Source organism: Rana temporaria, chromosome 1 (assembly GCF_905171775.1).
Source record: "Rana temporaria chromosome 1, aRanTem1.1, whole genome shotgun sequence".
NCBI classification, from domain to species: Eukaryota; Metazoa; Chordata; class Amphibia; order Anura; family Ranidae; genus Rana; species Rana temporaria.
In genome coordinates, this window is record NC_053489.1 from 679673592 (window position 1) to 679745680 (window position 72089).

The following is a 72089-nucleotide window of genomic DNA, read 5'->3' on the forward strand; positions in this document are numbered from 1 at the left end:
CCCCGAACGGGTCAACTCGAGGATGTTGGAAAAGTAGTCTTAAGGTTCCAGGTCTGTCTGCCGGGATAAGCCATCCGCATTCCCATTTTGAGGCCCTGGCCGATATTGTATGGTGAAATTGTACGGGTGCAAAGCCAAGCTCCACCGTAGTAATCGCCCGTTCACTCCAGCCACACGGTTAAGCAATATGAAGGGATTGTGGTCCGTCATGATGGTAAAATACACGTAGGGCTGCAATTTCTTTAAAGTCCAGACTAAGGCCAAACACTCTTTTTTCACGGAAGCATATCCAACTTCACGGGGTAACAACTTGCGGCTGAGATACGCCACTGGGTGCTCTTTCCCGTCATCACCAACTTGGCTTAGTACAGCTCCCAGTCCGAACATGGAGGCATCTGGGTCCCCATAGGAGTGGAGTTGCCTTGAAGTTGGCTCTGACGTCTGGTGGTCACGGCCATGGCAGCCTCTGGGGCATACGAGGAAGTTAAATGGTCCAAATCGTTCCCCAAAAGTACTTCTGCGGGTAACTCGCATAGTAATCCCACTTGCACATGTCGCTCCCCTGAGCCCCAATCCAAGAGGACTTGGGCGGTGGATAAACGTAGCACCTTGCCTCCCGCTACCCTGACTGCAACAGTTTTGCTGGTCCGGGCTGACTGGGGAATCATGTGAGGCTGGATGAGGGTAATCGTAGCCCTGGGCCAGCTGCCCATTAACCCATACTGCCTGGCGATGGTGCTGCCAATTATCTCCGGCAGCAGCTTGGACAGGATCCGCTTCGAAAATTTTGCCGCACTCTTCCTGAACATCTTGGTGGTTGGGCTCATTCTGGAAGCAATGAGCCGCTGGTCTGAATGGATGAGCAGTCTCTCGGTACCTTGTGGATCGGGTATGGCAATATCGCTGCAGATGACCGGTTTGGTTACAGGTATAGCACTTAGGTCTGGTAGGAGGATTGGGTCGGGCTGGTAAACTGGGCCGAGATAGGGGATAGTGCTCGTTTTCGCCTGACCTTAGAGAGTCCAGATATTCATCGGCCAACGTAGCCGCTTGCTGTACAGTCCGTGGTCGCTTATCTCGCACCCAATCCGGTACTACTGGAGGGATGTGGTTAAATAACTGTTCCAAGAGTACTAGCTGGGTGATGTCCTCTATCGTATGAGCGTGGTTTCCCTGGAACCAGCCCTTAAGGTTCCGCTGCAGACGATGTGCCCACTCCACGTATGTTATGTTGGTTTGTTTCCGGGATTCTCTAAACTTAATCTGGCTTGCTTCGGGTGTAATGGCGAATCGGGCTAGCAGAGCTTCTTTTACCCGGTCATAGTCTTTAGCGTCCTCGTCCTCCATGGCCCGATACGCATCTGCCGCTCTGCCAGTTAAATTACTCGCCAGTAAGGCAACCCAATCTTGGGACAGTACTTCATGTATCTGGCATAGTCTCTCAAAGTCCTGCAGGAATGCTTAAATTTCCTCCTTTCCTTCCTTAAATAGTTTGAACGCCCGAAAGGGCAACTTACGGAAAGGTGCTGCATCTTTAGGCGTTTTCTCCGATTGCCGTATTTCTGCCATTCTCTGCTCATGTTGCCGCTCTCATTCTCTCTCTTGTCGCTCATCCTGCAGCTGGATGTCTCTAATGGCATTCTGTATGGCGGTCTCTGATGGGTTAGCACCATAGAATGCCAACCGCTCTCGAACTCGTTGCTGAAACAAGTCTTCAACTGACCGGGGTCCTGCATTACCATCCCTCTGATCCATCTCGGCTAGCTCACTGATCAGGGTGGCCTTGTTTTTTGTCCCACCGGTCCCTCCACGGCTCTCAAGTTAGTCTTTCAGCTTGGTTTTCCTGCAGACTGCATAGCTGGTCATTCATTGTGGTGGTTTGGAGTGTCCTAGTCAATCAGTGTCTGTAGTACAGAAGGCCCCGCAATCACAAGTGTCAGCTGACTGCAGTCACATGACAAGAGATATGGCCGCCATCCGGGTTTTACCTCTTTAAACTTTCTGGAATACACATATTACTATTGTGGTGTAGGATATGGGCCCGCTGTCCTTCCATCCTTCTTTCTTTCCCTCTTTCACCTCAGACTCTAACGACACCCCATTTAGTTTATCTAAGAGATGGGTTTCAAATGTTTTGACAGGGGCGCAGTTTCAGTGCTTGCCATTTATACTAGATACGCCTCTGGGTGTGTGCCTTTCCCTCCAATCTCCTAACACGATCTCAACTTTCTAAATAGTATATAAAGCTGAAGACAGCAGATATACATAAAAAAAACCTACGTATGGAGATTTGGTTCATCTCTATGTATCATCTGAGGCTGTTCACTTCACTGAGTGTATGGAGGGTTTACATCCACTTCTTTTTGTTTTTTCATGTGGCTCTGGTAGGTCATAGATCTTCAGTCTATCAACTCTATTTGGCCATAAAACGTATGTCCCTATTCAAAAATGATTGGTTTGTATTAAATTTCTAAATAAGATTGAATTCTAATTCCATACACTCGCATTGCTGTAACTTAATAACATTTCAATGCTGTGATGGCGGTGGAAATGCGGTGGAAGCATTAATTTTCCCGTGACCAATATTATTCCTTGGCTTCTTCCACAGAGTCCTGTAGGGGGGGCAGCTCAAAAGAACGTAGACCATACCAGATGAGTTACAGGTGAGTTATTTCATTTTATATCTTTGCTAAAAGATCAAATCACAAATGATGATTTGATTTGTTTTTCTTTCAATAGATTTTTTTTTTTCATATCAAATTGTATGCACAACAAAATAACGGCGTGACAAAAGGAAAGATATACAACATCAAAAGCAAATGTCAAACAAAACATAGTGTCAGCAACAAGGCCCCATTTGGTGTTTCAGGGCACCACAGTGGACTGAGTAATAGAAGGTTAATGGCCTACCCTTGGCTAGTAGGAGAGAAGTAGGTAGGGATGTGGACTAAGGGATCAGTCAGTCGGGAGGGTCCTACCCATCCCAGGCACCCCTAATGGGATCATCCTGTGACCTGGCCAAAACCCCCCTCCCCCTCAACCGCTCCCTGCCCTTAAGATTCCTAGCGAGGGTAGATGTGGAGCCTAAGGCGATTCCAGTGCGCCTCTGGCTCAGTATTACAAACTTAACTGAGCCTTCAGTGTTGCCGAAATGACTACTTAACATACAATTACAAACCAAAGATGAGTGAGTGAGAAACTTATATAGCGCAACACATGCAAACTGAATCGCCTCTGGGCGCTTGGTATCCATTCCTTGGGCCCTCAGAAGAGATGGGTCTTGATCTTTCTCCTGAAGGCCAGGTGGTTTACCTCCAATCGGATGCTGATTGGTAGAGTGTTCCATAGTCTGGGTCCTTGGACCGCAAATCTTCGTTCTCCCTTGGACTTGTATCTGGCTTTGGGTATCTGGAGTAGATTTTGATTGGTGGATCGCAGAATGCGATTGGTGTTGTGAGCTTTTAGTTTCTCGCATAGATATTGGGGGGCATTTCCCAGAATACACTTATGCGTTAGACAGAGAGCTTTAAAAGTGATTCTGTCTTTTGTGGGCAACCAATGAAGGGATCTCAACGAAGGCGAGATTGATTCCCATGGTTTTTTCCCAGTCACAAGTCGAGCGGTATGACCCTTAAATCATACCAACTAACCTGAGTAAAAGAGAAAGGGAGAAGAGAAAGTGAAAGGGGGGGGTAAGAGAGAAGGAAAGGAAGAGGAGCACGTGCCTAACTAGAGCTTGAGGCCGGCTTCACACCTATGCGAATTGACTGCCGCTTAAACCGCATCCAATACGCAGAACATTTCTAGGGGAAAAAAGTGTGCGGTATACGCCGATAAATACGGTCATTTGCGTTGTAAGGACCTTAACTGGTCCTTTCCAATGGAGATGGGGAGGGATCAAAATAGGTATAGAATTCTAGGTAGCAAGGTCATTTTTATAGAATTAATTCTACCCAGCCAGGAGAGTTCAAATTTTGCCGAGTTGTTCAGATCTGCTTCCAGTTTTTGATATAGGCGAGGGTAGTTGTTCACATAAAGGGATTCTGTGCACACTGTTAGGGTAATTCCTAGATATGTGATAGAGGATGGGCTCCATTCAAACTTGAAGGACTTGAAGTCGGGAGGGACACATTTAAGGCTTGTGATTTGGTGTAGTTCCCCCGAAAACCCCAAGATTTTAGACAAATCCGATAGTACTTTGTGTAGGCTTGGTAAGGAGGTAATGGGAAAAGTTAGGAATAGGAGTATATCATCTACGAAGAGCCCACCTTTGTGTGTCTGATCTCCACATGTTGCCCCCTGAATGTCAGGATTCTGTCGAATTGCTATGGCCAGGGTTTCAATTGCCATGGCAAAAATGATTGGGAAAGTAGGCATCCCTGTCTGGTGCGCCTGGCTATGTCTATTGGGGAGGAGTAGTGTCCCTGTAGGCGGATTTGGGCTTTAGAGTGGGAGTAAAGGGCTTGTATCAACCTCATGAAGCACGGGCCGAAGACCACAAATGATGATTTGTGCTTTTAATGAGTTATACGTTTCTTTAGATCCCAGATAGAACCAGAATTTCATTGACATAATGGTACCCAAACTTGTTCTTCTGAATCACCATATTCATTATAGCTAGATCACACAGGTTTATTTTTGCATCTTGAACTTGTTTACCAGAGGAGTTCACAAGATCTGTGCATTGGTCGGAAATGCCTATTAGTATATTTTTATGTTAAAACTATTAAGTCATGACAGCCATGCATCTAACATTTGCAGAACAAGAAATTATCAAAGCCTCTCTGTGATGTGCCATCAAATGCAGCCACTGTGCCCATCAAACAGAGCCACTGTGTCCATCAAACGCAGCCACTGTGTCCATCAAACGCAGCCACTGTGTCCATCAAACGCAGCCACTGTGTCCATCAAATGCAGCCACTGTGTCCATCAAACACAGCCACTGTGTCCATCAAACACAGCCACTGTGTCCATCAAACGTAGCCACTGTGTCCATCAAACGCAGCCACTGTGTCCATCAAACGCAGCCACTGTGTCCATCAAACGTAGCCACTGTGTCCATCAAATGCAGCCACTGTGTCCATCAAACGCAGCCGATGTGTCCATCAAACGCAGCCGATGTGTCCATCAAACGCAGCCACTGTACCCATCAAAAGCAGCCACTGTGTCCATCAAACGCAGCCGATGTGTCCATCAAAGGCAGCCGCTGTGTCCATCAAATGCAGCTGCTGTGCCATCAAACGCTGCCACTGTGTTGCCACTGTGCCCCAAGTGCTGCCACTGTTCCCAAAGTGCTGCCACTATGCCCCAAGTGCTGCCACTGTGACCACCACGCGCCCGCCGTCTGCCCGGCACTTACCTTGTCTTGGGTGGGAAGCGGGTGACGGCGTCAGGCGGTGAGCAGTGTCCACATTTTTGGGCACCTATTAAAGCCTATGGTTCTAATCAGGTGCTTCCAAAAAACACCCCCACCGCTGTAATTCAGGTGTTGGTGCCCAAAAAGGGGCCCGACATCAAAATAGTGGGTGTCAGCAGCGACCATAGAAAGATTCAACCAGTAAAAACATGACAATGCAACCTTCAAACAGCGATCCAATTAACAGCTAACAGTGATATAATGAAACAGTAATTGAATTAAAAGCTAGACACCTAAACAAGTCTTATCATTATGACCAGCAGTCACGGGAATTCCCCACCCCAGACAGCCCAGCAACAGTTCCCAGCATTCAAGAAGACTCAGGCCCCGTACACACGTCCGAGGAACTCACCGTGCCAAACACATCGAGTTCCTCGTCGAGTTCAGTGTTGAAGCCGCCGAGGATCTCAACGGGCCGACTTTCCTCATTGAACAACGAGGAAATAGAGAACATGTTCTCTATTTGGCCCGACGAGTTCCTCTTCGGCTTTCTCGCTGAAAAGTGTACACACGACCGAGTTTCTCGGCAGAATCCAGCTCCGACCGAGTTTCTGGCTGAATTCTGCCGAAAAACTCGGTCGTGTGTACGGGGCAGTTTTTGCGATTCGGAACTGCGTCGCTTTAACTGACAATTGCGCGGTCGTGCGACGTGGCTCCCAAACAAAATTGGCGTCCTTTTTTCCCCACAAATAGAGCTTTCTTTTGGTGGTATTTGATCACTTCTGCGGTTTTTATTTTTTGCGCTATAAACAAAAATAGAGCGACAATTTTGAAAAAAATTTAATATTTTTTCCTTTTTGCTATAATAAATATCCCCCAAAAATATATAAAAAAAAAACGTTTTTTTTTTTCCTCAGTTTAGGCCGATACGTATTCTTCTACCTATTTTTGGTAAAAAAAATTGCAATAAGCATTTATCAATTGGTTTGCGCAAAATTTATAGGGCTAGATTCAGAGAGGAGATACGCCGGCGTATCTCTGAGTACGCTCGGTCGTATCTATGCGCCTGATTCATAGTATCAGTTACGCATAGATTTCCCTAAGATACGACCGGCGTAAGTGTTTTACACCGTTGTATCTTAGGCTGCATATTTACGCTGGCCGCTAGATGGCGCTTCCGTATAGTTAAGAGAGGAATATGCAAATGAGCTAGATACGCAGATTCAGAAACGTTCGTCCGGCCAGCGCATTTTCGGCGTATAGTTACCCCTGCTATATGAGGCGTATCCCATGTTAAGTATGGCCATCGTTCCCGCGTCGCGCTTGGAAAAATTTACGTTGTTTGCGTAAGTCGTTCGCAAATAGGGATGTACAGAATTTACGTTCACGTCGAAAGCAATGACGTTTTGCGGCGGATTTTCGAGCATGCGCACTGGGATTTTTTCACGAACGGCGCATGCGCCGTTCGTAAAAAACGTCAAATGCGCGGGGTCACAGTTAAAATACATAAAACACGCCCACATCATCCACATTTGAATTAAGCGGGCTTACGCCGACACAGATACGTTACGCCGCCGTAACTAAGGGCGCAAGTTCTTTCTGAATACAGAACTTGCGCCCTAAATTACGGCGGCGTAATGTATCTGAGATACGTTACGCCGGACATAAAGATAGACGATTCTATCTGAATCTAGCCCATAGTGTTTACAAAATAGGGGATAGTTTTATTGCATTTTTATTAAAAACAATTTTTTTACTACTATGGCGGCGATCAGCGATTTTTTTCGTGACTGCGACATTATGGCGGACACTTCGGACAATTTTGACACATTTTTGGGACAATTGTAATTTTCACAGCAAAAAATGCTATAAAAATGCCCTGATTACTGTGAAAATGACAATTGCAGTTTGGGAGTTAACCACTAGGGGGCGCTGAAGGGGTTAAGTGTGACCTCATATGTGTTTCTTACTGTAGGGGGGCGGGGCTGGACATGTGACATCATTAATCGTGTTTCCCTATATCAGGGAACAGACGATCAATGACAGCGCCACAGTGAAGAACGGGGAAGCTGTGTTTACACTCACCTCTCCTCGTTCTTCAGCCGGGGACTGATCGCGGGACTCCAGCGGCGATCGGGTCTGCGGGTCCCGGAGCCGCGGAGCTTCGGACCGGGTCGCGGGCGTGTGCCTGCGACCCATGGCTGGGCACTTAAAGAGGATGTACAGGTACGTGCTTGTGCCCAGCCGTGCCATTCTGCCGACGTATATGTGCAGGAGGCGGTCCTTAAGTGGTTAACCACTACAAATCTAACACCTGTACACTCCTTATCCCCTTAAAGCGGAGTTCCACCCAATAATGGAACTACTTATTTTTGGAACCCTACCCCCTCACATTTGGCACCTTTCAGGGAGGAGGGGGGGAGCAGATACTGTCTAATACAGGTATTTTGCTCCCACTTCCATGCATAGATACCCGAGCCGCCCGTGGGTATCCACGCCACTTCCGGCGTCTTCTTCGTCCCCCAGCTGACACACGGGTCCAAGAAGACAGCAGGGACCAGTGGGATCGCGCACTGGGAGTTGTGCATGCGCAGTAGGGAGTCCAGAAGTGAAGCCGCAAGGCTTCACTTCCTGATTCCCTTACCAAAGATGGTGGCGGCAGCACCCGAGATAGATCTGGGATAGACCGGCATCGGGTACTGACATCGAGGGTGCCCTGGACAGGTAACTTTCCTTATTTTAAAAGTCAGCAGCTGTAGTATTTGTAGCTGCTGACTTAAAATAAAAAAAAAATGGCGGAACTCCGCTTTAAGTCCAACTGATGTGTGTTTTTATATGTCAGTATTACCTTGTCTATCCCTGTATGTTGTGGTCGTTCAGGTGCTTTTCTAATAGTTTCTTGAAACTATCGATGCCCCCCGCTGAGACCACCGCCTGTGAAAGGGAATTCCACATCCTTGCCGCTCTTACAGTAAAGAACCTTCTATGTAGTTTAAGGTTAAACCTCTTTCCTTCTAATTTCAATGAGTGGCCACGTGTCAAGGACCGGGCCACTTTTGCTAAAAAATTACTTAGAACCACCAAACATTGTTTATTTTTTCAGACACCCTAAAGAATAAAATGGCGGTCTTTGCAATACCTATGTCACACCATATTTGTGCAGTGGTCTTACCAAAGCCATTTTTTTAAAAAAAATACACTTTTTTATATAAAAAAAAGGGAACAGTAAAGTTTTTATTTATATTGTGCAAGATGATGTTACGCAGAGTAAATTGATACCCAACACGTCACGCTTCAAAATTGCGCCCGCTCGTGGAATGTTGACAAACTTTGACATTTAAAAATCTCCATAGGCAAAGTTTAAAAATATCTACAGGTCACCAGTTTTGAGATACAGAGGAGGTCTAACGATCGCGGCGATGAATGAATGAATGAATGAAAAATTTATATAGCGCGGCACATGCGAACTGAATCGCTTCTGGGCGCTAGTTGTTAGTGTCTCATGCTTTTCAGAAAAGCAGGGTTTTGATCTGCCTTCTGAAAGACAGGTGGTTTTGCTCCAACCGAATGCTGGTTGGCAAAGCATTCCAAAGCCTGGGGCCCTGGAAAGCAAACCTTCTTTCTCCTTTGGACTTGTATTTGGTTTTAGGAACCTTGACCAGATTTTGGTCGGTGGAACGCAGAATGCGGTTGCAATTGTGCGTTTTGATCTTGTCGCAAAGATATCGAGGAGCCTTCCCATGGATGCACTTATGTGTCAGGCAGAGTGCTTTGAATGCAATTCTGTCTTTCACTGGCAACCAGTGAAGGGATCTCAGCGAAGGTGAGATTGATTCCCAAGATTTTTTCCCAGTCACAAGTCTAGCGGCCGTATTCTGTACGACTTGAAGACGAGCGATTTGGTACTTGGGGAGCCCGAGGTAAAGGGCATTTGCATAGTCCAGTCTGGAATTCACGATTGTTCCCACCACGACTGCTATGTCTTCTTTGGGAATAAATGGAATAAGTCTGCGTAGAAGGCGCATCAAATGGTGCGTCCCGCTGACTACTGACCCTATTTGTGCGTCCATTGTCATGAAGGTGTCAAACGTGACTCCTAGACTTTTGACTTTGGAGCTAGGGGAGATGGTCTGACCCAGGATGGGCGAAGGTGTCCAGTTAGTTGTCGGTTGTCTCTTCCGACTGGCATTGAACATAAAGAGTTCTGTTTTAGCGCTATTGAGTTTGAGATAACTCTTAGTCATCCAGTTTTCTATTGAAGAGAGACATTTCTCTAATCTGAGATGATGATCCTTTTTTTGGCAGATGCGAAAGTACAACTGCGTGTCGTCTGCATACGAGTGATAGAGTAGTTCTTGGCTACTGATAATATCAAAGAGAGGACGAAGATAGATATTAAACAGCACCGGTGATAGGGGGGATCCTTGGGGGACCCCACATGGCACCGCGCGTTTTTCTGACGTGAAAGATCCCAGTTTCACTGTTTGTGAACGGTTTCCGAGAAACGAGGAGAACCATGGTAAGGCATCTTCTGAGACTCCGGCGACTTCTGTTAGTCGTCTCAGTAGCAATTTATGGTCTACTGTGTCAAAGGCTGCGCTTAGGTCCAGCAGAACCAGGAGACACAATTCTCCTTCGTCTGCGGCCTCGAGCGCATCATCCCATATTTTCAGTAAGGCCGTTTCTGTCCCGTGTCCGGGACGGAACCCGGATTGAAATGGATCGAGTAGGTTGTGGGTATCCAGATGCTGTTGCAGCTGATTTACCACCACTTTCTCCATTATCTTGGACAGAGCATTTAGACCTGTTATGGGACGGCGGTGAGTTGGGTCCATAGGATCCAAATTAGGTTTTTTCAAGATCGGCAGGATTGTGCCCTCTTTCAGCAGGGAAGGCACTATGCCTTCCTTAAATGACTGATTTATAAGCTGTGTGATCGGAGGCGCCAGGATGTCGGCACATTCCTTCAGTAGCTTGGTGGGAATGATGTCATTGGGTGCTGTGCTGTTGCGCAGCGCACCAATGAATTTTTTTGTGGTATCAATGGAGATGGGTTCCAAAGTGAACTTAGTTGATTGTAGAGGCGTTCCGTCGGTGTTTTGATTGAAGAGGGGGCTGAGTGGAGTATTGTTTTGCCGAATACTTACCCGAATTTTTTCAATTTTGTTGATGAAGAAATCCGATAGTTCATTGCAGAACTCTTGGGTGTCTGAAGTGGGGACTTCAAGACATCCCGGATTCATGGTCTGGGTGACCATCCTGAAGAGTTCACGTGGGCGATTCATTGCGCTGTTAATCACCGTGGAAAAGTGAAGTTTCTTGGCTTTGAAAATTTCCTTGTGATATCGTGTAGTTACTGCTTTGTAGAAGTTGAGGCGGTCTTCTGAAGGACTTCTTATCCAGGCGGCTTCCGCCCTTCTGCGCTCTTGCTTCAATAGCGACAGCTGGTTATTGAACCAGCTGGACTTTTTTTCCCGGCTGCGGACTTTGCGCTTTGGTGCTGCTAAGTCGGCTGACTGTAGCAGAGCTGCATTTATGGCATCCAAAGTATCTGAGGCTGCTAGCTGAGGAGGAATAGCCCCAATTCGGTTTCCCAGGGTAGATCTGAAGAGTTCCGAGTGGAGCTTCCTCTGAGATCTAGCCCAGTGTATTGTCACCGGCTTGGGTACTTTCATGACTAGTGGAATTCTGGGAATTATGAAGCTAATTGCATGGTGGTCTGTCCATGGCAAAGGTTCAATACCCAGAATGTTTATTTTCAGATTTTGGCGATACCTCACATGTGTGGTTTGAAGATCATTTACATATGCGGGCGCTGCTCACGTATGCGTTGAGCACGGAGGGACACTTTTGACACATTTTTGGGACCATTGTCATTTTTACAGCGATCAGTGCTTTAAAAATGACTGTGAAAATGACACTGGTGAAGGGGTTAACCTGTAGGGGGCACTGAAGGGTTGAATAGTTCCCTAGAAAGTGATTCTTACTGTAGGGGGGTGTGGCTACACATGACACGTCACTGATTGTGTTCCTGATGACAGTGTCACTAGGCAGAACGTGGGGATGTTGTGTTTACACACAACATCTCCCCGTTCTTGAACTCTGTGACCCGATCGCAGGACAGCGGCGATGGGGTCCACGCGTCACCGAGTGCGCGGTCACGGAGCTCGCTGCCGGGTCGCGAGCACGCCGCCGGTGGTGCGCGCGACCACATGGCGGCAATTTAAAGGGGATGTACCTGTACGCCCTTTTGCCTGTCCATGCCATTTTGCCGACGTATATCAGCGTGCGCTGTTTGGCAAGTGGTTAAGTAATGACACAACAGTTTGCACAGCGCTTTACAACAAGCTGGTGGCACCGCCCCCTTTGTGACACCACGGACCCAGCATGCACTGGTCGGTGATGTCACAAATGGGTGGGGACACCAGGTGATATCACCAGGTGGCCTGCCCCCTACCTTTAAAAGGACCATCAAACGGCGGAGTCTGCATTGGACGGTGGGATCGATTTATTTTTTCCCCTTTTATTCAGGTCGATGGTGCAGCGGGTGGCGTGATTGACAATGGATGTACATCTGGGGGCACTGTGTTTTTTTTATTTTTTTTATAAATTAATTGTCAAAAACTCTGTGGGGCAGATCCACAAAGATCTGCCCCGGCGCAGCGTATCAGAGATACGCTACGCCACCGTAACTTACTTGTGTTATCTTCGAATCCTTAAAGATTTTGTGCCGTAAGTTACGGCGGCGTAGTCTACCTCTGGCGGCGGAATTCAAATCAGAGTTTTGGGGGCGTGTTTCATTTAAATGAAGCGCGTCTCCACGCCGAATGAACTGTGCATGCGCCGTCCTTAAATTTCCCGCCGTGCATTGCACTAAATTATGTAATTTTTTTTAACATAGACGTGAATTACGTCCATCCCGATTCACGGACGACTTACGCAAAAAAATTCAAATTAAATGCGGGAACGACGGCCATACTTAACATGGCAAGTCTAACTATACGCCGCAAAACACCAGCTTTAACTATACGCCGCAAAAAGCCGACTAGAGACGACGTAAAAGAATGCGACGACCGCGCGTACGTTCGTGGATCGTCGGAAATAGCTAATTTGCATACCCGACGCGGAAAACGACACAAACTCCACCCAGCGGACGCCGAAGTATTGCATCTAAGATCCGAAGGCGTACGAAGCCGTACGCCTGTCGGATCTAACCCAGATGCCGTCGTATCTTGGTTCGAGGATTCAAACTAAAGATACGACGCAGGAAATTTGAAAGTACGCCGGAGTATCAGGAGATTGCTCTGTGGATCTGCCCCTGTGTTTTTATTACTTTTTGACACTTTTTTTGGTGAATGGGTAAGGGGAACAATGTACCCCATACGCATTCACATGAGAGAGTCGGAATCTGAGGGCCCCTTTTGCTAAAGGGGGCATTCCGGATTCTGATAAGCCCCCTACCCACAGACCCCCACAACCACATGTGGCCTGGTATGGTTCAAGTGGGGGTGCCACTCGCTCGTCCCCCTACCTTTCCTGACCTACCGGGCTGCGTGCTTGGATAAGGCTCTGGTATGGATTTTGGGGGGACCCCACGCCATTTTTTTTCATTGTGGCATGGAGTTCCCCTTAAACTCCTTACCAGACCGAAGGGCCTGGTGTGCTTTGCTTTGGGGGGGGGCACCCCACACAGTTTTTTTTTTCATCACCTTTAATTGTCTGCAGTTTTTTTTTTACATTCAGTGATCAGCGACTTCCTGACCCGCTCCTTAGCAACCAGCTATTTGTCAAAATACCTCCCCGGTGATACCGCCAGAAAAACCCTGATGGTAAATATCACATGCTTTCTTACTCTCTGGTCCATTTGTGAATTGGACTTAAGAGCTTTTTAAACTATATTTACCATTTTATTTCTTTTTTTTCTGCTGTAAATACCACATAATCAATTGCATGCGGTAAACGTTTGTGAATTGATCCCTTAATCTAAATATATTACCAACATTAAATATTAACCACTTCCCATCCCGGCTCTTGTAGAATGACGGCCACAAGGTGGCTCTACAATGCCGGGAGGACGTCATATGACGTCCACAGGCCTCCCAGCCACCGGCAGCTCGCGCATGTGCCCGCCGCGTCACTCAGGTGCCGATGCGCGTGCCTGGCAGCCGCGATGTCCGCCAGGTTCCCGCGATCGGCATTTACAGAGCCAGGGACGTGGATCTGTGGGTGTAAATACAGATCCACGTCCTGTCAGGGAGAGGAGACCGATAGTGTGTCTCTTGTACATAGGGACACAGATCGGTCCCCTCCCCCAGTCAGTCCCCTCCCCCCACAGTAAGAATCACTTCCTAGGGAACACATTTTCCCCTTTCTCGCCCCCTAGTGTTAACCCCTTCCCTGCCAGTCACATCTAAACAGTAAACAATGCATTTTTATAGCACTGTTCACTTTATAAATGTGAATGGTCCCAAAAATGTGTCCAAAGTGTCCGATGTGTCCGCCGCAATATCGCAGTCCTGACAAAAATCGCAGATCGCTGCCGTTACTAGTAAAAAAAAGAATACCATTTTTTTTATTAATTCTGTCCCCTATTTTGTAGGCGCTATAACTTTTGCGCAAACCAATCACTATACGCTTATTGCTAGACATGTGCACTGCGGAAAAATTCTTTTTTTCCGTTTTCGTTTCATTCGTTTTTTTTTTTGCTTTTTCGGAAATTTGGGAAATTAGGAAAGTCGGAATTAAAAAAAGTCGGATTTCTGAATTTCCGAATTTCTGAATTTTAGAAATTCAGAATTTTTAGTTCTTCCCAATTTCCAAATTCTGAATTTCCGAATTTCCCATTTTTGAATTTCCCATTTTTTAATTTTATGTTTTTGAATTTTATATTTTCGAATTTTCAAATCTCGAATTTTCGAAAATCCGAATTTCTGAAATTGGGAAATTAGAAAATTTGAAAATTCTGGAATTTCGGAAATTGAAAAATTTGGAAATTTGGAAATTCTGCAATGAGCTAATTTGTCAAAATGTGTTAAAAAAAACCTAATTCGGAACTAAACAAATTGCATATGTCAACTTTTTGCGTTTTTTTTTCCACCAAAAATATGTAGAAGAATACGTATTGGCCTAAACTGAGAAAAAAAATTGTTTAAAAAAAAAAATGGGGATATTTATTATAGCAAAAAGTTAAAAATATTGGGGTAGATTCAAGAAGCAATTGCGCCTGTGTAACCATAGGTTACACAGCGCAATTGCTTACTTGCCCCGGCGTAACGAGTGCTCCTGATTCAGGAACCTCGTTACGCCGACTGCAGCCTAAGATCTGCGTGGCATAAGGCTCTTATGCCCGCATATCTTAGGCTGCATTCTTGCGGTGGCCGCTAGGTGGCCTTCATGTTGTGCTCAGTGTATAGTATGCAAATTGCATACTAACACCGATTTACAACATTGCGCGAGCCCTGCGTATGCAATTTACGTCGTTTACGTACGGCGGTTTTCGCGCAAGGCTGCCCCTGCTATTAGCAGGGGCAGCCCATGTTACGTATACCCGTCGTTCCCGCATCGCGAAATTTGAATTTTACGTACTTTGCGTAAGTGAATCGTGAATGGCGCTGGACGTGTGCAGTTTAGAACTTACAGTTGAAATTGGCTAACTGTATTCCAGGTGCATTAAAACAAAAGGTGTCCAAAGATTTACATTCGTTAGAAAGCAGCTACAGCGTGAACTAGAAAAGCTTTTCCCCATCATATTTGGTTTCTCTGCACGTCTATTAAGGAGACTCTTTTATTTTTTGCCCCGGGACACCCGTGTAAGGTGGAGGCGGGCCTATTTAAGTAATATCAGTAAGACATACCTATGTAATAATTAAGAAAATTTTCACTGTGTGAAACATGTCTACTAGGCAATCTTGTTCTGTGGTGTCATCTTGGTTGTCCAATGAAGGATCTTGGATCATTCTTGGTTTGCAGCCATTTCTTCGTATTCCATTGTCGGTGGAGGCGAGCCGGGGGGGGGGGGACCCACCAGGTCTATTGGGCTTCCTTGTCTTACCTGGAGCGGCGAGGGTTCCTTGTTTTAGTCCTCTGCCATCATGTTGGGGAGAGAAGAACCCTTCTTCTTTGGGTATAATCAGCAGTCTCCCTGCAAAGGTTCCACCCACTCCCTATTGGGCTTCAAAGAACACACCAGTCACTAAAAGCATACAGATTAATACCACTAGTAGTTACAGCATGGGGGAGCTCATGTTTATAATGGGGTGGTAGTGACAAAGCCCCAAATCCACAATGGCTCAAAGGTAATATGGTCCAGCAATATTTAGACAGAATAAAGGTGGATAAAGCATCTGGACCAAATGGCATCCACCCACAGATCCTAAAAAAATTGAGCTCTGTAATTTTAAAGCCATTGTATCTAATTTTTAGGGGCTCATTAATGATGGGAATAGTACCATTAGATTGGCGCAGGGCCTATGTAGTGCCCATATTTAAAAAGGGATCAAAGTCTTTACCAAGTAACTATAGACCTGTTAGTTTAACTTCTATAGTTGGGAAGATACTGGAGAGATTAATAAAAGACCACATGGATGAGTTCTTGCTGGAAAAACAATATTATTTTATATATTTTTTTATGGTTGAACTGGATGGACTTTTTTCAACCTGACTAACAATGTAGCTTAATAACTGTCAGTCCGTTCCTTTCACAGATGGCACACCAAAAAAATCAAACAGTCAATGTTGAAGTCCTGATTGTTGGATTTGAGAACCTCACTGGATACAGAATCCCTCTCTTCCTTCTCTTACTGATCATATACTCATTGACTTGCATTGAGAACATCCTGATTATAATTTTAGTATGTATAAGCCCTCGTCTCCATTGTCCCATGTACATCCTGATCGGCAATTTGCTCTTCTGTGAATTTCTCTACACAACGGATCTGGTCCCCCTGATACTGCACCACATGCTCTCCGGAAAACCCGTCATCTCCCACCTCGGCTGTTCTGTCCAGTTAAATGTATCCGGAGCCGTAACGATCATTGAGACTTTGCTGCTCACCTTGATGTCATACGACAGATATTTGGCCATTTGTAGACCTCTCAGATACTCCGCTCTCATACACAACAGACTCTGCTTCTATTTTGTAACCATGTTTTGGCTTGTTTCATTGATATTCCTTATAGTTATATTTTACTACGTACTAAATATTGAATTTTGTGGCCCTCTGACCATCGATCATTTTTATTGTGACTTCACCCCTTATGTGTCCTTTGCCTGCTCAGACATAACGACTCTTGTTTTATTTGCCTTATCGGTCAGCGTTACATTGACGATATTGCCTTTCTTTTTCATTGTTCTGTCCTACGTCTTTATTATATATACAATCCTCAGGATACAGACGTCGGCGGGAAGGCAGAAAGCCTTCTCTACCTGCAGCTCACACCTCCTAGTGGTGACTTTATATTACACAGCACTGTTTTGCTTATACGGGATGCCGAGGAGTGACCATTATCTCAATGTCTACAAAGGATTGTCCTTCACATACTTTTCAGTGACACCGATGATCAACCCCATCATTTATACTTTAAGGAATCATGATTTTCATAAAGCTCTGCAGGCAGCAATAAGTAAAATTAAAACTGTTTATTGTTAGCATACAACAAATACATTTGTATTATATTCTATCAAAATGGATTCAAAAAGGCATCAAAGTAAATCCACCACAGGCTGGCTTCGAAAAAAGAAAATGTGCCTTTTGGAATGGCCCATAAGCTATACTTGGAACATCCAAGTCCAAAATAACTAGCCTTTAGCCAATTCCATTAATATCGGGACGGTGGCACACCGATTACTGGTACACCCGCAGCATCACCCTGTTTTGGATGTACGTTAAACATAGACATTTTTCCTTCATATACTTGGAACATCGCTCAAAGCCAGGAATACTGTATCCATGATCCACGGGTGAAGGGGTGCAGGCTGTATATGTCCATCCAAAGCGATATGCGCTAGTAAGCAGAAAAAGTACCGCTCTCCCAGCCAACCACCATGGAATGCGAGTAAAGGTCGGCTTCGACCTATATGCCTCCACCCAAAAAACACGCCTCTGACAAATTTAACTCCGCCCACCAGGGCTAAGTCATAGGTTAATATTAGAATGGCCCAATCGGAGCCCAGACCTTAACCCAATAGAGATGCGGTGGAATGACCTCAAGAGAGCCGCCACACCATACATCCTACAAATGTGCCTGAGCTGAAGCAATTTTGCAAAGAGGAATGGTCAAAACCTCCTCCTAAATGTTGTGCAGGTCGGGTCCAGAGCTACGGAAGTGCTTGCTTGCACCCATTGCCACCTAAGGAGTTTTGACCAGCTATTGACTTCAAGGGTTCACTTACCTCTTCCTAAAGCACTGTGAATGTTTATTGGGTGTGTTCAATAAAGACACAATAAATTAGAATTGTTTGTGTGTTATCAGCTTAAAGTGGTTGTAAAGGTTTTATTTTTTTTAAATAACAAACATGTCATACTTACCTCCGGTGTGCAGTTGGTTTTGCACAGAGTGGCCCCGGTCCTCATCTACTGGGCTCCTGGCTCCTCCTTTTCTCAAGTTCCCCGTCATAGAAGCACTCTTTTTCGTGGGCACCCGTGCAGGCGCGCTCCTGTGTCCTTTGTGTCCATTCACACAGAAAGCAGGGCGCCGCGTCATTGGATTTGATTGACAGCAGCAGGAACCAATGGCTGCGCTGCTATCATTCCATCCAATCAGGACCCGAGACACCGGCTTTTGCTAGTGTACTCGTCCCTACCATGAGATAGAGGGGGTACAGGTAAGTAAAACGGGGGTTCGGGGGGGGGGGGGGCTACAGCATTACAGGAGGTTTTTCACCTCAATGCATAGAGTGACTCCCACTGACCAACTGGATACTCACCTGAGATACATGGTCTAATCCCTAACCGGTATTCACCAGAACTCTTGATGGAGGAGATGGATTTTGCTGCATGTTAGTACCAGGTCGCAGTCCTTAGAATTGCCCTACCAGGAGGTGAGCAAGCCAGGGTCCAGTAGCAGATATAGCAGGTAGGGATCAAACAGAAGCATAGACAACAAATAAGCCAAAGGTTGGTAATAAGTGGTTGCAGGTAGGGAACAAGAGTAAGCATAGTCGAGGAACAAGCTAAAGGTCAGTAATGAGTGGTAGTAGAAATAAGGACAGCTGCAGGTATGCAAATGAGCAAGATATTGGCAATGATCTGGCAAACAGAGGGTCCAAAGACATGGCCTTAATAGGAAGTTCATTGGAGGAGCAAGGCGTTCAAGGTTCACCAAAAACCAGGTCAAAGACAAGATTATCCAAGGGTTCAGACAGGGTGCTGTCCAGCAGGAGAAGGAGAGCTACTTTCAGATGCAGCAGAGGTCATGGGTTCAGATTCTGGTCTTGACATCAACACTGAGAGATCTGGTGGCTGCCCTGTATTATTGTTACATTGTTCCCCCTTATTCTGATCATGTAAAGTACATGCAAACCCGTTTCATTAAATTTGAGCTGGGCACATATATCTGTAGTGTTTTCTTATCTCTCTCCAAAGCACTGTGTCCTGTAGCTGTCTCTTGTTCCATAGCTCTGTTATCAGCCTGATAACTTCTCACACGCTCTCTGAGACGTAAGATAGAAGTGAGTGACGGGGAGGTTGCTATAAATAGATTAGCAGTCATCTTGCCGTCTAAGAGCAGAGCTCTGCACATGCCTTTCTCCCTTTGCCTATGACGAGTGGGGGTGTGTGCCTTACCTCTAATCAGCTGTCTTTGCTGTATGCCCCCCACTCCTCTGGTCCCAGCCTCACAATGCTCACCCCCGCTCCCTGGCTAGCTGTGCAGTATGTGGACAGGCAGAATACCAACATGATCCTTAGGAGTCGTCATTGAGAAGCCGATCACACGGAAAGACAGGCAGCAGCACACAGTTGTAACATATCCTTCCTCGACACTCGTTCTCCTGCTCTTTCCTTCTCCCACTCTCCATCTAGATTCTCCGCAGCAGCAGGCAGGATGGAAGGATATGTGTGGCTGCCTGTCTTTCTGATCATGTGATCAGCTTCTCAGTGTGGAGGATCATGTCTGTATTTAGCCTGTCCACTACCGCTTACTGCACAGCTAGCCAGGGAGAGGAGGTGAGCGCTGGGGTGAGGGGCAGAAGAGCATGTGGGGGAACAGAGGAGAATAGAGGGAAGAGTGGAGAATGTTGGGGAACAGAGGAGAATGGGGGGAGAAGAGAAGCATGTGGGGGAACAGAAGAGAATGTGGGGGAACAGAGGAGCATGTGGGGGAACAGAGAGGAACAGGGGGAGCAGAGTAGCATGTGGGGGACCAGAGGAGCATGTAGGGGACCAGAGGAGCATGTAGGGGACCAAAGGAGCACGGGAGGGATCAGATGAGCACAGGAGGTACCAGAGGAGCATGTGAGGGACTAAAGGAACATGTGGGGAACCAGAGGAGCATATAGGGGATCAGAGGAGGACAGGGAGGTCCAGAGGCGCATGTGGGGGACCAGGCAGGGCTGTCTTAATGAGTGGGCACACTTGGGCACTGCCCAGGGGCCCCAGCTGCATGGGGGGCCTGCACTTTCCCCAAAGCAGCTGGTCCTTGAGCCCAAGCTGCCCCAAAATTGGGGGCCCCACAATGGCACTGAGAGTGATGGATACACAGGGGAGGCAGGCTGGCAGCGGTGCGCTGTGCAGAACGATACCTATTATTTTACAGCCATTGGGGAGGGTCAGGGCCGGAGCACCAGTGATACTCTGACCCTGCCCCATGCAGCTTAAATGCTCGGGACTTGGAGGCTGCGGGGTAGGAACTGGAGTTGGAGCTGCTGAGTGAGAGCCCACCTGCGGAAGTGGCATTGTGGATGGTGTCATGGTGATCCCAGCTGTCCAGCATTGTTTGCACCGAAGGCATTGGAATGCCCACAGGGATGCTCCCTCCTCTGCCCCTCCTTCTGCCAGCATGATTGGTATATGTGAGTCCAGTGCTGGAGGTGGACACAGAGCCAAAAGTTTACATGCACTGCATCTCCACTGGAAAAGGGGGTACTACATGGTTGGAATAATGGTGCTGGGGGATATCAAGGGTGTATGGGAAAACAATGCTGAGGGGGGGATCTGGGGTAAGGAGGGTCAGAGTGCTGGGGGGGACATCTGGGGTGTAGAGGGGTCAGAGTGCTGGGGGGACATCTGGGGTGTAGAGGGGTCACATAGCTGGGGGGACATCTGGGGTGTAGAGGGTTCAGAGTGCTGGGGGGACATCTGGGTGTAGATGGTTAAGAGTGCTGGGGGGACATCTGGGTGTAGAGGGGTCAGAGTGCTGGGGGGATATCTGGGGTGTAGAGGGGCTCAGAGTGCTGGGGAGGCATCATTCTAGCAGATATATTATATGCACAGGACAGCTTTGTTACTTTATGTATGTAGTATTTTACCCTCTGTTCCTTTGCTGTGCAGATTGATTGTTCATGTAGTTAATGCGGAGCTCACCCAAAAGGGGAAGCTCTGCTTGTCTGCCTCCTACCTACTTGATGTCTGCTTACCTGTGCTGTCTCCATGTATCTCCTCTCCTCTCCTCTCCTCTCCTCCCCTCCTTTCTGGCTGGCTGGATGGATGCTGTGACACATGATGTCAGGTAGGTCCATGTTACATGTATGTCAGGTAGGTGAAGTCATTGTGTATGTCAGGTAGGTCCATGTATGTCAGGTAGGTCCATGTATGTCAGGTAGGTGAGGCCAGTGTATGTCAGGTACGTGAAGTCAGTGTATGTCAGGTAGGTCCATGTATGTCAGGTAGGTCCATGTATGTCAGGTAGGTGAGGTCAGTGTATGTCAGGTAGGTGAGGTCAGTGTATGTCAGGTAGGTCCATGTATTTCAGGTAGGTCCATGTATGTCATGTAGGTGAGGTCAGTGTATGTCAGGTAGGTGAAGTCATTGTGTATGTCAGGTAGGTCCATGTATGTCAGGTAGCCCATCCCACCCCACCCCACCATACCCCATTCCATCTCATCCTGCCCCACCCCATCCCATCCTACCCCATCCCATCCCACTCCACCCCCACCCCATGCCATCCTATACCACCCCATCTCGTCCCCATCCCATCCTACGGCACCCCCCACCCCATCCCATCCACCCCCATCCCATCCTACCCCATTCCACCCCACCCCATCCCATCTAATCCCACTCCATCCCATCTCATCCTACCCCACCATCTTATCCCAGGGTGGATGGAAGGAGAGTGGAGGGTGCAGAGGTCAGATATTGCACACGGTCCATAGCATACTCCTGTATCCTGCATTTCGTATGCAGCAAACTCCTGAATCCTGCGCTCCATAAAACCAGTAATAAACAAATGAAGTGACAATTATTTATGATAATAGTGGACACGTAGTCTTACAGATACAACCGGCCCTTTGAGGGCAACCATACTGCTAATGCGGCCCCCGATGAATTTGAGTTTGCCACCCCTGCTCTAGACGTAAAGAGTGCCCCCGTGTCCTCTGTTCACGAGGCATGGCTGACCCACCCCCACCAAAGTGTACCACCTACCCTAACTAAGTTGGGGAATGAACAAGTCGGAGAGCGAACAAGTCAGAGAGTGAACAAGTCAGGGAATGAACAAGTCGGAGAGTGAACAAGTTGGAGAGTGAACAAGCTGGAGAGTGAACAAGCTGGAGAGTGAACAAGTCGGAGAGTGAACAAGTCAGGGAATGAACAAGTCGGAGAGTGAACAAGTAGGATAGTGAACAAGTCGGAGATTGAACAAGTCGGAGAGTGAACAAGTCGGGAATAAACAAGTCGGAGAGTGAACAAGTCGGAGAGTGAACAAGTCGGGGAATGAACAAGTCGGAGAGTGAACAAGTCGGAGAGTGAAGAAGTCAGAGAGTGAACAAGTCGGAGAGTGAACAAGTCGGAGAGTGAACAAGTCGGAGAGTGAACAAGTCGGAGAGTGAACAAGTCGGGGAATGAACAAGTCGGAGAGTGAACAAGTCGAGGAATGAACAAGTCGGGAATGAACAAGTCAGAGAGTGAACAAGTCTGGAATGAACATGTCAGAGAGTGAAAAAGTCGGGAATGAACAAGTCGGAGAGTGAACAAGTCAGGGAATGAACAAGTCGGAGAGTGAACAAGTCAGAGAGTGAACAAGTTGGAGAGTGAACAAGTCAGAGAGTGAACAAGTCGGAGAGTGAACAAGTCAGGAATGAACAAGTCGGAGAGTGAACAAGTCAGAGAGTGAACAAGTCGGGAAAGAACAAGTCGGAGAGTGAACAAGTCAGAAAGTGAACAAGTCGGGAATGAACAAGTCGGAGGAGAGTGAATAAGTCGGCAATGAACAAGTCGGAGAGTGAACAAGTCGGGGAATGAACAAGTCAGGAATGAACAAGTCAGAGAGTGAACAAGTCAGAGAGTGAACAAGTCGGAAATGAACAAGTCGGAGAGTGAACAAGTCAGGGAATGAACAAGTCGAGAATGAACAAGTCAGAAAGTGAACAAGTCGGGAATGAACAAGTCGGAGGAGAGTGAACAAGTCGGCAATGAACAAGTCGGAGAGTGAACAAGTCGGGAATGAACAAGTCAGAGAGTGAACAAGTTGGGGATGAACAAGTCGGAGAGTGAACAAGTCGGGGAATGAACAAGTCGGAGAGTGAACAAGTCGGGGAATGAACAAGTCGGGAATGAACAAGTCGGAGAGTGAACAAGTCGGAGAGTGAACACGTTGGGAATGAACAAGTCAGAGAGTGAACAAGTCTGGAATGAACAAGTCGGAGAGTGAACAAGTCGGAGGAGAGTGAATAAGTCGGCAATGAACAAGTCGGAGAGTGAACAAGTCGGGGAATGAACAAGTCAGGAATGAACAAGTCAGAGAGTGAACAAGTCAGAGAGTGAACAAGTCGGGAATGAACAAGTCGGAGAGTGAACAAGTCAGGGAATGAACAAGTCGAGAATGAACAAGTCAGAAAGTGAACAAGTCGGGAATGAACAAGTCGGAGGAGAGTGAACAAGTCGGCAATGAACAAGTCGGACAGTGAACAAGTCGGGAATGAACAAGTCAGAGAGTGAACAAGTTGGGGATGAACAAGTCGGAGAGTGAACAAGTCGGGGAATGAACAAGTCGGAGAGTGAACAAGTCGGGGAATGAACAAGTCGGGAATGAACAAGTCGGAGAGTGAACAAGTCGGAGAGTGAACACGTTGGGAATGAACAAGTCAGAGAGTGAACAAGTCTGGAATGAACAAGTCGGAGAGTGAACAAGTTGGGAATGAACAAGTCAGAGAGTGAACAAGTCTGGAATGAACAAGTTGGAGAGTGAACAAGTCGGGAATGAACAAGTCGGAGAGTAAACAAGTCGGAGAGTGAACAAGTTGGGAATGAACAAGTCGGAGAGTGAACAAGTCGGGAATGAACAAGTCGGAGAGTGAACAAGTCGGGAATGAACAAGTCGGAGAGTGAACAAGTCGGAGAGGGAACAAGTCGGGAATGAACAAGTCGGAGAGTAAACAAGTCGGAGAGTGAACAAGTTGGGAATGAACAAGTCGGAGAGTGAACAAGTCGGGAATGAACAAGTCGGAGAGTGAACAAGTCGGGAATGAACAAGTCGGAGAGTGAACAAGTCGGAGAGTGAACAAGTCGGAGAGCGAACAAGTTGGAGAGTGAACAAGTCGGAGAGTGAACAAGTCGGAGAGCGAACAAGTCGGAGAGTGAACAAGTCGGAGAGCGAACAAGTTGGAGAGTGAACAAGTCGGAGAGTGAACCCGAGAGCACCAGTCTCTACCAAGCATGACAATCTCCACCAAGCAAGGCAAAACTCCAAGAGCAACAGTCTCCATCACACAAGGCAAAACTCCAAGTTCAAAAATGCATCACAAGGCTCCAAGAACACCAGTCTCTACCAAACAAAGACACTGACTGTGGTCAAACCAAACAAAACTGCTCCATAAAAAAATTATTATAGAACTCAATATCCATCTTGAAGACCCACAAAACTAGTCCACAGGGAACTTCAAAAAGCCAACTTCCATTCATGGAAGAGCTAAAGCAACACAAAAGAAAGGAACATCATGCAATAGGGCTGTAAGGCCTTGTACACACGGTCGAACATGTCTGCTGAAACTGGTCCGCGGACATGTCCGACCGTGTGTACGGCCTAGCGGACAGGTTTCCGGCCTAGCAGACAGGTTTCCAGCGGACAAAAGTTTCTTAGCATGCTAAGAAACTTGTCCGCTGGAAACATGTCCGTCGGACATGTCCGATGGTTAGTACACCTAATCGGACATGTCCGCTGGTTATGACGTATAACCAGCGTCCCGAAATCCCGCGCATGCGTCGAATTGATTCGACGCATGCGTGGAAGCATTGCACTACCGTGTTTGAGAACGTCGGTGTCTTCTACGTCACCGCGTTCTCTGTCCGCAGGGATTTTGGTCTGATGGTGTGTACACACATCAGACCAAATGCTCCCAGCAGACATGTCCGATGAAAATGGTCCGCGGACCGTTTCCATCGGACATGTCTGCTCGTGTGTACAAGGCCTTATGGTTACCGATACTTCAACTAAACAGACACTAAGGATTTTCTTTGGGAGTCAGACAAGGGAACACAACATGTAATACCAGGTCCATCTTTAATGTTGATTGTTCACTGGGCAAAAAAATTCTTGGCCCACCCCAGGCAATTTTGCTCTCCACCTGCTCTGAGACATACAATAAATATCAGCTAGACTTAAAATCAGTTTACTGTATCAGATTAGGCAGTGATTGCGATTGGTTGCCAGGGGTTACAGCATATCATTAACACTTACTGAATGTTTGCTAGAGGTTACAGCACACATTACAACTCACTGATTGGTTGCTAGAGGTTACATTACACATTACGGCTCACTGATTGGTTGCTAGAGGTTACATTACACATTACGGTTTACTGATTGGTTGCTAGAGGTTACAGCACATGATTTCTTCTTGTTGATTGGTTGCTAGAGATTACTGTACAGTAATACTGCTCACTGATTGATTGCTAGAGGTTACAGCACATCATCTCTTCACTGCAGAGGGACATGATATACATATGAATGCCGCCTTTATTTACATATGAATGCCGCCAGCCTCAGCTATTTACATATGAATGCTGCCGCTATTTACATATGAATGGCTGTTATTTACATGTAAACACAAGGTCTGCAGGTGAGTCATCTGTACACAACAATAGGGCAGAGCTGGGCATTAGTAGCAGCACTTCACACTGAGATATCAGGACACAGCACAGGACTAAAACTTCAAGGGACAAGGGAATTTAAACTGGGATAGTTGGCAAGTATGAGACAGCTGCTTTTTGGGCCCCACAACAATCACATGTTCTGCCTTAAAGACGGCCCAGTGTAATAAACTACCATACAACCTAGAGAACACAGACAAAGAAAAAGCGTTTAGAACATTTGCCCTTTTTTTCAGTGTATCCTACACAAATAAATCCACGCCCTATAACAGTGGTGTTCACAACATTATTTCTCACTCTTGAATGTTTCCTTATCCTGAATGTCCTTTAATGGCACAATATTCTTTCATGTCGTTCACTGATGTCTTCAAAGCTTTATGAATGTCCTGATTCCTTAAAGTGTAAATGATGGGGTTTAACATGGGAAGCACCAAAAAGTATATAAAGGTGAGTCCGTTATAAACGCTGTCACTTAATGTTGAAGTAAATGACAGTATATATGTAGCAAATGGTATTCCGAAATATAAAGAGACCACCAGGAGATGGGAGCTGCAGGTGGAGAAGGCCTTCCGTCTCCCGGCTGATGACTTTATCCTGAGGATGGAGATGATGATCAGTATGTAGGACAAGACAATAAACCCAAAAGGTAGATTAACCAGATAACTTATCACCCAGCCGTATATGGAAATGGGTCTTGTGTCTGACAAAACACACACCAGAGTAGAGAATGCCGTGTATTCACAAAAAAAATAATAGATGATAATAGGGGCACAATATTTTAGACACATAAAGAAGTAAAATAAAACGGCTACAACCGCAGCTGAAAACAACCAAAAGCCGATCATAAGATACAGGCACAGTCTATTGTGCATGAGAGCAGCATATCTCAATGGGTGACATATCGCCAAATATCGGTCATAGGACATCAGAGTCAGCAGAAAAGTCTCAAAGACTAAAACAGCGATCACTACATTTATCTGGATAACGCAATCAACATAAGGAACAACGCTTCTTCCCCATAGGATGTTTTGCAGCACCGACGGTTCAATGCCGGTGGTACCAACAAATTCACAAAGAAATAAATTGCTGATCAGGAAGTACATGGGGGTGTGGAGATGAGGACTTTTCCATATTACAGAGATGATCAGGACGTTCTCAATGCAGGTAATGATGTAGATAATCAATACGAGAAGGAAAAGTGGAATTCTGTATTCATTAAATCCGTCAAACCCAACAACCAGGACGTCTACGACAATTGTTTCATTCCATTGACGAGACACCTGTGAAAGAGTGATGGTTAATATTGACATGTTAGTTTAACTTCTATAGTCGGAAAGATACTGGAGAGATTAATAAAAGACCACATAGACAAGTTCTTCCTGGAAAATAATATTTTAAGCAGCAGACAGCATGGATTCATGAAAGACAGAAGTTGTCAGACAAACATGATTTCTTTTTATGAAGAGGTAAGTATAACCTTGGACAAAGGGGTGGCTGTGGACAGGCTATACTTGGATAGAGGCGTGGCGGTGGACGTGGTATACTTGGACAGAGGGGTGGCGGTGGACGTGGTATACTTGGACAGATGGGTGGCGGTGGATGTGGTATGCTTGGACAGAGGGGTGGCGGTGGACGTGGTATACTTGGACAGAGGGGTGGCGATGGACATGGTATACTTGGATAGAGGCGTGGCGGTGGACGTGGTATACTTGGACAGAGGCGTGGCGGTGGACGTGGTATACTTGGACAGAGGGGTGGCTGTGGACGTGGTATACTTGGACAGTGGGGTGGCGGTGGACGTGGTATACTTGGACAGAGGGGTGGCGATGGACGCGGTATACTTGGATAGAGACGTGGCGGTGGACGTGGTATACTTGGACAGAGGGGTGGCAGTGGACGTGGTATACTTGGACAGATGGGTGGCGGTGGGCGTGGTATACTTGGACAGAGGCGTGGTGGTGGATGTGGTATACTTGGACAGAGGTGTGGCGGTGGATGTGGTATACTTGGACAGAGGTGTGGCGGTGGGCGTGGTATACTTGGACAGAGGCGTGGCAGTGGATGTGGTATACTTGGACAGAGGCGTGGCGGTGGGCGTGGTATACTTAGATTTTGTAAAAGCGTTCGATACAGTTCCGCAAACACGGCTCATGTGTTAAGGTAAAATCTACAGGATTGGAAATATCAGTTTGTAAATGGATAGAAAACTGGCTGAAAGACATAATTCAGAGAGTCGTGGTTAATGATTCTTACTCTGAATGGTCGAAGGTTTCAAATCATTAGTAAGACCTCATCTGGAATATGCAGTTCAGTTTTGGGCCCCAGTTCTCAAAAGGGATATCGGGGAACTGGAGAAAGTGCAGAGAAGGGCAACCAAACTGATAAGAGGCATGGAGGAGCTCAGCTATGAAGAAAGATTAGAGGAACTGAATTTATTCACTCTTGAGAAGAGGAGAATAAGGGGGGATTGATCAACACGTACAAATATATAAGGGGTCCATATAGTGAACTTGGTGTTGAGTTATTCACTTCATGGCTTCTTTTTTACCTGGTGGTCCTGATAGTTATAGACTTCCTTTCCTAGGGTCTCAACCTTCCCTCACTGTGCTGGAGCTACGGAGGAGCAGCATTGACATCCAATAAACAGGAAGTAAGTTAGGACTAAAGAACACCTCCTCTGTCCTCTTCTCCGTAAACCAGAGGACAGGGATGACAAGATGGCAGATTGTAAGTGGAAACAGCAAGGAATGATGTTGTCCTGGGGAAGAGGCAGCTTGCAAAGCACATGTTGCACTACCCCCGAAGGAGCTGCTGGTTTGATTTGGGTGACATGTTACCTCTAATTCTCCACCGTCTAGGGTACTGGATGAGAGCTGTAAGAAAGTCAATGTCCACACTGTAGGTATCTTTTTCTGTGTTCTATTACCCAACGGGGTAAAAATGGTAAAATAAATAGTAGGTGAGAAGATAGAAGAAGTGGTAGGTAATAGATTCAGGCGTATAACTGGGTTTCGGAAACAGTCCTGCTTCAAACGACAACTTTCGTCGCCACTCTAGCCAGAGTGGGTATAGTGCATCTGGATAGGCCGCTCTCACCAGCCTAGCAGCCAGAGTGTCACTCGGAACTTTAGCAAAGTCTCTGCCACAGACCTTCCCAAAGGTGGAGATATTTTTGGTCCAAAATCCTTCTCAACACTGGATTAAGCACCCGGATCTCTCTTGAACAGCTTGTTTTATTTCAGGACTGATAGGCGACCTTCGTCCAGCCTCTCAGTAATGGTGTGTCCTTCGATGAAGCAGTAGGCCTCTCCTGAGATACCAGCCTGGAGCTTGGTATTCCCTCAGACAGGTTCTTCATCGGTCGGCTTCCTCCCACGGGACGGACAGCACAGGACGACTCTGCAACCGCAGACTCAGTCTACCCACTGAGCCCACAAAGCAGATTATTTGCTCCAGACAAACGTGGTCACTGCAACACATACCCCGACCAGGAGGGCCACACCCAGGCGGATGGCGGTAACGACGACCCCAAACCAATGGCGTCTGCCCCCTAAATACCCCTCCCCAGCATGCACAGCGAGGCGATAAACCTCCCTGATTGGCTGCCGGGGGAAGAATATCCATAATACCTTGACCCTCCTGCTGCCACCTGTCGGTCCGGGGTGGGACCAGCTCCCCAGACAACGACAGTGGACACACACACAGTACAGCCAAATCTGGAACAGAGGCCCTGAATTTAGCCAAATAAACACGGTCAGAGGCAACTAACGCTCTAAACACCCTCTAAATTTACAACAGCACCAGCTATGAACAGTAGAAGGGCGCTACACACAGAAGGGAGAAGGTATCTTGTTCCAATAGACAGCACCGCCCCAGAGGCAAAGGCCACTGTTGTTCCCAGAGCCAGTCCACAGAGTTCTTCAGCCTAGGACTATTTTTATAACACTACATGTGTAGTCTGCAGACTCTGCTGTTGTTACACTACCAGCCATATACTGTAGGCACCATATGCATGAGGAGCCACCCCCTCCAGAGTACCAAAGTGCTATTGCGACCTGACCCGGGTGAGAAGCGAGGTGCTTCATCAGCTGTCTTAGAGCAGTGTTGCCAACCATCCGTATTTTTACGGACAGTTCGTAAAAACGGGCACTTTTTTCCTCCGTTTGTAAATGTCTGTGGTTGCGGAAATGTGCCAGTAAAAATAGCCAAGATTGGTTCGGCTTGGAACTGCGCATGGAGATTGGAGGCAGGGGGAGATTGGAGGCACCGCAAATAAGGGGGCCCCCAGATACCGGCCCCCCACCCTAAGTGAATGGATATGGGGTACCCCTACCCATTCACCTGGAGGCAAAGTGATAGTTATTAAACACACAACACAAGGGTTTTTAAAATCATTTATTAGTCTGCTCCGGAGGCCCCCCCTGTCTTCTTTAGCTCTAATACCAGGGGGGGCTTCTTCTTCCGCTCTCCGGGGGGGTCTTCTCCGCTCTCCGGGGGGGTCTTCTTCTTCCGCTCTCCGGGGGGGTCTTCTTCGCTCTCCGGGGGTCTTCTTCTATCTTTGCCGCTCTCCGCTGTTGACTCGGCGCACCCCGGTTCTTCTCCAGCTGTCCGGTGCCTTCTCCTTCAGCGCTGGCTGCCTCTTCTCACTGCAATGATGGAAGCGCGCCTTCCCATCATGCTCCGGTAGGTACCCACGTGGTGGGTGCCTACCCACGTGGGTACCTACCGGAGCATGATGGGACGGTGAGGCCTATATAAATCGGATGCAAGGCGCGCTTCCATCATTGCAGTGAGAAGAGGCGTCGGCTCAACATCGGAAGAAGGGAGAAGAAGAGAAGAGAAGAAGATGACGTCACAGAAGACCGCGCTGGCTGCCTGCTAGTAATTGAGCTAACACACGAAGATAGCAGGCAGCCAGCGCTGAAGGAGAAGGCACCGGACAGCTGGAGAAGAACCGGGGTGCGCCGAGTCAACAGCGGAGAGCGGCAAAGATAGAAGAAGACCCCCGGAGAGCGGAAGAAGAAGCCCCCCCTGGTATTAGAGCTAAAGAAGACAGGGGGGGCCTCCGGAGCAGACTAATAAATGATTTTAAAAACCCTTGTGTCGTGTGTTTAATAACTATCACTTTGCCTCCAGGTGAATAGGTAGGGGTACGATGTACCCCATATCCATTCACTTAGGGTGGGGGGCCGGTATCTGGGGGCCCCCTTATTTCAGGGGACTCCCAGATTCCGATAAGCCCCCCGCCCGCAGACCCCGACAACCAACGGCCAGGGTTGTCGGGAAGAGGTCCTGTCCTCATCAACATGGGGACAGGGTGCTCTGGGGTGGGGGGGCCCGCAGTGCGCCCCCCTGCCCCAGAGCACCCAACCCCCCCATGTTGAGGGCATGCCGCCTGGTACGGCTCAGGAGGGGGGGGGGGCGCTCGCTCGTCCCCACTCCCATTCCTGGCCGGCCGGGTAGCGTGCTTTGGATACGGGTCTGGTATGGATTGTAGGGGGACCCCCTACGTCGATTTTTCGGCGTAGGGGGGGGTTTCCTTACAACCCATACCAAACCTAAGGGCCTGGTATGCTCCTGGGGGGGGAACCCATGCCGTTTTTTTATTTGAAAATTGGCATGGAGTTCTCCCTCTCAGGAATGCATGCCGAGCGACGCTGTCAAATTTTTTTCAATTTTTTTTCCCCGACGCAACTTTTTTTACCCGGCGCGATCCACAAAACTCGGCGTAACGTAACTTCGCGCATGCGCAGTACGGCCGGCGCGGGAGCGCGCCTCATTTAAATGGGACTCGCCCCATTTGAATAGGAACGCCTTGCGCCGGCCGGATTTAAGTTACACAGCCTGAAATTTCTAGGTAAGTGCTTTGTGGATCGGGCACTTAGGTAGAAATTTTAAGGCAGTGTAACTTAAATGGGATTTTTTAAGTTGCGCCAGGTTTTTGTGGATCTGGCCCCTCTTTACCACTCTCACTAAAGGATGAAATCACAAAAAAAGCCCCCTTTTCCTGGGCTCCGAACTCCACCATTACACATTTCCAGCTTACTTCCCCCTCTACTATGTTACTACATACTAACCTTACTATTTTATTCCAGAAACTTCAGAGCATATGTACATCCATGTCCCCCCTGAATGCCTCATGGCCAGGATGCATTGCCCTTTCTAAAATGTTCCTTCTACCACACATTCTGTATTTAGGGCTCTTCCAATACCCATGCTACAATCAGACTTGTCTAAAATTCAACGTATACTCAACAATTTTATTTGGGCAGGCCATAAGCCCCATTTGAAGTCTTCCATGCTTAGCGAGCCTAGAACCCCAGCAGGACTGGGAGATCCTAATGTCCTGCTTTATTATTTATTTATTTTTAACCATAAAGAATTTTATTGAAAAGATTTGCATATGACATAAAATGGAACGGCTCCATGAGCCCAAACAAAAAGTTGTACAGGTAGATTTCGGCAAAACATAGATACAATATATCTGAACAAGTCTACACAATAACTAGGTTCCTGGGTGAAATAATTTGTTTGGGTGGGCATATTTTAGGAGAGTTGAGACGTAGAGAGAAAGAAAGAGAGGAAGAGAAGGGGAGAGGGAGATAGAAGGAGGGAGGAGAGAGAAGGGAGGGAGAGAGAAAAAAAAAGGGGGGGGGGACGTTAGGGAGAGGAGAGTGGTAGGTGGAGAGGGAGAGGATGCATGGGTAGGAAGGGGGGGAGAAAATGAGGGGGAATAAGGGTTAATGAGGAGAGGGGGTACAAAAGTCACCAACTACCCTCCCCAGCATCCAGTGGTCAGAGTGCTACTGTGCGTCAGGCCAGTAGTGTGAGTCTGAATCTGCGTCCTAGTTCAAGGGCAGTAATGCCACAGAGCGATACTAATCTGCATTATTAAGGAGATCTTTGTATGATTGAGGGTTTTTAAAGGCTGTCCATGTTTCCCATATAGCAGTGAATTTAGAGATATTATCTGAGGCCGTGTAGATCAGTTCCTCCTTCTCAGCGACACGGTTTATTCGAGATGCCCATTCAGCCATGGAGGGCGGGGATGTCGATCGCCAATATACTGGTATACACATCCTAGCAGCATTAATCATGTGCATTGCCACCGACTTGAAGTACCTCCCCCTGGAGCTTTTAGAGAAATGTAAAAGGTATTGTGCTGGGCAAAATTCGAGAGGGAGTGAAGACACCATTTTTGTCACATTATGTACTTAGTGCCTGAAGGGTTGGAGCGTTGGGCACTCCCACCAGATGTGGAGAAACGTGCCACGCTGCTTTCCGCATCGCCAGCATTGGTCAGAGACCGACGCTGAGAACTTATGGAGCAGGTCTGGGGTTTTATACCAGCGGGTTTTCAACTTGTACCCATTTTCCTGGATAGAGACGTTCAGGGATCCTTTGTGAATGTACAAGTGCATACGGTCCCAACTCTCCTCGTCTATCTCTGAGCCCAAGGCAGAATTCCAGTATGAGCGTTCTGAGTTTAAGAGTGTGGAGGACTCCCCAAATAAAGAGGTGTAAAGCATGGATATATAAACAAAAGAACCAAAAGAGGCTGGCGCTGCGCTGAATTAAAGTGATGATTAAATTAGTAAAATATAAATGATCTAAATGTGTGAGCTGCTAGCATTTAAAATTGTGCACAACAATCCAACAAAATATACAAAAACAGGGAGAAATGCAGCGCTAATCTGTGATAAATAAATAATTCAGGTGATCAATTTTAAATAGTTCATGAATAAATAATAATATATTAAAAGTTCATTCTGAAGTGCACATTAAGTCCAGAAAATGAAGGAAAATTCCCAAAACCGTGAGAAAGGCAGAAAGCAGTGAGTGAACCAGCTTATTTTCTCAGAAGAAGGCTGTTCGGGAAATTGCTGTAACAACTCCAAGGTGATGATGATAGAGTAAGGCTCTGCAATACACCCGTGTGGAAATAATTGGCTGCTTACCAAAATGAAAGACTGTTTTACACCAGTCTTATGGAGCGTGTGGGAAATAAGGTCTTCCCGCTACCCATCCGCCTGGATGATCAAGGTGAGGCTCAGCAGAAGTGTTTTCTAAATTCCTTCGCCTGTGATTCACTACATGATTGTAAGTGCAACTTTTATTAAATTTTTCCTTTGAAAATACGTTTTACGCTATGAGAATCCCTTCTTCCTTTATCGTTTATGATACACTCTGGACCTCCTGCTGAGCCTCACCTTGATCATCCAGGCGGATGGGTAGCGGGAAGACCTTATTTCCCACACGCTCCATAAGACTGGTGTAAAACAGTCTTTCATTTTGGTAAGCAGCCAATTATTTCCACACGGGTGTATTGCAGAGCCTTACTCTATCATCATCACCTTGGAGTTGTTACAGCAATTTCCCGAACAGCCTTCTTCTGAGAAAATAAGCTGGTTCACTCACTGCTTTCTGCCTTTCTCACGGTTTTGGGAATTTTCCTTCATTTTCTGGACTTAATGTGCACTTCAGAATGAACTTTTAATATATTATTATTTATTCATGAACTATTTAAAATTGATCACCTGAATTATTTATTTATCACAGATTAGCGCTGCATTTCTCCTTGTTTTTGTATAAAGCATGGATATGACATGATTTTGGGGTGTTGAGCGAGAACATAGAGACTCTAGAACTGTAGGGATCCTTGTGAAGTCCTTTCTTCGGGACTTAAAAGTGTTTAAGCTGGAGGTAGGACCAGAATGGAAATAAGCCAGTGTCAGAGCGTTTAGCAAGTTCAGTTTGCCGCAAAAAGCGACCCCTTTGAAAAAAGTGTTTGGCCAACATTTCAGCATGCAACCATTCAGATCGCAAGAAAGTACCGGAAAGGCCTGGGGGAAAGTCTGGGTTGTTTCTTACCAGAGTGATTGGGCAAAATGTAGCTGAGACTGCGTGAACAGTGCAAGCCCTATCAAATTCCTGAAGGGTGGTACCAATTAGAGGGTGGGTTAAGGCAGCTGGAGATACGTGTGACTTAGGGAGCCAAGGGGCATGTCGTATGTCCGAGTTCGTCGTCATATATTCGACAGTCACCCAGTCTTTGTATCGACTATGTACCTTCCAGTCCACAATTCGCGCTAAATGTACTGCCCGGTAATAGAGTTGTAGGTCAGGTAAGCCTATTCCTCCGCGTGCCTTCAGAAGCACCATCTTCTTCCAAATTATCCGAGGGGATTTGTTGAACCACAGGAAGGTTCTGCATATGGACCTCTAAAGTTCAAAGAAGGAAGGCGGCAGACGAATAGGTAGTGTTTGGATTTTGTAAAGTAGCCTGGGGAGGATTGTCATTTTGACAATGGACGCTCGTCCAAACCAGGAAATGGTGGATTTGTCCCATTTTTGGAGATTACTACGTATGCTCTGTAATTCCGTTTGGAAGTTCCTGCTGTAAAGTTCTGCTAAATCGGCAAGCAATTGGATGCCCAGATAGGGTATGGCATCCGTTTTCCATTGGAAAGGAAAGTTAAGCTGGCATTGCTTCGCCAGTGCCGCGGGGTAGAGACACATTTAACGCAAACGATTTAGAGTAATTGATTTTTAAATTTGACAGCAATTTGAAGTGTTCCAGGATTTGCAAGAGATTTGGGAGGGACGTGAGTGGCGAGGAAAAAAACAGCAAGACGTCATCTGCGAATGCCGCAATCTTAAATTCACGCTCCTGTATCTTTATGCCTCTCACGTCTGGATTATCTCAGATGCAACGGAGAAGAGGTTCTAGCGTAAGTATATAAAGCAGGGGGGAAAGGGGGCATCCCTGTCTAGTTCCATTGTGGATGGAGAAAGCGTCCGACAGGTGGCCGTTGACTTTTACTTTGGCCGTTGGGTTAGCGTATAACGAGAAAATAAATGCTGCTTTATTGTTAACCACTTAAGGACCAAGCCTCTTTCTGAGATTGGTTGTTTAAGTTAAAAACTGTTTTTCTTTTTGCTAGAAAATTACTTAGAACCCCCAAACATTATAATTTTTTTTCTAACACCCTAGAGAATAAAATGGCGGTCATTTCAATACTTTCTGTCACATCGTATTGGCGCAGCGGTCTTACGCACTTTTTTTGGAAAAAATACACCTTTTCTTTTAATTAAAAAAAAAAAACAGAAAATTTATGCCCAATTTTTTTTATATTGTGAAAGATAATGTTACACCGAGTAAATTGATACCCAACATGTCACGCTTCAAAATTGCGCCCGTTCGTGGAATGGCGACAAACGTTTACCCTTAAAAAATTTCATAGGCGATGTTTAAAAAATTCTACAGGTTGCATGTTTTGAGTTAAAGAGGAGGTCTAGGGCTAGAATTATTGCTCTTGCTCTAGTGATCGCGTCAATACCTCACATGTGTGGTTTGAGCATCGTTTTCATATGCGGGCGTTGCTCACGTATGTGTTTGCTTCTGCACGCGAGCTCGGCGGGACGGGGCGCTTTTAAAATTGTATTTTACCTTTTATGTTTACACTGTTATTTTAAAAAAAAATTGTCACTTTTATTCCTATTACAAGGAATGTAAACATCCCTTGTAATAGAAAAAAAGCATGACAGGTCCTCTTAAATATGAGATCTGGGGGCCAAAAAGACCTCACATCTCATATTTACACTAAAATGCAATAAAAAAAGAAGAAAAAAGTAGTCATTTGGAAAAAAAATTCTCTTTGAGAGCTATGGGCGGAAGAGAGGTTTTGACGTTGCTTCCACCCTGCCCTGCAATACTCGTCTCCATACCAAGCAGAAGAAAGTACCCAATGGCCTCCGCTGCTGCTGACGGCTTCGGTAAGCGACGGAGAGCATGGGAGAGTGGTGGGAGGGGGGCCCTCTCCTGCCGCCGATAAAAGTGATCTTGCCGCAAATCCGCCACAGAGACCACATTTATTGTAAACCAGACCACCCGCTAAAGAAGAGGATACCGGGGTTATGGTAGATAGCTGCTACCATAACAATGACATCACTCTTCAAACAGCCAACATATATCGGCATGCGGCGGCCCGGAAGTGGTTAAGCGGCTCTATTTGATCAAGCCAAACAATGGTGGATTGTTCGCCCCGATACTCCCTGGCTTCAGGTAGAAGCAGCATCACTCTCACAAGACCTAACTCTACTTCTCCTAGCAATCTGGTTAACTTACCACCCACCTCTGTCCTTTCTTCCAACGATTAATGCAACCATCAAAGCATGCTGGACTCCTTACTTAAAGTGGAGGTTCACCCTAAAAACAATTTTTTAACATTAGAGCCAGCATAGTAAGGGCATATTTTTCTCCGTACTTACCTTTATATTCTGATTTGGTCCAGGGCTTCCGCGTTCTGATGACTGCGGGACTGGGCGTTCCTATCCCTGCCTCACGGTTCCAATGACTGCGAGTTTGGGCGTTCCTATCCTTTGGTTCGATGATTGAGGGCTTGTGAAACAGGTGACCTGTCGCACACGTTGTGCAACAGGTCACCTGTTTCACAAGCCGTCAATCATCGAACGGAAGGATAGGAACGCCAAGTCCCGCAGTCATCGGAACCTGGAAGCCCTGGACAAAAACAGAATATAAAGGTATGTACGGAGAAAAAAAAAACATCCGAAAGTAAATGCCCTTACTATGCTGGCTCTGCTAGATGTAATATTAAAAAAGTTTTTTTTGGGTGAACCCCCGCTTTAAGCACTATAACAATTGCCGCTCGTGTCTTTACAACTTTTATTCCCAGACCTCCCACTGAAGGGCAGGACTTCAGCGGGCATTCATAGTGTTATGATCTATTCCACCCTCATGGTCTCAAAGCCTTAAAACAACTATCAGATACCTGCCACTTACCTACCAAGGACTTTTATGTCTACCTACAAGTCCGCCACATATTATCTTTAGGCCGCGTACACACGGTCGTTCCAAACCGATGAGAATGGTCCGACGGGCCGTTTCCATCGGTTCACCGCTGAAGTGGCCTGACGGTCTGATGTGCGTACACACCATCAGTTCAAAATCCGGGTCAGAACGCGGTGACGTAAAACACACGACGTGCTGAAAAAAACGAAGTTCAATGCTTCAAAGCATGCGTCGACTTGATTCTGAGCATGCGCGGGTTTTGAACCGATGCTTTTCTGTACTAACCATCGGTTTGGACCGATCGGGCAGCGGTCCATCGGTTCGATTTTAAAGCATGTTTTAAAATTTTGGACCGAAGAACAACAGACCGATAGGCCATACACACGGTCGGTTTGGACCGATGAAACTGGACTTCGGTCCATTCTCATCGGTTTGGAACGACCGTGTGTACGTGGCCTTAGTGTCTCTGACTACTAATACAATAAGAAAGGATATACTCTCATTCTACAACTCACTAGTAACTAAAATAAAAGCGATCTCCCATATATATGATCCGCTATCCCGTCCTCATCCAAATACGAAACCCGCCACCCAGTGATCTTTTGGGAAGCAACCCTTCAAATCGACATGCCCCTTAACATGTGGTATCAAGCTATACAAACGTCTCTTTTCTCCAAGAATGTCTCGCACTGGGAGACAGTAATACAAATGTATTATCAGTGGTACTATACACCAAGTAAATTAGACCACATATACCTATCCCATTCCCTGAAATGCTGGAGGAACTGTGACATTGACGATTATATATACGGTGGGAATGCCTTTTTCTGGAAGAGTATAGCTTATCTACTAACAAGACATTACTGGTATGCCATGTGTACTAACGCCTCAGGTGGCTCTCTTTGGTCTAGGCCAGGCATATCCAAAGCCGGTTTTGAACGGCCCGCCTGGTTATCTAAACATATATATCTTTTGTGGCCCCTAAAAATCTCCCAGCACCAGGGCCACGAAAGATATATAGGCTAGCTGCCTCAGAGGGAGGGGGCGGGACGAGTGCTGTGCACACAGGAGGAGCATTTCCTGTTTACACAGCAGCCTCTGTAATAGGAAGTCCCGTCTCCTGCGCTGCCATTGGACGACTGTTTGGTCCATCAAAAGAGGCGGGACCTTTTCTTAAAGAGGCTGCTGTGTAAACAGGAGATTCTCCTGTAGGATATCTTTGGCGCTCGCCCTGCCCCCTCCATGTCCCCTCCAAGACTGCACTGATGGCAATGGTGAGTGCATTCCTGGCAATGGTCGGTGCTGCGTTCCTGGCAATGGTGTGTGCTGCATTCCTGGCAATGGTGGGTGCATTCCTGGCAATGGTGGGTGCATTCCTGGCAATGGTAAGTGCATACCTGGCAATGGTAAGTGCATACCTGGCAATGGTGGGTGCATTCCTGGCAATGGTGGGTGCATCCCTGGCAATGGTGGGTGCTGCATTCCTGGCAATGGGGGTGCTGAATTCATGGCAATTGGGGGTGCTGAATTCATGGCAATTGGGGGTCTGCAGATGGGCACTGACCCATATACAATAAATAACATCCATCTCTCGCTCTCTCTGCTTTCAGGAAATTATGTCAAAATGCCCAGGCTGAACACTAGAGGAAAAAAATCTCAAAGCAGTCCTTGTTAAAGAATATCCCACAATGACACAGACAGACTAGCCAGCACCTGGCTACATCAATATAAATAAATATATACAGTATGTAGCCAGGTGCTGCACTACAGGAATATGGAGATGGGCATTGCCTTTTCTTCTTTTCTCTCTCTACTGCCCTTTATTCTCCTCTCCTTTTACTGATTTTTTGCTCAGGGCCGATCCTAGGGTCACAGACGCCTGGGTGCAGAAATATTTCTGGCGCCCCCACATGGGCGTGGTCAGAATTAATTAGTGAAGCCTAGCGCCGGAACGGGGCTGGATGTGTGACGTCATTGATTCTTATTAATGCCCTGTAGTGTATTTTTTATTTTCCCTTGTTGGTGTAGCGCCCCCCTACTTTCAGTAAAGGCACTACGCTAAAGTTAGTGGGGGAATGAGAGAGGTAATTTGCTCTCATTCCGAATTATGATAAATTTGGCTGTCGCCAAATCTGGATTGTTCTGTGGGTCAGACTGCGTTCTAGGGATGAGATACCATCCGTGGGTGGCAGGTGGCACCAGAGAGGTCCAGGTGGAGCCGCTTTTCCTTAGCAGCCAATTGGAGGAGTTCACCCTCGCAGGGCATGCTGGGGAGGAGTATTTCTGTGGTGGAAGCCTTTGTTCTTGGTTCTTCGTGGGTTCCAGGTGCGGCACCCACCTTTAGGGTGTGCGCACATCGCGGGCCCCACCACTATGGCCTACCTGGCCTGGGGTCGCGCGCAACGCGGAGTTCCAAACTCTGGGCCCTCCTGGCCTGGAGCAACTGATGCCACAAAGGGGCCCCAGTGACTGACTGGGTCCCCCTTCTACTGAGGAGATCCCAGGCTGTATGCCGTTCGGTGGGGGATCGGCTTGAGGAGAACCCGGAGGCAGGTTGTCCAAAAGGGCTTGAACGAACCATCGGGGATCTGGTGACCGGGACATTGACAGGTACACTTCCACTGTCAACCGGTGACCCTAGCGCAAATATACTGGGAGGATAAGCTCAACCATTTAGCTCATCCAAGTTCTAGGCCTGTGGCAGAGGCTCCATCAGAGCCAGGTCTGTGGCAGAGACCTGCTCCTCCCAGCATCCTTAAAGTGACACTTCGGCTGCCAGGCCTGTGGCAGCGGTCTGTCCGGGGGCACTTCACCCACTCTGGCTGGAGTGGCGACGAACTGTACTACTATTACTGAAAGCAGGATTGCTATCTTCTTCATCCAAGCCTGACACCGCAAAGTTCTTTACCTCATCAACCTTTCCTGTCCTACCTCATGTTGATGTTGGTCATGTTGGGCCGAGAAATAAAGCATTCAGAAAACCTCAGTCGCTGATTGGACATTCGTTTACTGCTCTACTCACTACTATCACCCCAAGACAACGATCAGAGGTAACTTAATACGCTGATCCCAAATCAATCAGTGGCTCCTGAGGGGGTAGCGCTACATTGGGTTTATTCATACTCTACCTCCCCAATTTACAGACATTGCCATATAGTTGGTCACCTTGTTCCCCCTGTGATCATGTGGTGCAACTTGATGGTCTGGGCCTGAGACTGCCATCTTGGGGTGTGGCCGCTTGGATTGGCTATAGTGGGGAGAGAAGGCTTGTACCTTTTATTTGGACAGTTTCCCTTTGAAGAAGCCCGAATCAACGGCGAAACATGTCGGGAACACATTCCATCAGACTGTCCTATTAATTATTATTGTACTACCACTCTCCATTTATTCACTTGTATTTGTGTTTTTATTTTGTTGTTCAAAATAAAAACATTTTAATATAATCTATTTGAGATATCGTATTTGTGCACCAAAACAATCCCCATTCTTTCCGCCTTTGTCTACATTGGTAGTAGTCAGCAAAGAATGGAAATGGAACAGTGGAGAAGTATGCTGTGTGTGTTGTTACATTGGCAGTGGTCATTAGAGAAGTATGCTGTGTGTGCTGTTACATTGGCAGTGGTCATTAGAGAAGTATGCTGTGTGTGCTGTTACATTGGTCGTGGTCATTTAGAGAAGTATGCTGGGGGCGTGGCCAAGACCGGCATGTGAGAGGACGCACTTCTCACAGCTCCTGCCTGATCCGAAAACTGATCCTTCCCCGGCGTCTCTGATCCGGCTCTCTTCGACCCATCAGCTGGCTACCGAGTCCCTGCACCGCCCGGATCCACCCCCGGCCCTCTGTACTAGGGGAAAGACCCGCTGCGGAACGGCGGAGATGACGGGACCGGACATCCAAGATGGCGCCGCCGCGGCCCTCACACAGCGCACTCCACGAGCGGCTGATAAAGCTAAAGATGGCACCGCCAGGAAAGCACCAAAGGCGCAGGGTAAGGAGCAGCCGAGGGACATGCTCTTCTTTGCCCAAAAGCTCAAGGGCCCTGCTTGCACTGGGGCGGGGGGGTCAGCAGATGGCGGAGGTGGTGGAGGCCGCGCAGCACAGCTAGAGTGGGGACATGAGACGGAGGAAACACCCCATAGCTCCAGGGCAGAGGCAGACGCTGAAGCTCCCCCCCCCTCAAATGATACACAGGATAATGTGGGGCAACCGACGTTGGCAGACATACTAAAGGCGGTGCAGGTGGGCAATGCTGACATGAAGGAGCAGTTTGGGGGCCTGAGAGAGGAGGTGTCCCTTCTGCGGCAGGACCTCCAAAAAGTCAGGGAGAGAGCAATCGCAGTTGAGAGCAGAGTGAGTGACCTGGAGGATAAGCTCCCACATATAGCGACTGAAGTCAGAACAGCACACCGTATGGCCCAAGACACGCTTAGCAGAGCTGAGGACACGGAAAATCGCTTACGCAGAAGTAACGTTCGCATTGTTGGTCTCCCTGAGAAGACAGAGGGCAGAGACCCCACCATGTTTGTGGAGAACTGGCTTATAGAAGTGTTCGGTAGGGAAGTTTTCTCGCCATTTTTCACCGTGGAGAGAGCTCATAGAGTGCCGGGCCGACCCCTCCCACAAGGGCCCCCCCCCCCCGGTCGATGCTGGCCAAGCTTTTGCACTACCGCGACAGAGAGGCGGTTCTCCGCTGTGCGCGGGAAAGAGGAAATGTTACCTTTAATGGGGTCAGAGTGTCGTTTTACCCGGACTTCTCAGCCGAGGTGCAGAGGAGCAGAGCAAGATTTGTTGAAGTGAAAAAACGCCTGAGGGCTCTGCAGTTACCATATGCCATGCTCTACCCGGCCAAATTGCGAGTGACCGCAGAGGGTCATGCGCAATTTTTTGAGTCCCCCAGGGAGGCTATGGCCTGGCTGGACCACAGTGAGCAGGCCCTGCGCCATCGCAGGGCTGACGCGGGAGGAGACTGACCCTGTCATGATCCGTGACACGCTGACTGTGCTTTTGCAATGGAAATGATAATTTCTGCACATTGATGAGCCGTTGCTCTGACTTTCGGGTTATCCTTTCTTCAGGTCCGGTTCTCTTTTTTGTACCAGTTGCCGGGGAAACATCTTTACTTTTAAAAAGCGCTAGGAAACAAACTGTGACTTTATTCTACAAATGAATAGGAATTCAGCTGAATTGTTGAGGAGAATAATGGGCTCACGTTTGAGTCGGGCTGTAGTGCCTGGTCTTGCCCTGTTGGCAATATGTCTGACCATGTTCGGGTTCCATCTGGGCCCTCCCGGGAACTGGGACGGCTTGCCTGGATGGGGCCTGCCTAAGCACCATTGCACTACTGTTTGTGGGCACCGTTGTGCCTGGTTGTATTTTGCAGTATTCACTGTCCTGCAGTCCAAGGGAGTATTGTTTTTCATAATGTTTTTTTCTCTTTTATTTTTTCTATTTTGGCCACCTGACATTTTGCTGCCGCAAAAGACTGCCCGCATCGCCCCTCATGCCCGATTACTATTTTTGCTTCTGCAATGGAGGGTACCCCCCTGATCTCCTGGAATGTTAGGGGCATGAACTCCCCCCTGAAACGTACAATGATATTTACATGTATGAAGAAGTTTTACCCTGCTATCTTATGTTTTCAGGAAACGCATTTGACACATGATACCACAAGTTGTTTGAAATACTCATGGGTGGGCAGGGCATACCACTCCACTCACACCTCCTTTTCCCGGGGTGTGAGTGTACTGGTGCACAGGTCCCTGGACTACCAGGAATACGCTTCTAAGGTTGACCCAGAAGGGAGGTTTGTGTTTTTGCATTGTCGTATGGGAATTTTGAAATGTATTTTGGCGTGTGTTTACATTCCTCCCCCATTTGACGCTCGGGTGTTGAGGCTTCTCCTAGAGTTTCTGGAGGGTAGGCCGGATCTCCCGATGCTTCTTTTTGGGGGACTTTAATAGCTGGTTGGACCGGGGACTGGACAAACATCCGGCACCTGGGGCGAACCCTCATAGGGCCACCCCGTTGGCTAGGTTGTTACGGGAGGTGGGCTGGCTGGATGTGTGGAGACACCGGAACCCCACAGCTAGACAATTCTCATGCTTCACGAAGGCTCACGGGTCGTTATCTAGGATAGACCTGGCGGTGGGTAACTCTGCGATGCTCCCCTCGATTTCGGAAGTGGCGTACAGACCTAGATGTATTTCGGATCACTCATACATGGTAATAACAATTACGGTGTCTCATCCATCTGCTCTCTCCAGAGCACCCTGGAAGTTTAATGCCTTTTGGCTTCAGCTATTTAGTGCCCCGGAAGAACTAGAGGGGAGCATCCGGAGGTTTTTTTCAGACCAGCCCGATCCAGAATCTATCCTTACTGAATGGGAATCTTTTAAACTGTACCTTAGACGTCTGCTTAGTGGGGAGGTCAATAAGGTTAAGAGGCGCTCAGAGGCTCTCAGGGAGGCTCTGGAAATGCAGGTCCACACACTGGAGACTAAGTATGTCCAGGACCCCACTGAGGCAGCTAGAGGGGCGTGGCAGTCGGCTCAATCTGCGTATGAGCACCTGCTCGCCTCCACGGCCGAAAAAAAAAGTTTTTTCACCAAAACAGCATTTTTTGAGGAGGGAGAGACGACGGGCCGTCTCCTGGCTAGGATAGCGAACTCTGAACAGAAGTCCCCGGCTATTGGGACATTGCGGACCGCAGCTGGGCGACTGGTTCAATCCCCTGACCTTATCATACAGACACTAGCTGACTTTTATGAACAGCTGTATCGACCGGCCTCGATGTATAGCACTGAAGAGCTGTCCGACTACCTGGACGGAATAGCATTTCAGCGTCTCTCCCTTTCCCAAAGCTCAGAGCTCGACTCTCCGTTGATTCTAAAAGAGCTACAGGAGGCAGTTGCGGCCTTCCCCAACTGTAAAGCCCCGGGGGGTGATGGAATCCCCATGGAGATTTACAAACAATATTCTGAGATCTTACTGCCTAGGCTACTGAGGGTGTTTAATGCTGCAAGGGAGACCAGTGCCCTCCCATCATCCATGGCTAAGGAACACATTGTACTAATCCTTAAACCGGGCAAGGACCCAGTGGATCCGGCCTCATACAGGCCGATCTCACTACTCCAGTCTGATATCAAACTCCTTGCGAAGGTCCTGGCTCTCAGGTTAAATAAGGTAATTACCTCAGTCATACACCCGGATCAAGCGGGATTTATGCCCAACAAATCTACGGCCATAAACCTCAGAAGGCTATTTCTTAACATGCAGTCCAGGGCAGATAATGTGGGGAGGAGAGCTCTGCTGTCGCTCGACGCTATGAAGGCCTTCGATAGCGTGGAGTGGCCGTATCTCTGGGGGGTGTTGCGGCGATTCGGTGTTTATCTCCTGGGTGCGGCTGCTGTATCATCTCCCCCAGGCGGCTATCAGAGAAGCTGGGCCGGGGTACGCGGCAGGGGTGTCCATTGTCCCCCCTGCTGTTTGCCCTAGCAATAGAGCCACTGGCGAGTCAGATTAGAGACCATAGGGGTATCACCGGCTTCTGTTACGGAGACAGACAGGAGAAGGTGATGCTATACGCAGATGACACGATGTAACGCCGTCAGCGTTACTTCCTCCTCATGGAGCGCAGACTTGTCACTTATGACAGTTGCGCTCCATTCAGATTCACGTCCGCGTCACTTCCGGTGCGCGGACGTCTGCGCTCCACGTTGGAACGCGGAAGTGCGTTCCAACGTGCGGCGCTCAGCTCAGCCACTGCCCGGGCTATTTAAACTCCCGGGGATGGCGGCAGGGTGTTCGGATATTCCTGTTGGACCCTGCCGCCATCTGGGAAACCCTGGACAAGCTACAGACTCGCTGTAGCACCTCTCTCCACAACTTACTCCTCCAAAGTCTCCTGAGTTTCACTATCCTGCTGGATACCATCACCACCTGTGCGGACTCCCTGGTATAGACTACCTCCTGAACTGCAAGTATATTTAAATACCAAACTACTGCTGTATATAGATACCACCACCACCTGTGCAGACATTCCGGTACAGACTACCTCCTAAACCGCAAGTATACTTGAAACCAGCTATTACAATAACATTGATTCCTAGTATATTCCAGAACTGTGTCTCTTACCTTAGACTTGTTATTATATACTAGCACCAGATACAGCAGACATATTTCACTCTATTGGTACCAGTGTGGAGATATCCTACTAGTAATACTACTACCCTGATTGTTGAATTTACTTAGACAAAGACTTATACTTGTAGTATCCAGATTGTTCTCATCAGTTAAGCTTAAGAGGAATTAAGCTATTACTCTTGTGTTTTGTTCCATAGAGGATATGATGATATAACCCCAAACTCTTATTGTTCAGTGAGAGTGATCTGGTGGTTCATTTCTGATAAGCCTCTACAGCTGCGGTCTAATCTCATATAGAGTCCTCTCACTGTCAGGGTCATAACATAATATCCGAACCCAAAAAAAAAAAAAAAAGATAAAGGATATAATTACATATATCTTTTAAATGGATCCAGCTGACCTTGCAAATCATTTAGTTGCACTCTCTCAAAGAGTTGATAATCTTACTAACAACATGAATGAGTTACGTATGCAGAATGATGCTTTAAGAGATCCAAATCTGGCACAAGCCAGGCAAAGACCTGAACCAAAGGCCTGTTCACCGGAACCATTTTTTGGAGATAGAAAAAATTACAGACAATTCATTAGTTCATGTCGATTGATGTTTGAACTACAGCCACGTACTTATCATTCTGATAGGATAAAGATCCTTACATTAATTTCTTTTCTTAAAGGTGAGCCCAGAGTATGGGCTGACACCTATGTAGAAGAACACGGAGATCTCTTAGGAGATTTTGACACATTTCTTGATGAGATGTCTTTGTTATATGAAGATCCCAACAAACAGTTAACAGCTGAGAATTCAATCAGGAGTCTTAGACAGGGAAGGCGTCCTGTTGAAGATTTTATTTCAGAATTCAAATGTTGGTGCAGAGAAACTCAATGGTCTGATATTTCTCTCAGAAACCAGTTCCGTTTGGGTTTATCTGAAGCTATGAAGGATGAGTTAGCTCGTGTTGACCTACCCACTACTTTGGAAGATCTTATGCACCTCTCAGTCACTATTGATCGTCGCCTTCGCGAAAGAAAGACCGAACGTGCCACTACCTATTCTGTCACTCCCTTCAGGAGATCTAGATCACCTCCCAAAGATTCTCCAATGGATCTTAGTGTTATTAAAGGACCTTTAACCTCTGCAGAGAAACAGCGTCGCAGAGCTAACAATCTTTGCCTATATTGCTCTGCTCCTGACCACATCGTTTCCACCTGCCCTCTTCTCAAGAAGAATTCAGAAGGTAATTTCTCCCACATTAATAAATTAAATTCACCCGGAACCATATCTAATCATTATATTTTTGTTCCTCTCACCCTACAGTGGGATCAAGGAAAGATTTCCATTGAAGCAATGGTCGACAGCGGCGCATGTGGCAACTTCATTGACTCAAATGTTGTAAAAGCAAATAAAATTCCCAGTGTGTCAAAGCAGATTCCAGTGTCACTCACATTTATTGATGGATCTAACTCTTCTTTCGGTCCAGTTACATCTCAGACAGTTCCTTTAATAGTTTCTTGTGCCAATGGCCACACAGAGACTCTCAATTTTGATATTATTTCATCTCCAGTTTTTCCTATAGTTTTAGGTTTACCATGGTTGCATCTTCATCAGCCTACCATTCTTTGGCCCACAAGATCTCTTTCTTTACAGTCTACTTACTGTACAGAATTTTGTCATCCTCCATGTATCATCTCCTTCTCAGAGATTCATCCTACTAATTTACCAGATTACTTACAAGATTTTGCTGATGTGTTCAGTAAGACTAACGCGGAGAAACTCCCTCCACATAGGATTTACGATTGTCCTATTGACTTAATTCCTGACAGTCCTATCCCTACTGCTCGGATCTACCCCCTTTCTCAACCAGAGCTTATACACCTAAAAGATTACTTGGATGAGAACCTTAAAAAAGGATTTATAAGGCCCTCCACTTCTTCTGCCAGTGCAGCTCTATTTTTTGTAAAAAATAAGGATGGATCACTTCGACCGATAATAGATTATCGATCCCTCAATAACATCACAGTAAAGAATAGATATCCATTACCACTCATTCCAGAGCTTATTGAAAGGTTACAGACAGCTAGGATCTACACAAAGCTGGACCTTAGAGGTGCTTATAATCTTATAAGGATTCGCTCTGGAGATGAGTGGAAAACTGCTTTTAAAACTCGATACGGGCTTTTCGAGTACTGTGTAATGCCTTTCGGTTTATGTAATGCCCCAGCAACTTTTCAGTGGTTTATTAACGATATTTTTCATGATCTGCTTGACATTTGTGTTGTTATCTACTTAGATGACATATTAATTTATTCTGATACTCTCGAGGAACATCACAAACATGTGCGTTGGATTCTGGAGAGACTCAGAATTCACTCTCTATATGCAAAACTTGAGAAGTGCGTCTTCAGTCAGACTACTATCTCCTTTCTTGGTTATCAGATCACTCCAGATGGAGTTCAGATGGACCATACTAAAGTGGATTGCATTTTGTCTTGGCCTTCTCCCCAGACCAGAAAGGCCCTTCAGAGATTCCTTGGATTTTCTAATTATTATAGAAAATTCATTAAAAATTTCTCATCAATTGTGAGACCACTTACTAGTCTAACCAGTTCTAAGATACCTTTCATATGGTCCAAGGAAGCACAGAATTCATTTGAAACACTTAAGCTTAGTTACTCTTCAGCTCCCATTCTCCAACTCCCCAATCCAATGTTTCATTTTACGTTGGAAGTTGATGCTTCACATTTTGCCTTGGGTGCTGTACTTTCCCAACGACCCACATTATCACATCCACTACATCCTGTTGCCTTTTATTCCAGAACTTTATCACCAGCTGAAAAAAACTATCCGATTGGAGAAAAGGAACTGTTAGCAATAAAGGACGCTCTCGCAAACTGGAGACACCTTCTGGAGGGTTCTACACACCCTATCACTATCCTCACTGACCATCGTAATTTACAGCATCTCAAAACTTGTAAAACTCTTTCTGCCCGTCAAGTCAGATGGAGTTTATTTTTTGATCGTTTTGATTTTGTCATCTCATACCTCCCCGGTACTCAAAATATCAAAGCAGATTCTCTATCTCGTATGAATGAAGATCAATCCATGGACATTCCACCACTTTCCATTATTCCTTCCAACCGAATTATTGGAACAACTTTGACATTCGATAAATTGCTCATTCAAACTCTTTCTAAAGATAAATCTCAACTCCCTAAAGGTCTACAACAGCAGTCTAATGGACTATTTACTTTCAACGACAAGATCTACGTTCCACCAAGTTTACAACTCACACTATTAAAACAACTCCACGATGCCCCACTTGCAGGTCATCCTGGTATTAGTAAAACCATTCTTTTACTGAAGAGAAGTTATTGGTGGCCCCATATGACAAAGACTGTTCATGACTATGTGAGTTCTTGCCACACTTGTGCAATCAACAAACATTCGAGGAAACCACCCTATGGGTTATTAACCTCCATCCCAATACCTGACAGACCTTGGGATGTTATATCCATGGATTTCATAGTAGACCTTCCTAGATCAAATGGATTTAACACCATCATGGTCACTGTTGACATATTAACCAAGATGGCCCATTTTGTACCTTTGAAAAAGTTACCTACTTCTCAAGAAACAGCAAGGGCTTTTGTATCTAATATTCTTAAATTGCATGGCCTTCCATCCCAAATCATTTCGGATCGTGGGTCACAGTTTATTTCCAAGTTTTGGAGAGCCCTTTGCCAAACCTTACAAATAGATCATCGTAGATCTACTGCTTATCATCCCCAAACAAATGGGCAAACGGAACGTGTTAACCAAACTCTTGAGCAATATTTGCGCTGTTATTGCACCCATCTTCAAGATGACTGGGTTGACTTACTTCCACATGCAGAGTTTGCATATAACAATGCTTCCAATTCATCTTCTCAGTTTTCACCCTTTTACGCAAATTATGGGTTTCATCCTAATAGTTTACCTTCTACTTTTTCTCCAAGTAATGTTCCGGCTGTTGAGAATTTCTTATCAACCATAAAAAACACTCTAAACACTCTTCGTTCTAATCTAAAGACTGCTCAAATTAGACAAAAGAAATATTACGACTCTCATAGAACAATATCACCTCCATACAAAATTGGAGATTTGGTATGGTTATCCACTCGGAATTTACGACTTAATATTCCTTCAAAAAAGCTTGGTCGTCAATATACAGGACCTTTCTCAATTTCTCATGTAATAAATAAAAATGCTGTTAGATTACTTCTACCTCCAGATTGGAAGATTCATCCATCTTTTCATGTTTCACTAATCAAGCCTTATAAATCTAACCCCTTTCCAAATAGAGATCCACAACCTCCTCCTCCAATTCAAGTTTTTGGTGAAACTGAATATCAGGTAGAGAAGATTCTTGATTCTAGGAAAAGAGGATCCTCTATTCAATATTTGATTCGTTGGAAAGGTTATTCTCCCACAGATGATTCCTGGGAATGTTCTTCAAATATTCATGCTCCTCGGCTCATTAAGCAGTTTCATCATAAATATCCTGATAAACCATGTCTCACTGGGCGCTCCGGAGGTGCCCCCTTGAGGAGGGGGGTATGTAACGCCGTCAGCGTTACTTCCTCCTCATGGAGCGCAGACTTGTCACTTATGACAGTTGCGCTCCATTCAGATTCACGTCCGCGTCACTTCCGGTGCGCGGACGTCTGCGCTCCACGTTGGAACGCGGAAGTGCGTTCCAACGTGCGGCGCTCAGCTCAGCCACTGCCCGGGCTATTTAAACTCCCGGGGATGGCGGCAGGGTGTTCGGATATTCCTGTTGGACCCTGCCGCCATCTGGGAAACCCTGGACAAGCTACAGACTCGCTGTAGCACCTCTCTCCACAACTTACTCCTCCAAAGTCTCCTGAGTTTCACTATCCTGCTGGATACCATCACCACCTGTGCGGACTCCCTGGTATAGACTACCTCCTGAACTGCAAGTATATTTAAATACCAAACTACTGCTGTATATAGATACCACCACCACCTGTGCAGACATTCCGGTACAGACTACCTCCTAAACCGCAAGTATACTTGAAACCAGCTATTACAATAACATTGATTCCTAGTATATTCCAGAACTGTGTCTCTTACCTTAGACTTGTTATTATATACTAGCACCAGATACAGCAGACATATTTCACTCTATTGGTACCAGTGTGGAGATATCCTACTAGTAATACTACTACCCTGATTGTTGAATTTACTTAGACAAAGACTTATACTTGTAGTATCCAGATTGTTCTCATCAGTTAAGCTTAAGAGGAATTAAGCTATTACTCTTGTGTTTTGTTCCATAGAGGATATGATGATATAACCCCAAACTCTTATTGTTCAGTGAGAGTGATCTGGTGGTTCATTTCTGATAAGCCTCTACAGCTGCGGTCTAATCTCATATAGAGTCCTCTCACTGTCAGGGTCATAACACACGATGATCCTGCTGGGGGATACTGAGCAATCCCTGAGCACGACAATGGAAACGGTAGTTAAATTTGGGGAGTTTTCGGGCCTAAAAATAAACTGGTCTAAGTCCGCTTTGATGCCCCCGGACGACGCCCAGCTGCAACATGGAGATAATGTGGGTGGTATCCCTGTAGCTACTACCTTTAAGTACCTAGGAATACACGTGACGCCACGTATCGGGGAATATGGCTTGTTGAACATTTCCCCGCTGCTGGCTAGATTTCGCTCCCGGGCCAAGACGTGGAATGCTTTGTGTATGTCGGTTGCGGGCAAAGTGAATCTGATTAAGATGATTCTCATGCCCCAACTGCTTTACATGCTGCACAATTCCCCGTTGGTAATTCCCCTAAAGACCTTCAGGATAGTTAATACCATCTTTAGAGAATTGATCTGGAAGAACCGCCCACCCAGGATAAAATTAGAGCACCTCCAGCATCCCAAGGATGAGGGGGGGCTGGCCCTGCCGAATCCTTGGCTGTACTACTTGGCGTCGCAACTGCAGCACTTGATAGGTACCATGGTTCCAGAGGGGGGGCAGTCAGACAGGGTCCCCAGCGCCTCTGAGCATATCATGCTCAGGACGGTGGGAGGAGAGTCAATCCCGACAGCGCTTGAGTCCTTGGCCTTTGAAAGATCCCATAAAAGCTTCCCCACATATAGCCTAATACAAAAGATATGGAACAAGACCAGGTATATACAAGGGGCCTCGGGGGTCACTGAGTTTAGCCCTATCTGGGAAAATGACTCCTATCCTGAACTAGCCAAACTGCAACAAGGGGAAAGGTGGAAGAGGTATGGGATCCGCTATTTAACACAGATTTTGGGTAATGGTGGCTTATTGCCTTTTGAGACGCTGAGGGAAACATACCAGCTACCAATGAGCATGTTATTCTACTACATGCAGCTCAGACATGCATTTGTCGCCCAATCCAGGGCCTCGGAGTGGCATGTGGAATCCCTTCCAATCCTCTCCCAGCTCAAGAGTGCAGAGACGTCTAAGGGGTTTTTATCCCAGAGCTATAATATACTGCTTTGCAGGTACCTTAAGAAACATCCTCTGACAGTTAGGAGGAAGTGGGAAGCGGATGTAGGCCCCCTGGATGAGGAGCAGTGGGAGGAGGCCCTGCAGTCGGTTACCAGTTGTTCCCTGAATGTAACACAGCGCCTGACACAACTGTATACACTCCTAAGAGTATACTATACGCCCCATAGATTGCATCTTATGGGAGTGCGGCCCACACCGACATGTGCAAGATGTAAAAGAGATCACAGGGAGAGATCACAGTGTTCCAGGTTTCGATCCCATTAGACCCTAAACAATGCCTCCTGAATCTTCTGGACGAGCTGGAGTGGGAACCCCACACTAGAGAGGCCATCACCAGGGCCCTATTCATGGCCAGGAAACTGATTATGCTGCACTGGATATCCGAGGAGCCCCCCACGGTTAGGGAGTGGATCACTGCACTTGGTAACACGTTAAGGATGGAAAAGGTTACAGTATATACCAGCATAGGGGCTGCTCCGGAAAATTTGAACGGTTGTGGGACTTGTGGTTGGGAACGCCGGGGCTAGCCCCGAACGACCTAGTCATGGACAGAATCTTGGGCTAGTGGAACAGGAGGGGGTGTGGGGGTGGGATGCGGTCTATAGGTCCTTTCAGTATGTTGTTTTATATCTACATTTGCCAATGCTTTGTACATGGCCATGTAAGGGTCTGATATATTGGTTATGATTGCGGTACTTTGGACTGTAAGTGTCAAATTTGTGATCAATAAACTTGTTTTTGGATTTAAAAAAAGAGAAGTATGCTGTGTGTACTGTTACATTGGCCGTGGTCATTAGAGAAGTATGCTGTGTGTACTGTTACATTGGTGGTGGTGAGTAGAGAAATGTGCTGTTACATTGGTGGTGGTCAGTAGAGAAATGTGCTGTGAGTGATGTTACATTGGTTGCAGTCAGGGATCGGTACAGTGGCAGTTAGTAGAGAAGAATGGTGTGTGTTCTGTTACATTGGTGGTGGTATGTAGAGAAACATGCTGTGTGTGTTGTTACATTGGTGGTGGTATGTAGAGAAACATGCTGTGTGTGTTGTTACATTGGTGGTGGTCAGTAGAGAAATGTGCTGTGTGTGATGTTACATTGGTGGTGGTCAGTAGAGAAATGTGCTGTGTGTGATGTTACATTGGTGGTGGTCAGTAGAGAAATGTGCTGTGTGTGATGTTACATTGGTGGTGAGTAGAGAAATGTGCTGTGTGTGATGTTACATTGGTGGTGGTCAGTAGAGAAATGTGCTGTGTGTGATGTTACATTGGTGGTGGTCAGTAGAGAAATGTGCTGTGTGTGATGTTACATTGGTGGTGGTCAGTAGAGAAATGTGCTGTGTGTGATGTTACATTGGCAGAGCAATGAACAGGTACAATGGAGGTCGATGGAGAAGAATGCTGTGTGTGCCGTTACATTAGCAGTCAGAGTCAGTCTAGAGCTGGGCTGCTATTACTGACAGCAGAGTGGAGAGCACAATACATAGATATTATAACAATCACCGACATCATATATTACAATATCCATAATATATATACACATCAGTACTGGTATTGTTATTTCTCCCATTACATAGAGCAGTTTTGATCTTTCAGAAGCTGTGTGTAAAATGCACCCTTCATACAGTGACATTATCAGAGTACTTACTGTACCTTGGCACTGTTCTCCTCACTATTTATCCTGGGAATATAAAGATTTGTATTATAATGATCATCTTCCTGAGTATGTTGGAGTCCTCCATGTATGCCCATACTCCGGAGAGGTTCAGCTGAGCGTTCCGTCTGATGACTTCTCACCTTTTATATACTCTTCTCATCAATTACTTTGGTGGCGATCAATCCCAGTGGGGGGCCAATCATTTCCCAAAGGTGATCATTAGTTTATTTTTCAGTATCAAAAATAAACAATCTTCGCATCCCGAAATAAACATTTAATTTCATCATCCTAAGCATGGGAACTAAGAACAAAGAAACTTAAGGCAAAAATGTTTATGGAACATTGTAATCTCCTATCTGAATGTTATTTTTATGTAAAAAAACACATATAGATATACAGTACAGTGTATATATACAAAACAGAATTATAATAATAAATACACTGTATATATGTCCCCAAACAATAAATATGCTTTCAGTAAAAAATTCATAAATCTTCTAAATATTAGTCTCTCCTTCCTTCTCAAGTTTTTAGGTGTTCATCCTGCCAGAGGGCTGGTGAAGCCTCATTTCTTGTGTTGTCCATTGCAGTGTATACAACCCAAAGGGGTCTTGTCAGCCAGGGCATGGTGCTGACCGCATGCTTCACTTGCCGCTTCTATCGGCCTCACTTCAGGACTTGGGAGTGGTGGTGATCTGTAAGAATGAAAAAAAAATACTGTATTTCTCCCCTCAGGTTTTTTTGTGTCTATATACAGGTTCTGGGACTGAGACACCAAGTTGAACCTGAATTCTAGATGACATTCAATTTGGACCAGATTTCACAGATTTGGATGGCCAAATCCTAATCCCAATTGTCATTTTTGGAGGTTCAGATTTAAAAAATGCTTCTGGTAGAAAGGAACAAAGACTGCTTTAAAGGCTGTTTCTGCTATTGCCTGAGAACCTTTAGCTTGACTGTCAATTGCAGGTCCCACCTTTCTTTACTACCAGGGCCACCAGATCCCACCTTTCTTGACTGCCAGGGCCACCAGATCCCACCTTTCTTGACTACCAGTGCCACCAGATCCCACTTTTTCTGACTGCCAGGGCCACCAGATCCCACCTTTCTTGACTACCAGGGCCACCAGATCCCACCTTTCTTGACTACCAGTGCCACCAGATCCCACTTTTTCTGACTGCCAGGGCCACCAAATCCCACCTTTCTTGACTACCAGTGCCACCAGGTCCCACCTTTTCTGACTGCCAGGGCAACCAGATCCCACCTTTCTTGACTGCCAGGCACACCAGATCCCACCTTTCTTGACTGCCAGGCCCACCAGATCCCATCTTTTCTGACTACCAGGGCCACCAGATCCCACCTTTCTTGACTGTCAGGCCCACCAGATCTCACCTTTCTTGACTGGCAGTGCCACCAGATGCCACCTTTCCTGACTGTCAGTGCCACCAGCTCCCACCTTTCTATGCTAGTGTTTCTGGTAGCATATTTAAAGGATATGTAGACCTGAAGGTTGTTAAAATGGCCCAGGTTTAAAACCCACAATGGGCTTCCGGTTCCAACACTGCATGTGAAAGTAACAAGGCATAGCGGCTCCGGCACAGTCTGCCATAAACTAAGCTTATGGAGCTTTACCTTACATTTTCCCCCTCCCACTCAAAGCCTCTTTCCTGATCCCAAGATGGCTGCTGGAACTGAGAGAGCAGCTAATAGAGCCAGCCAACAATCCCATGAACCCATTGAGATCAATCACCAGGATTCTCAAGACAGGACCACTTAAGCAATGGCAGCTCGTTTATCCCCTACCATTACAGCAGCTGTGGACAGACCTGCGGCAGTAGACATAGACCAGATATGTAAGGAACTTGGCGATCAGGCACAAAGGCTCTCTAAAGGTTGAGCATCATATCTCTCTGTTGGAGGAGGAACTCTGCCAATCTAATCTAGCATTGCAGCAACATTCTCAGATACATAAAGCAATCCAAGACAAGTTATAAGATCTTGAGAATCGCTCAAGTGTAACAGCACTGGTGAACGGAGTGAACCACAACTGCGGTTAGCAAGGATTTCAATGCGATTCTCTATGCGACAACTCAGTATTAGGCCCCAGGTGTCACTCCTCGCAACATGAGTTTGGGGGATCTATACATCATCTCCGTGTCACATAAAGAAAGGCGTTGAGCTACTAAGCTTGGAAGCATTACAACATGCGACCAAATCTTAACGTTTAAAAAATATAGTTCAAGGTCAATATCCCAATACACCACTACATGCAGGTGATTATCAGTAAGGGACCCCAGGCATCTCTCCTCGTAACAGGAGTTTGGGGGTTCTCTACATCATATCACCTTGGCATGTAGAGATGTATTAGGGCCACTAGGGGAGATGCTATGGAATAGCATCAACCCCTAGCATAGAAACATGTTCAAACAATTAGGACAAGGCCTATGAGGATTTGTACTTATGTAGGGCTCGTAGTAAATAGAAGTTGTAGTAACAACTGTTGTTTGCATATAACAGGTACTTTAGTTGAGTAGTAGTACTTGCGTATGAGAGGCAATATAGCTCAGGTAATTATAGTAGCATACTTGAGGTAAATTTGTAGATATAATACTATTGCTTATGAGAGGCAGTATAGCTCAGGTAATTATAGTTGCAGACATGAGCTGTTATTATAGATGTATCAATGGTTACAAGTGAGAGGCAATATAGCTCAGGAATTGATAGTAGCATACGTGAACTAAATATTGCTGTAGTAATTTAGAGGTAGCTGTCCCTTTTAATGTACTCCTTTGCAACAAACTTTAGCACAATAGTATCTCCCAGAGGATATGGTAATATCCACACGGTATTTGTAATACTGCAATTGTAATAGACTCAACATTAGCATTAGCTCTTCCTATAGAACTACAAGTGAAGGAATGACTACTTATCCATTTGTAGATATCTTCAAGCAGGAGATGGAATGTCCATGGTACAAGATGTTCAAGGCATGAAGGTAGTTCCCAGCATTGCAGTTGTTGTAGGAAGTCTTAGCAGCAAAGTAGTAGTTGTTTCCTGGAGCGGTGTTCCGGCAAAGGGAGCTAAGGCAGCTACAAGTGTTATGTAGCTGAGCTACGTCTGACAGGCTATCGCTGGCAGGCTAAGGCTGACAATAATAGAACCCCAGCTGTATCTTCATTGAATGCTCTTATAGGCAGGAGATCAGCTGCAGAGCATTGCAGAAATTTGTTACAGTAATTCACGCTGGAACGCTGGGCGGCGCCGGGCGATGACGTCATCGCGCGAGCGCCGTATATGCTCCAGCATGCAACGCATTAAGGTGCTAAAAGCGCCAGTCTATAATAAAGGAAACAAGCGCCTGTTACATCAAGGTGGAACCATTTACACATCAATGGTCTTCCAGAAACCTAAAAGGTAGGATCCTTACTGAATATATGCTAAATCCATATCCCAGAGGCCCAGGGCTAATGGCTAAGCGCAACGCTAAAAGAGCACACAGAATTTTGGGTAACTCAATTCCAAGACAGCATTCTTCTCTTCATGTCAAACCCTACGCCGGATTTTCTCACCATACAGCGGATCTTCACCACAATCTTCACCCCGACAGTGCTCTGGCCTGAAAATCAACTTTAGCAAAAGCAAGGTTCTCCCACTCAGCCATGATAAATCAGCACATTGGCGGTGGTTTTTACCTTTGCCATCGGCTAACCAACACATTACATACTTGCCGGTGAATGGAGGTGGTGGTAGAGGAAATAAGTGGCTGTGGAGCAGAGCCACATAAGCCAATGCTTCCTGTATAGCACTGGCTCTTGTCACAGGCAGAGTGATACCAAATATACTCCACCTGGGATAGCAACAGCCAGCGATACCTGAAAGGAGGACTGTTATTAAAGGTTACTAAAATCACAGTGTATGGGAGCGGAGCCAGCGCGCAGCATGTAAGGAGTGCAGGACAGGAGCTCCATCTGCAGACTAGTAATTAGGGTTGCCACCTGTCCAGGATTCACCCGGACAGTTCGGGTTTGGGATCTTGTGTCCGGGTTTCAGTCTGCCAAAACCCGGACACATTATTTAGACTGGGCTGTGGCTCCCCAAGTAACTGAGGTAGTCACACAAAAATCTGTTGTCATTGGGGAGATGCGGGCCGCTGTCTTGGGGCAGGTTTGGCATCACTGAGGGGGAGCCACGATGTCAGCAAGAGCAGTTTGGCCACACCCACTGTTTGCCGCAGCGCGCTGCATTACCACTATCCTTGAGGCACCCAAAGGTGCCCCAGGTCTTTTATTATCCTATTGTGTATACTCCAAAAAAAATGTGCCTTGTGCCGCTAAAGTGTTCGGGTTTGGCTTGAAGAAAAGGTGGCAACCCTACTAGTAATCCTGTAGTGATTCTGGGCTGGCGGCACCCGATTTTGGCACAGAACTGCTGGGCATGTGTGCAGGGACCTCTGGGGATGGTAAAGTACGCCCCCCTAGCCTAAAACGCCGGGAGAAAGGCTGGCAAAATTTGCCTGGGGTTTTCAAAATGGCACCGGAACACAGCAGGAGGAGGAATGGCCGCCGCTGCAGAGATACGTGGAACCCCCTCAGCAGGCAGGGTGAGTCCTAAGCCCCAGAGGGAAGATGTGTTGAGGAGGGGGAGATCGCTGGACAGATTGAGGGATCGCAGGGCCAGAGCTGACAGGGAAGTGAAGGGGGAGGATGAGCCGTCCCTGATCCTGTTCCTGCGCACACCAAGAGTAACTGTGAGGGGTTACAGTGTTCTGGTACCACCAACACCTAAGGCCCAATTTTCTGCAGAGTATATATGGCAGGCCTTATAGTATATACAGGCGGTCCCCCACTTACAAACATCCGACTTACAAACGACTCCTACTAACAAACGGAAGGAGACAACAGGAAGTGAGAGGAAATCTACCCCTAGGAAGGGAAATTCTCTCCTGTAAGAGTTAATATGAGAAAAAGGTGTCTCCTCTCCACTGATGCATTATCACCAATCCTTGGGCTAGATTCACAGAGCAAGTACGCCGGCGTATCTACTGATACGCCGGCGTACTTTCAAATTTCCCGCGTCGTATCTTTAGTTTGAATCCTCAAACCAAGATACGACGGCATTTGGGTAAGATCCGACAGGCGTACAGCTTCGTACGCCTTCGGATCGTAGATGCAATACTTCGGCGTCCGCTGGGTGGAGTTTGCGTTGTTTTCCGCGTCGGGTATGCAACTTAGCGATTTACAACGATCCATGAACGTACGTGTGGCCGTCGCATTTTCTAACGTCGGCTGTAGTCGGCTTTTTCCGGCATATAGTTAAAGCTGGTATTTTGCAGCGTATAGATAGACTTGCCATGTTAAGTATGGCTGTCGTTCCCGCGTCGAAATTTTTTTTTTTTTTTTGCGGAAGTCGTCCGTGAATAGGGATGGACGTAACTCACGTCTAAGTTCAAAAAATTACGTTGTTGCGACATCATTTCGCGCAAAGCACGGCGGGAAATTTCTGGACGACGCATGCGCAGTTCATTCGGCACGGGGACGCGCTTCATTTAAATGAAACCCGCCCCCTGATCGCCGATTTGAATTCCGCCGCCAGTAATACACTTCGCCGCCGTAACTTAAGGCGCAAATTCTTTGAGGATTCGAAGATCCGCCAGGTAAGGTGTGGATCTGCCCCTTGTGTTTCCCTACTAACCCAAAATTTTCAAAATCCAATTGTCATTGGGACAGAAAGTGAGGAGAAATCTTCTGAACAGGGGCACCTTCCCAATGCTATCTAAAAAGCTTAAAAATAGATTTTTTTGGGCTGAAACTACACTTAAAAAATGTACCTGTTTCACATTATAAACTGATTCAACTTAAGAACCAACCTACAGTCCTTATCTTCTTTGTAACACGGGGACCTGCTGTTCAGAGTATATAGGGCCTGGGGGCCCCACACTTTTTTTTAATTTGCGACCCATACCATTTTTTTCAATGACTTTTATCTCTATTGCCGGGACCCAACAATATTTTACAGCTGCAAGCAGTATTAAATGACTTTATTTCCTTTAGAAATTTTATTTTGCTGCAGGGAATGTTCTAATCACGAAAAAAATGTGCCACTTTACAGGCATACTATACACACCCCCCAGGTACGAAATTTAAAGGAATATTTCACTTTTAATGTTTCACTTTAAACATTATTAAAATCACTGCTCCCGAAAAACCATGCGATCTGTCTGCTGACCTCATTGTGTTTGTAAAGAGTGTTACCACTTAACCCCCGGACCATATTGCTGGTCAAAGACCAGAGCACTTTTTGCGATTCGACAATGTGTCATTTTAACTGACAATTGCGCGGTCGTGCAACGTGGCTCCCAAACAAAATTGGCGTCCTTTTTTCCCCACAAATAGAGCTTTCTTTTGGTGGTATTTGATCACCTCTGCGGTTTTTAGTTTATGCGCTATAAACAAAAATAGAGCGACAATTTTGAAAAAAATGAATATTTTTTACTTTTTGCTATAATAAATATCCCCCAAAAATATATAAAAAAAAATATTTTTTTCCTCAGTTTAGCCCGATACGTATTCTTCTCCATATTTTTCATTAAAAAAATCGCAATAAATGTTTATTGATTGGTTTGCGCAAAAGTTATAGCGTTTACAAAATAGGGGGTAGTTTTATGGCATTTTTATTAATATATTTTTTTTACTAGTAATGGCGGCGATCAGCATTCTTTTTTTCGGTACTGCGACATTATGGCGGACACTTCGGACACTTTTGACACATTTTTGGGACCATTGGCATTTTTATAGCGATCAGTGCTATAAAAATGCATTGATTACTATAAAAATGCCACTGGCAGGGAAGGGGTTAACACTAGGGGGCGGGGAAGTTGTTAAGTATGTTACCTGGGTGTGTTCTAACTGTAGGGGGGGTGGACTCACTAGGGGAAATGACTGATCGCTGTTCATACATTGTATGAACAGAAGATCAGCATTTCTCTCCCTGACAGGACCGGGAGCTGTGTGTTTACACACACAGCTCCCGGTCCTCGCTCTGTAATTAAGTTCCTTGCCCCAGTTGAAGTCTGTGGAGACGAAACCGGTCGGGCTTACTGGACTCAGAACATTTCCACTGCGCATTAAACCTGCTCATCTTTCGCTGTGTTTTTTTTTTGCATCAACTTGTGGAATTTTATGCACTGGGACTTTTTTATGTATACTCCTTTGGCATTTCCTGCTTGGACATTTTAAAGTGAAACCTTTTTTTTGATCGTTGTGTTTTAAAATAAATAACCTTTTTACACTATGAGGAGGTGTTTTTCCTTTTTCCCTATTTTCCTCTGATTGGAAATTTTTTGGAGAATTCACCCTAAACCATCTTATTGGAGATTCCTGTGGCCATCCCTACCAGCCCATACATTGGACTTTGCCTGGAATATCAAGACTAGGAGACGCATCTACGTCGGTTTCCAAGGAGGGCGTTCTGCCCACACAAGCCTTTGAGACCCACCCACTGTACGGTGAGTTGTGGGTCAACAGTTGCTGGTAAGAGTATTTAATCTATTCATTGTGCCAAGGAATATATGCCTGAAGATGTGATGTGATGCTTTCCGACAGAGGGGATACTACATATCTGTTTTGCATCCATGAGAATTTAAGGACCACCTGTACATGCACTTGGGACTATATATTTATTTGTTGTTGTTTCTTGTCCAGAGATGCAACATTGACAATTCACCATTCATATATTTTCTCCAGCAATATATGATCTTTATATTTAGTTTGTTATCACTGGGGAATAGATGGAGATTGATCTCCAGTATGTGATTGCACTTTATTAATATCCACCCTTCCTAGGTGGATTTTATTAATTTTTAATTTTTGGCGCTGCATTTTTCTCTTTATCACTTTGCACTTTATCCATTGGTGTGCTGGCCGCCTGAAAGTATCACTTTTATAATTTTTTCCTTATTATCACAGTTTAGCGCAATATATTTGCTATATATACTCGCTCTGTAATGAGCAGGGGTGGACTGACCATTGAGTCACTCGGGTACTGCCCGAGGGCCCCATACCACTAGGGAGCCCCATCGGGGATGCCAGGCTCAGTAAAACCAGGGACAGTATGTAAAAATCTATGTCCGAAACCGACATGCTTTTCATGTGAAAATCCCACGATTTTAGCTGCCCCAACTCTGTACTGCCTCCTGGCGTGGTGGCCATCTGTAATCCCAGGGGCCCCATAATCTTCTATTGCCCGGGGGCCCTATAAGTTGTCAGTCTGCCCCTGGTAACAAGCAATCGCGGGTGCCCGGCGGTGATCGCGACCGCCGGGCGCGCGACAGGAGCGAGCCCGGCGGTCGATTAGAGAGCCAGCGTTATACTACGTGCTCTTGCGCTGGAGAGCCGACCTGCCGCCGTAGAACTGCGGCGTCTGGTCGGCATGTAGTTAAAGAGGTATTTTGCTTTGAAATGTTTCTGCTTTTGCCCCAGTCATTTTCAATGCAGTTTTCTGAGGCTGGGACTTTATTCCCGACACAAGTGGGACGTTCTTCAGACGTTTTTGTGGTACTTTGCAGAGTTGTGGTATGCTATAAATGGTGCTGCGCTGTTGAAAACTAAGTAATAAAAAAAAAAACAATGTGAAATACAAATACAATATGAACCCCAACTGGCAAACAAACACTGGTATCAGCTACATAAAGCTTCTGAAATGCAACAGTGTATTACTCAAAATTAAAAACACAAGATGGCAGTGAAAATCCAATCACCACTGTATAAAACTTCTTAAAGTGCAATAGTGAAATAAAACGTCCAGTGCAAATACATAAAATATAAAGTGACTTTATCAGACACAGTCTATGAAATCACAAAGTGCTGGAAAGATATGTAAAGTGCAATAATGGTGTTCTCTGGATTGGGGGGAAGCCTCGTACCTTGTGGCTGTAAGGTAACAGCATGAAAATGTGGTCTGATTTCCTCTGCGGGTCCTTTCATGGGTGTCTGGTGGATCCTATCTCCTGGGGGGGGGGGGGGGGGGGGGGATTCTCCTTGTATAAATCCAGAAAATGGTTTTGGTTGATATAGTCTACTTCCACATACATCCCAGTCGGGGTAAAAAAGAAGGGGGGGGGGGGAATGCCCAGATAGTGTAGTATATCTTGTAAAAAGTTTTATTTTATAAAAACACAGTAAAAGGTAACAATCACGTTTGTTTGTAGTAAAGCAAATAAATACTCCACGGGCACCGAGAGTTCATTAGCCACTTAAGCCCCAGACCTTTATGCAGCTAAAGGCCCAGGCCAGGTTTTGCGATTCGGCACTGTGTCGCTTTAACAGACAATTGCGCGGTCGTGCGACGTGGCTCCCAAACAAAATTTACGTCCTTTTTTCCCCACAAATAGAGCTTTCTTTTGGTGGTATTTGATCATCTCTGCGGTTTTTATTTTTTGCGCTATAAACAAAAATAGAGCGACGATTTTGAAAAAAAAAACAATATTTTTTACTTTTTGCTATAATAAATATCCCCCAAAAACATATATAATTTTTTTTTCCCCTCAGTTTAGGCCGATACGTATTCTTCTACCTATTTTTGGTAAAAACAAACGCAATAAGCGTTTATCGATTGGTTTGCGCAAAATTTATAGCGTTTACAAAATAGGGGATAGTTTTTTATTTTTTTATTTTTTTTTACTACTAATGGCGGAGATCAACGATTTTTTTCGTGACTGCGACATTATGGCGGACACTTTGGACAATTTTGACACATTTTTGGGACCATTGTCATTTTCACAGCAAAAAATACCTTTCAATTGCATTCTTTATTGTGAAAATGACAGTTGCAGTTTGGGAGTTAACCACAGGGGGCGCTGAAGGAGTGAGGGTTCACCTAGTGTGTGTTTACACCTGTAGGGGGGAGTGGCTGTAGGTCTGACGTCATCGATCGAGTCTCCCTATAAAAGGGATCACACGATCGATGCGCCGCCACAGTGAAGCACGGGGAAGCCGTGTTTACATACGGCTCTCCCCGTTCTTCAGCTCCGGGGAGCGTTTGCGGGGGGGCGGCTAGAAACAAATAGCCACGCCCCCGTCCCGGATCGCGCCCCGCGGGTTTCCGACCGCCGCATGTAGCGGGGGGGGGGGGGTCCCGATCGGACCCCGACCCCGGGAAAGGCGGGGACATACATGTAAGCCCATATGCCTGTACGTGCCATTCTGTGGACGTACATATACATGCGGCGGGCGTTAACCGGTTAAGGTTGCATGTTTACCATTCACAAAAGTGAGTACACCCCTCACATTTTTGTAACTATTTTATTCTCTCTTTTCATGTGACAACACTGAAGAAATGACACTGTGCTACAATGTTGTGTAGTGAGTGTACAGCTTGTATAACAGTGTACATTTGTTGTCCCCTCAAAATAACTCAACACACAGCCATTAATGTCTAAACCGCTGGCAACAAAAATGAGTATACCCCTAAAGCCCTGTACACACGATCGGTTTGTCTGATGAAAACAGACCGATGGACCGTTTTCATCGGACAAACCGATCGTGTGTGGGCCCCATGATTTTTTTTTCCATTGGTGAAAAAAATAGAGCATGTTTTAAAATATTCCTATGGATAAAAAACCGATAGAAAAAAATGATCGTCTGTGTGGAAGTCTATCTGTCAAAAATCCACACATGCTCAGAATTAACAGCCGCACTTCCACAAAACTCTTAAAATGTTGCTTTTAATAGTATGACTAAGCGCTGATACCCCAGTGCGAAACGCGTCAGTATTCCACCCCACTGTCTGCTGTGACTTGTAGTGCTGTTTCAATTTTTTACTATTAAAAGCAACATTTTAAGAATTTCGTGGAAGTGTGGCTGTCCAGTCTTTTTCTCCAGTCTTCGCTCCGTGCATTGCCTGCACCCACGCTTCTGAGAGGACACTGATTGCTGAGTGCACTCACCTGGAGCGGCAGTTTCCCTTCCCTTTTCTCTACATGCTCAGAATTAAGTCGACGCATGCTCGGAAGCATTGAACTTCATTTTTCTCAGCACGTCGTTGTGTTTTATGCCACCGCGTTGGACACGGTCGAATTTTTGACCGATGGTGTGTAGGCAAGACTGATGAAAGTCAGCTTCATCGGATATCCGACGGAAAAAAACATTGGATTCGATTCCATCAGATATCCGATTGAGTGTACAGGGCTTAAGTGAAAATGTCCAAATTGGGGCCCAAAGTATGAATATTTTGTGTGGCCACCATTATTTTCCTGCACTGTCTTAACCTTCTTGGCCATGGACTCTGGTCCATGTCCTCTGGTGTTCACCAGAGCCTCACAGGTTGCCACTGGAGTCCTCTTCCCCTCCTCCATGACGACGTCACAGAGCTGGTGGATGTTGGAGACCTTGAGCTCCTCCACCTTCCGTTTGAGGATGTCCCACAGATGATCAATAGGGTTTAGGTCTGGAGACATGCTTGGCCAGTCCATCACCTTTACCCTCAGCTTCTTTAGCAAGGCCATGGTCATCTTGGAGGTGTGTTTGGGGTCGTTTTGTTGGACTACTGCCCTGCGGCCCAGTCTCTGAAGGGAGGGGATCATGCTCTGCTTCAGTATGTCACAGTACATGGTGACATTCATGGTTCCCTCAATGATCTGTAGCTCCCCAACGCTGGCAGTACTCATGTAGCCCCAGACCATGACACTCCCACCACCATGCCTGACTGTAGGCAAGACACACTTGTCTTTGTACTCCTTACCTGGTTGCCGCCACACACGCATCTGAACCAAATAAGTTAATCTCATCAGACGAGAGGACATAGTTCCAGTAATCCATGTCCTTAGTCTGCTTTAGGTAGATTCAGGTAGAGTTAGGCCGACTTATGAATGAATGAATGAATGAATGAATGAATGCATGAATGAATGAAAAACTTATAAAGCGCGGCGCATGCGAACTGAATCGCTTCTGGGCGCTAGTTGTTCGTGTCTCATGACATCAGAAGAGCAGAGTTTTGATCTGTCTTCTGAAAGTCAGGTGGTTTTCCTCCAACCGAATGCTGGTTGGCAAAGCGTTCCATAGTCTCGGACCTTGAAAAGCAAACCTTCTTTCTCCTTTGGACTTGTATTTGGTTTTTGGTACCCTGACCAGATTTTGGTCGGTGGATCGCAGAACGCGATTCGAATTGTGAGGTTCTATCTTGTCGCAAAGATATTGCGGAGCCTTCCCATGGATGCACTTATGTGTCAGGCAGAGTGCTTTGAATGCAATTCTGTCTTTTACTGGCAACCAGTGAAGGGTTCTCAGCGAAGGTGAGATTGATTCCCATTTTTTTTTCCCAGTCACCAGTCTGGCGGCCGTATTCTGAACAACTTGCAGACGGGAGATTTGGTACTTTAGGAGTCCGAGATAAAGGGCGTTAGCATAGTCCAGTCTGGAATTCACGATTGTTCCCACCACGACTGCTACGTCTTCTTTGGGGATAAATGGAATAAGTCTGCGTAGTAGGCGCAACAAATGGTGCGCTCCGCTGACTACTGACCCTATTTGTGCGTCCATTGTCATGAAGGTGTCGAAGATGACCCCGAGACTTTTGACTTTGGAGCTAGGGGTGATGATTTGGCCCAGAATGGGCGGGGGTGTCCAAGTTGTTGCCAGTTGACTCTTTCGGCTGGCGTGAAACATAAGGAGTTCTGTTTTTGAACTGTTGAGTTTAAGATAACTCTTTGTCATCCAGTTTTCTATCAAAGAGAGACATTTCTCTAAACTGGGATGATGATCCTTTTTGTTGCAGATGCGAAAATACAGTTGCGTATCGTCTGCATAAGAGTGATAGAGTAGTTCTTGGCTACTGATAATATCAAAGAGAGGGCGAAGATAGATGTTGAAAAGCACCGGTGACAGGGGGGATCCTTGGGGGACTCCACATGACACCGTGCGCTTTTCCGACGTGAAAGAACCCAGTTTAACTGTTTGTGATCGGTTTTCAAGAAAGGAAGAAAACCATGGTAAATCACCTTCTGCGACTCCTGCTACCTTGGCTAGTCGCATCAGTAACAGTTTGTGGTCTACCGTGTCAAAGGCTGCGCTTAGGTCCAGCAGAACCAGGAGACAAGATTCTCCTTCGTCTGCGGCCTCGAGGGCATCGTCCCATATTTTGAGTAAGGCCGTTTCTGTCCCGTGTCCGGGACGGAAACCTGATTGTAATGGATCCAGTAGATTGTGGGTATCTAGATGCTGTTGCAGCTGTTGTACCACTACTTTCTCCATTATCTTGGAGAGAACATTTAGGCCTGTTATGGGACGGCGGTGAGTTGGGTCCTTGGGATCCAGGTTAGGTTTTTTCAAGATGGGCTGGATTGTGCCCTCTTTCAACAGGGATGGCACTGTGCCTTCCTTAAATGACTGGTTTATAAGCTGTGTGATGGGTGGTGCCAGGATGTCGGCACATTCCTCCAGCAGTTTGGTGGGGATGATCAGTAGATAAGTCGACCTAACTCAGAATCTACGCCGACTTATGTTTAAGCGTATGCTCAAACAGAGATACGCTTAAACATATCTAAGATAGGACGGCTTGCGCCGTCCTATCTTAGATTGCAATATTTTGGATGGAGGTGGCGCTTCCATTGAGGCCAGCGTAGAATATGTAAATTAGTTGATACGCCGATTCACAAACGTACGCCCAGCCGCCACAATCGATTTACGCCGTTTCCGTAAGGCATTAGCAGGCCTAAAGTTATTCCATCTATTAGGTGGAATAACAATGTTAAAGTATGGCCGCCGTTCCCGCCGCAAGATTTGAATTTTTTACGTTGTTTGCGTAAGTCGTCCGCGAATCGGGATTTACGTCGTTTACGTCCACGTAAATCATGTACTTGCCTAGCTAACTTACGGCAGCGTAGCCTAAACACGCTAAGCTACGCCGCCATAACTTTAGTCCTATCTACCTGAATCTACCTAATAGTCTTCAGAAAACTGTTTGCGGGCTTTCTTGTGCATCATCTTTAGAAGAGGCTTCCTTCTAAGATGACAGCCATGCAGACCAATTTGATCCAGTGTGTGGCGTATGGTCTGAGCACTGACAGGCTGACCCCCCCCCCCCCCCACACCCCTTCAACCTCTGGCAGCACTCATACGTCTATTTCCCAAAGACAACCTCTGAATATGACGCTGAGCACGTCACCTCAACTTCTTTGGTGGACCATGGCGAGGCCTGTTCTGAGGGGAACCTGTCCTGTTATACCGCTGTATGGTCTTGGCCACTGTGCTGCAGCTCAGTTTCAGGGTCTTGGCAATCCTCTTATAGACTAGGCCATCTTTATGTAGAGCAACAATTATTTTTTCAGATCCTCAGAGAGTTCTTTGCCATGAGGTGCCATGTTGAACTTCCAGTGACCAGTGTGAGAGAGTAAGAGCGATAACACCAAATTTAACACACATGATACCAGGGAGGGAACATTTTCACTTTGAGGTGTATTTACATTTGTTGCCAGCGGTTTAGACATTAATAGCTGTGTGTTGAGTTATTTTGAGGGGTCAGCAAATTTACACTGTTATACAAGCTGTACGCTCACTACACAACATTGTAGCAACGTGTCATTTCTTCAGTGTTGTCACATGAAAAGTTATAATAAAATATTTACAAAAATGTGTGGGGTGTACTCACTTTTGTGAGATACTGTATGTGTGCCGGGGTAACGTATGCGTTCGCATTAGCACGTAATCACGGTGGGATGGGGTGCTTTGAATTTTTTGGTTTTATTATTTATTTTATATATATATATATATATTTTTTTTGTTTTTTTTACGAAATGTATTGCTATCACAAGGGATAGGATGCACAACATCCCTTATGACAGCATGGGCCATGACAGGTCCTCGTAATGGAGAGATCTGGGGTCTATCAGACCCCGAATCTCTCCTCTTGCAGCTGATCAGACCGGTCTGATCTGCTGCTTCCCTGGCTGTTGGTGGCCAGGCAAAGAAAGAGCCGAAACCGGAAGTAATGACATAACTCATTGCTCCTGGTTTCAGGGGTTACAGAGAGAAGGGGGCGATGTCAGTTCCTCTCTCTGTACAGGGCATCCATGGCTGCCGGACGCATCCCTCCCGGCCTCTGCGATGGGACCAGAGAGCCCGGGAGAAGAGGCGCGTTAGCAGGAAGGGGGTTGGACCCCTTCTGCCACCCACAGAAGGGATCGAGTGGCTAATTAGGTGCAGGCATCATTTCGATATAACCACTGAAACCGGGGGACGTACATGGACGCCAACCTAGTGGGAAGCAGTTAAAGCTTTATGAATGTCACGATTCCTTAAAGTGTAAATGATGGGGTTTAACATGGGAAGCACCAAATAGTATATAAAGGTGAGTCCGTTATAAACGCTCATACTCAATGTGCCCGACAGTGCCAGTGTATATATAGCAAATGGTATTCCAAAAAATAAAGAGACCACCAGGAGATGGGAGCTGCAGGTGAAGAAGGCCTTCCGTCTCCCGGCTGATGACTTTATCCTGAGGATGGAGATTATGATCAGTATGTAGGACAAGACAATAAGCCCAAAAGGTATATTAAACAGATAACTTATCACCAAGCCGTATCTGATAAGGGGTCCCCTGTCTGACACACCACACTCTGGAAAAGGGAGTGCACTGTATTCACAAAAAAAATAATTAATGATAATAGGGGCACAAAATTTTAGACACATAAGGAAGTAAAAATAAACTACTACAAGAGAAAATGAAAATAACCAAAAGATGATGACGAGATATAGACACAGTCTATTGTGCATGAGAGCGGAATATCTCAATGGATGACATATCGCCAAATATCGGTCATAGGACATCAGAGTCAGCAGAAAAGTTTGACTGAACTGAACAACATTTACTACATTCATCTGGAAGACGCAATCAACATAAGGAACCACGATTCTTCCCCATAGGATGATTTGCATCGCCGACGGTCCAATGCTTGTGGTACCAACGAGGTCGCAAATGAATAAATTGCTGATCAGAAAGTACATGGGGGAGTGGAGACGAGGGTTCTTACATACCAGATAGATGATCAGAATGTTCATAATGCAGGTAACAGTGTAGATAATCAATAAGAGAAGGAAAAGTGGAATTCTGTAGTCAGTAAACCAATCAAACCCAACAACAAGGACGTCTACGAAAATTGTTTCATTCCATTGATGTGAAACCTGTAAAAAAAATTGGTGGTTAATGTTTTAGAACCCAGCATGAAGTGTAAGGCCCCGTACACACGAGAGGATTTATCCGCAGATACGGTCCAGCGGACCGTTTCCACGGATAAATCCTCTCAAAGATTTCTGCTGATTTCGATGGGATGGAGTGTACACACCATCGCATTGAAATCCGCGCGGAAATCCTCTGCCGATGACGTGTCGCGCCGTCGCCGCGATTATGACGCGGCGACGGGCGCGACGCTGTCATATAAGGAATTCCACGCATGCGTCAATTCATTACGACGCGTGCGGGGAATCCCTTTGGACGAATGGATCCGGTAAGTCTGTACAGACGAGCGGATCCATCCGTTGGAATGGATTCCAGCAGATGGATTTGTTGTGCAGCACAGCAAATATCCGATCTGCTGGAATCCATCCCAGAGGAGATTTCTCCGCGGAAACAGATCCGCTGGCGTGTACACACCATAGGATCTATCCGCAGAAACCCATTTGCTGGGATTTATCTGCGGATGGATTCTATCGTGTGTACGGGGCCTAAGGCTAAAGCATATCTGTACCTAATGCCACGTACACATGATCGGAAATTACGACAAGAAAAGTCCGATGTGAGCTTTTGGTCGGATATTCTGACCGTGTGTAGGCTCCATCTGACTTTTCCTGTCGGAATTTCCACCAACAAAAATTTGAGAGCTGGTTCTCAAATTTTCTGATGGAAAAAATTCTGCATGCTCGGGAGCATTGAACTTCATTTTCTAGGCTCGTTGTAGTGTTATACGTCACCGCGTTCTTGGCGGTCGAAAGTTTAGAGAACTTTTGCGTGACCATGTGTATGCACGCCAAGCTTGAGCGAAATTCGTCGGAAAAACCATGAAAGGTTTTTTCAATGGAAAATCCGATTGTGTGTTCGCAGCATATGAACTAAAATGTAATATATTGCAGGTTACTAGCCCTTAAATGTTATTGTGTGGTGATAATTACTTTTTCCAGGCTTTTTTTTACCTGGTGGTCCTGCCAGTAACACTTCCTGCCCTAGGGTATCAGCCCTTACTCACTGTGCTGGATCTATGAAGGAGCAGCATTGTCAACCAACAACAGGAAAAGAGGTATGACTATAGAACACCTCTTCTGTCTTCTCCATAAGCCTGATGGTGGCAGATCGTAAGTGGAAACAGTAGTTGTTCAGGAGGAGAGGTGACTTGCAAAGCACAGAAGGAAGCAGCTATCCTATTCCATAGTGCAACCCTACTCCACAGGCAGAGGCCACTGCTATTCACACAGAGCTCTGCACTCTCTGACTTTTTTCTTTTAACACCACATGTGCGCTCTGCAACCTCTGCTGTTGTAACACTACCAGCCATATGGGCACTGCATGAGGAGACACATTAATCTACACCACAAACATCAGTGGGAGAAGCTTGATATGGCTGGACTACAAAAATAGCCACACTGTTCACTTGGTGCTGGACTACAGAAATACAGAGGAGACATTGCCTTTTATTCTTCTCTTCCTCTACTGAGATACTGATGTTATCCTGCACCATCCTCCTCTGGCCAGCAGGGGGAGAGCTAAAACCAAGCAAGCTAATAGACTTCCATGCGGAGCACTGAAAATCCTGGGAGTGGTAGTTTGAGACGGCAGCCATATAATGAGACAACTAGACTCTTTGGACTACAGATCCCAATAGACACAATGTAAGAGAAGTGTGTATGCAGGTGGACTACTGCCAGTTTAGTTAGCTTGGCTGCCCAGGTAGGGGGAAAGGCTTAACATTTACCATCCTTCCATGTGTGTGCTCACTTTTTCCTGGGGTCCTGCCTCCCTCTCGTGTTGTATGAAAGGGGATGAGGTCCAGATCCCAGGGGAGCCAGGAACTAAAGGAGATGGGACATCTGCAAGAGTTTTTGGGGACCTGGCAAGAGTTTTTGGAGACCTGTGGTCCAGCACTGGATGCCGATTGACCAGGACATCCCAAGGACATGAACTTCTCTGCATGAGTATTTCCAAGAATGGACTTTCCAATATTACTTCACCTGTTCAGGTTACCTGGGGCAGCCTAAGTTAGATGTAGCTAGGTCAAGAATGTTTATGCATGTTATACGTGTTCTACTGAACTCTCAGTAAAGTTATTTCTACTATACTCAGCCTAGTCTGAAGTTATTCAA

The 72089-nt window shown here is 46.2% G+C and overlaps 2 protein-coding genes across 2 annotated transcripts; one reads left to right on the forward strand and one right to left on the reverse strand.

Annotated features, from left to right (window-relative positions):
• Positions 1 to 15998: 15998 nt before the first annotated feature.
• Positions 15999 to 17004, forward strand: LOC120945237 (olfactory receptor 5V1-like). The gene has a single exon (XM_040359249.1). The coding sequence runs from the start codon at positions 16060 to 16062 to the stop codon at positions 17002 to 17004; it is 945 nt and encodes a 314-aa protein (XP_040215183.1). The 5' UTR covers positions 15999 to 16059.
• Positions 17005 to 25693: 8689 nt separating this feature from the next.
• On the reverse strand, positions 25694 to 26917 carry LOC120925087 (olfactory receptor 6F1-like). Its single transcript, XM_040335966.1, has one exon. The coding sequence runs from the start codon at positions 26904 to 26906 to the stop codon at positions 25908 to 25910; it is 999 nt and encodes a 332-aa protein (XP_040191900.1). The 5' UTR covers positions 26907 to 26917; the 3' UTR covers positions 25694 to 25907.
• Between the last annotated feature and the right edge of the window lie 45172 nt (positions 26918 to 72089).

What these genes read in the sequence shown, in the direction of transcription:
- LOC120945237 (XM_040359249.1), top strand. Translation starts at nt 16,060, where the DNA reads ATGGCACACCAAAAAAATCAAACAGTCAATGTTGAAGTCCTGATTGTT.
- LOC120925087 (XM_040335966.1), bottom strand. Translation starts at nt 26,906, where the DNA reads ATGTCAATATTAACCATCACTCTTTCACAGGTGTCTCGTCAATGGAAT.